Below are 72,089 nucleotides of genomic sequence, written 5' to 3'. Positions count from 1 at the left end.
ATTGGAGATTGTTTTGTTTTTTTCCTACCACTTTCACGTCGGGACAGCATGAAACATGCAGAGACCTGAAGCCTGTTTGAGTGAAGCCAAACAAAACAAACTTCTGTCCTCCGCTGTTGTCATGCGTTGTTGTTGTTGTGTCATGTGGTTCTCCTTTTTTCAAATCAGTCCATCGTAACGTAAGAACAGTGAAAAAAAATTGAAACTTGCGGCTTAATGAAAGGAGTGAAAATTCGTTAAAAATTCTGACACGTCACAGAATGAATAAATAGAAAAAAATGACAAACCTGTGATTTATAGAATATTCCTGTTTCCACAAGCATTTAGGATGCTGTGTGAATAGTAACAACTTGTACATGGCTTCATCTTTGTTTTGGAGTGCGAGGAAGTCGTTTTGTGTTTATTCATATGAGTAGAAAGACACATTTTTCTTCATGTTGTAATTAGAAAAAAGTGGATCTGCCCTTTAATGCTGCTAAAAGCAAACAGACAATCTGATCTGCTGAGCTCTGCTAAAAAAAAAAACATGTGGCCAAGCGGGCCTCTGAACAACCAGGTCACTGGGAACTCTGAAGCCCTGCCAGCTTCTGTGGAGCAGGTCTCTTAATGCCGCGGTGGGGGTACTGTGTGTGTGTCAAAGGCGTACACTCATCATGTTGTGAGAATAGAGGTCTGGTTAAGGCCCGTTGCGCCCCCCTCCCCCCTCTATTTTTTTTCTTTCCTTTGACCCCTTTTCCTCCTTAAACTGTCTTTTGTTTTCATTTACGTTGGCCGTTCCGTCGTTGTTCGGGTCCTAAATGAGTCTTGACTGGCTCACGGGCCACTGGAGAAGCACAAAGGACTCGGTTCTACTCGCTACAGTTGATCCATTGTGGGCGTCCCACAATGCACTAATTGGCGATGACAATTAAGCGCGGTCGACACTCAGCTTCAATTTGCGGCCGCTGCTCGACGTGCATCGCAGGCGAACTGGCCTCCGAGCTCCCGGCTCTCAGACACTTAACACGCTCACTCGGGCAGGTTTACGTGCAGCGTTTACTCTCATGAGTCTGTTTTTCTCTCAGCTAAGTTTGTGAGCTCATGAGCTGAAAAACGGCCGATAACTGACGCGTTCACATTCGTCACGTCACTCGTTTGGTAGCTCATTCATGAGCTCGAAGCCAGTTTCTCACAGAGTGGAGCTTTCTTTTCCTCCTCATTGTTTGAAGTTTATTCTAAAGCGTTGCAGCACTGTTAATGTTTGAGTTTTTGTCCCGACACCGTTACAAGGAAAAGTCCTGCATTTTACCACTTTACTGTTCAGAAGTCCTGATCCACCCCTCCTTTCTTTATGTTTGGCTTTCAAGCACCCAGACTTTCTTGTAATCTTTTAAAGTGGTCTGGAGCAACAGTTCTCCTGGCCTTGTGAAAGTTTTCCTTTGGACATTGGCTGCTTTTTCACACATTTTCAGTCTACCCTTTATCTGACCATTTGAAGAGGAACATGTTTTTTTGTTTATCAAGCCACTTAACATTGGCCTATGAATCATTCAAGCATAAAAAAGGCATCGAAGTCAACTGATGAACCATTATTGTGTCTACACATCTAGAAACTTCATTACAAGCAGATTGCTACAAAGAAGACCATTTGTTACCATTTCTTTAGTTACATCTACAAAAATGCAGAAGACAACCCATTTTGACAGATTTTTGGGTATTTTTAACCTTAAAGGTGGGGTAGGGGATCTTTTTCTGGAACATTTTTTTACATATTGCTTGAAATACTCTTCACACCCCCATTGTAACCAATTAATTAAAAGTTTTGACACAAATATGAAGTTTTAGTGGCCTCTAGAACGTAAAATCTAGGAAAAACACTATCCAATCATACTGAACGGACCGTTCACAATGATTGGATTCTGATGCCGTCTATCAAACTGCAATCTGCTCCCCCCTCCCCCTCCTTCCCCCTGTGCGCGTACCCTGCTCCGCGTCCAGAAGCTTGGCAGGAAGCTAAACTAGAGCCAGCTTGGCTAGCACCTAGCATTATTAAACGTATAGTTAGCATATACTAAATACTAAATACGGCAACGATCGATGCTTACTGTCAGAACAGCGCTCGTGCACCTTCGTGCTCGTGCGCGTTCATGTAATCAAAATCCAGGATCTCCTACCCTACCTTTAAGGACTTAAGGTGGGGTAGGAGATCCTGGATTTTGAGTCCAGCGAAACTGCATTTTGAAAATACACAGGTCAAAAGTCCCAACCCTTTTCTTCACTTTCCCCCCGAAGGCACGCCTCTAGAGTACATGAACACGCACGAAGGTGCACGAGCGCTGTTCTGACAGCAAGCATCGATCGTTGCCGTATTTAGTATTTAGTTTATGCTAACTATACGTTTGATAATGCTAGGTGCTAGCCAAGCTGGCTCTAGTTTAGCTTCCTGCCAAGCTTCTGGACGCGTAATTCGTTCACGGAGCAGGGTACGCGCACAGGGGGAAGGAGGGGGAGGGGGAGGGAGGAGCAGATTGCAGTTTGATAGACGGCAACAGTAGCCAATCATTGTGAACGGTCCGTTCACAATGATTGGATACTGTTTTTCCTAGATTGTACGTTCTAGAGGCCACTAAAACTTTTCATATTTGTGTCAAAACTTTTAATTAATTGGTTGCAATGCGGGTGTGAAGAGTATTTCAAGCAATATGTAAAAAAATGTTCCAGAAAAAGATCCCCTACCCTGCCTTTAACGCCTGAATTTATATAGCTGTATTTAAAAAAATGTTTTGTGTGTGTTTTAGCCTTTAAGTAGATGGTAAATAATGCTGAGATTATTAATTTCACTTTTGCACAAAAAACAAATAGAAATTTTGGTATGTTGCAAATTTGCAACAACAGGCATCCTGATGGTCAATTTGGAGTCAATTTGGTATGTTTGGTATGTAATTTAGTATGTTGTTTATTTGCAACAACAGGCACAATGGTCAATATAAGATAACAACAACACAGTAATATAACAGTGAAAAAACAATGTTTTTTTATTCACCCTTTTTTTTTTTACACATTTATTTATATAAAGGTTCCTAGGTCCGTAGTGAATATGGACTAACCGGCATTGGGGGAATAAAGATGCTATCTCAGCTGGTTGATTGAGTCAAACGGTTTGTAGCATATATGCAACAATCGGCGTTAAGGGATTAAAAAAAAAAAGTCAGCCTGTTAACTGCTGCTTGAAGCTTGGAGTTCTGTCGTTGCCACCTTGATCTGTTTGAACGCATATGTGAACATATTTGGACAACAGATTGGAGCTGAAGATCGAAAGCGGATGTCCAAAAGTACTCACCTTTGAGTCCTGATTCCCTTTGGAAGTTTTAAATCATTTTCAAATGATCACCAGCGGTTTTTTGAATGAGACTCTATTGGGACCAGAGATCTGTTTAAGCCAGTACCTTGTAGCCATCACTCGGGGTGAAAAGATCCGCCGACTACTTCCATCTCTTATACACAGTCCTCGGGTTAAACATGGAGGCACCACATATGTATTCAGCACTTCATTATTCTTTTAAATATAATATTTATGTTGAATTAACAGTGTGTAATATTTACTGACACCTTTTGGTAAAGATGGACATAGCAGCTATCTCAAACACCATCCATCCATCATAATGGCTCTGTGTTGTTAGGCCATTTTAGCTGTTGAAGAGAAAACAAGCAACTTTGGCGTCACCTTTCAAGATTTTTGTACTGCGTCGGTGATTTTCATCATGGAAAAGACACACCAGTGTTTATTCTTGCTTTCTGCCTTTATCCCAAAATCGCTTCACCTCTTCATGTTTTCGTGCCTTTGGTGAGGTTGATGTGCCGGTTCTTAAGTAATATGTGGGATCCTCCATTTTGTAAATATGTACCCTCAACAACCACCATTACCTCCACTTTCTTCTTTGTCATGCTGTGATCTTTACCCTTCTTCCATTTGTCTGTGTAGAAGGACCTGCTGCACAAAAATATAAGATGGGTTAATTCTAAGGTAATAAAAATGGAAAAACTCAGCGAAAAGTAATGTATTGACATCATCTTTTCGGTCTTTGTTACCGTTTTAGAATAGAATAGAAAAATACTTTATTCATCCCCCAGTGGGAGAAATTCAAATTAGTCAAATAGCTAAAAAAAAAATCATATTATATTATATATATGTTTTGATCCTCATCTTAAAAGTAAGAGCCAACTGCAGCTGTGAAATACAAAACTTCCCCAGTGAAGTGATCAAAAGCTCCTGAACAGCTACTAAATGGACATTGTGGTTTGGTTTTACAGTCTGATTTAGATCATCATATGATCTTTTGACACCAACCATAGAGCTTGGATCAGTCTTGAGTTTTCATCACTGGCTGCTGGACTCAGGTCTGCGTCAATCTAGAAAATACCTGAGTGAATGCAGACTCTCGGTCAGAGGAAGAAAGTGCTGGTAGAGGCTGATGGAGGGAGAACTTTTTCTCATCTGCATCTGCTCGTTAACTTACGGAGCATCATGCTTCTGCCAGTGTTTTGATATTTTGTCTCCGTTTGGGTTTGTTCAGGTTGACTGAATTTTCAACTGAGTCTCATTATGCTTGAGTCCATTCAAAATGGTTTTACGGTTATCCTTGGATGCCTTTTTGATAAACTGTTTGTACATCTTAAGTTCTGTGTGGTCAAAAAGATTTTTGCGGCAGATATTGAGCAGCATCTGTTTTAATGTGAGGATGCAGTGACAGTCGGGCCCTAACATTTGCAGTCAGTGACATCATTTTTATGATCTTAAATATTTACTGAAACATGTTTATGTACCAGTTACATAATTCATTATCAGGCTCTAAATTTGAGGGGAGTTGCATCCAAATTGGAGGAAAGAATGGCATAACCAGATTTACAAATCTATGAATACATTTGAAATTTTTTGTCCTACGTGGAGAATTCTGTGTGGAACATCATCACAGAATGGCTGCACTCATTTACTGCAGCTGACTTCAGTTGTTTGAGTCTTTCTGCATTTAAGTTTTGTCTGCAGGAAGTAAAAAAAAAAGTAACTTGTTCTGGTTGAGAGCAGATGATTCAGTTTTTGTTTAGTTTTCCTCTTCTTTACCTTTAAAACTGCCTGCGTTTTAAATGTGGCTGAATCTGAATACTTTATACTCATACCCTTCAGAAGGAATTCAGCAGCAGTCTAATGTCAACATCCTCAGTAAAAACTGCTTCCAAAGTTAGACAAACTGAAAATCACACTTTAGAATAATTGATTAAGAGATGATGAGAAATAGCTCACAGTTGTCCCTGAAAAAGATATTCAAATAAATTTGAGCCCCTGGAAGGAGGGTTCTCATTCACATCTATGTGAGCTGTAAACTGCTCAAATATTCCCATTTATATAATAATACTGTATATTAAGTTAAAGGGAAAAATAGTCTGAACAAAACTTTTGATTTTCTTAAAGGGGAACTGCGGTATTTTCAACATTAAGCCTCTTTTCTGAGTCGTCTGCAATGTTTTAGAACCCCCCTCACCGCTTTTTTGATGTTTACTGCTGTCTCCGGTATTTGCCTAATTTTGATTCATCTCAACCTGCTTCAGAACGGCAAGTCATGTGCATGTCCTAAAAGGTCCGTAAAAGCACCATAAACGTCCGTTTTCAAAATCATCAACTCACCGGAGTGGTTACTGGTGTGCACTGGTAATCCATATCAAATTTCGTGGCGAAAAGTTGCTTCTGTCGTGTTTTATTTGGCAGCTCGTTCATGCTCGCACTATTTTCTTAGCGGTGGCGGAGTAATATCAACGAACATCCAGTACAAAATGTCAAATCAAACACGACAGAAGCAACTTTTCGCAACGAAATTTGATATGGATTACCAGTGCACACCAGTAACCACTCCGGTGAGTTGATGATTTTGAAAACGGACGTTTATGGTGCTTTTACGGACCTTTTTGGACATGCACATGACTTGCCATTCTGAAGCAGGTTGAGATGAATCAAAATTAGGCAAATACCGGAGACAGCAGTAAACATCAAAAAAGTGGTGAGGGGGGTTCTAAAACATTGCAGACGACTCAGAAAAGAGGCTTAATGTTGAAAATACCGCAGTTCCCCTTTAAGAATTTCTAAGACTATGTGGAAAAAGCTTTGAGGAGTAGCTGATGAGTTTGGGGTGATGTTGACGTAAACTTGAAGTCGGAGGTGATGTTTATCCAGCCTGGGTAGAGTTTTAACACCAAAAATATACATTTAGATTTGTCTGTTACAGTAAACTAAATTATCTCACTAGATCTCATTAGTACAGATTGGGACAGATGAGCATATAAATCCCCTTGCAGTAAAATGACTGGTACGTTCACTCACTTTGTTGAACTAAAATACTGCCCATACCTTCCATTTATAACACCTATTGTTTGCTTAACAACGCAATCACTATCACTTTTGTGGCTATTAAAAACAAAGCAGCAGTGCAGAATGTAGAAGCAGCAGAAGTTTAAGAGAGTTAGACCCAAATGTTTTCAGCTAAACAGCATTGACATTTGTCCACATAGGATTCAAACTCTGTCTGCATTAATTGTCTTTATTGGCATCAGTGGCTAACAAGATCAATCTGAACAAAACCAGAAATGAAAAGGGGTTGACTATATATATGTATATATATATATATTAAAAAAAAGTAACTCTTTGTACTTGCATAAAAGTTTGGCTGCAATGAAAAATAGACAATGATTAAAAAAAAACAGTAACTTAAAATGTGCAAAAAGAGAAAAAGTTTCAGTCCAGTTATTTCACTTAAATACTGTACAATGTATTGGTCTGCAACGATCATAACATGCCTGAAACATCAGAACTGATGGTAGTTTTCCTTCTTAAAATGAGGTAAAGGGCTCAGCTTTACGCCAAGTTATAAATTAAAAGTCGTCATGGAGATTAACAAGACAAGAAATGAAACACGTCACACACGACAGGTTCACAGATGTTACAGTACCTTCGAATGAAAGGTTGCGTAAGAGGAACAAAAACACATCACTACCAAGTTGTATGAATGAACAAATGACATTAAACAAGCAAAAAAAAATAAAAAGATGTAACTCGTAAAGTAATCAAATGTCTCTTGCTGCAAAGAGGCAAACTATAGAACCCAGCAGGTCATCATTTTGTCATTTGTTGGCTTCAGTTTGCAGTCTGCTTCAGTTTTCCAATCTTCTGAGGATCACTTAATTACAGAAGAAGTAGTTTAGTAAGCTCCTTAATGTTAAATTTAAAGGGAATATTTTATGGAAAAGAACCTTTTCTATGATTTGGAGAACATATTTGTGCATCTGAACTCCTTAAATACTTTGACATGAAACAATCCTGCTTATGCAATCCAGTGCACATGCTGCATGCTGCATTTGCTGTACCCGTCTTTTGCTCTTGCTTTTTTGCTTAGCTACTAACAGCAAATTCTTATCAGCAGTTACAATATTCATATCACCCGTAATGTCTAGCTCCACTGTTAGGCGGATTACATTTTTCAGTGACTGCACTGTATCTTATTTAAAATGTATTAAAGTAAACCTCCCTGAGCCATATTGTACTGGTCAGTCTAGACATGTAACACTTTAAGTGAGTATGCCATGTGATTACTTTTTCAAATGTTGATACTTTAACCATGAACTTTTACCACTTCAACCATTTGTTCAAAGAATATGAATTCTTATTTCCAGCACCCTAAAGAAATGAAAAAATGCAATGAAACATCTTCCCGGTGCCCCCCCCCCCCCTCAATGACAACATTAAAGGGTTACGTTAAGAAAGAGATGAACTACCAGTTTTTTATCTAATCTTTTTACACGTCGGAAATATGATATTTAATTGCAGTTCGTTTCCTGGGTGAATGTTCAAAATTCAAATTCCAATTTGTTACTGAATTCAACAAGTGTTCTGCCATTACAAAAGAAATCTTTTCCAATAAAAGCAACCATCTTTAACATTGATCACTGGAGGAATAAAGCGACAGTAAAGCTCTGACTTTATTGAGCTGATATGCGACGGAGAAAATATGATCCGACCTTTGACTGGTGATTTACTGCTTAGCCATTATGTTCTCTCTGTGGTTTGTGGTTCAAAAACTTGGGCTGTTCAACACGTGACTAGTGACAAGATTGTGCTTAAAAGAAGGACCAATACCAACTGGTCCTTTGTCAAGGGAAATGAAAGTATTTGAGAATTACATTTTTTTTTTGTTTGTTAGTTTGTTTGGTATGGAGTTTGCCATGTTTATGTACAGTATGCTCTGTCATAAAACGGTAATATTGTGCTTCAAGTATTATTGATTAGTACGGATCTAAAAAGAGGCAAACCCTTTGAATGGGTCACGCTAAAAACTCTATCTGAAAAGCGGGCTGTGGTACTGTACCCTATGTGCTATTTTCAACTAAGCATGACAGATATTTCATTACGACCTCAGGAAACTGGAAAAGGTCATAATACGTCTCCTTTACGTAACATCAAAAATGTAAAACATGGAACAAAAATCATCAAAATCATCGAAACTAGTTGATTTTTGGGTAAAACTGATACACGGACTGCAAGTTTTTCTTTTAAACGTTCATTGTAAGACTCCTTTGAATGAATTCAGATGCTTTATTGTACACGTCAAGTGGGAGCCATTTCATTGCTTGTTTGGTGCCTCTGATCAAGTTTCAAGGCTGAATATTTAGTGCAGTGCTCAGTTTCCCAACACCTGCTGGGCTCCGTAGCACACAAACTGTACACAGCATGATTTAAACAAAACAAACAAACAAAAAAAATTCACAGTCAAAATTCAATAATACTTCAGTCCAAGATGACAAAGTAATTTTCTTTATGCCGCAGACACATCGAGTCTGCAACAGCATCAGCCAAAATGAAAACAAGATAAAAAAAAACATCAGACAAAGTTTCAGTCTGCAGTGTCCTGCATGCCTCATCTCTGCATGTCACTGAATAAAATCAGCAGCCAAGTCCCACATAAATGAGCTTAAATACAAGATGTTTCCATGGCTCAAACAAGATGAAAGACAAATAGAGCAAACACACACACAAAAACAGTTCAGATGAAATCAGTCCAGCTGCACTGAAGCTTCAAGTTTGTTCAAATAAAATAAAATAAAACAAAACAAAATGTCCATCCTCTTTAATTTGCACGTTTCTCCTTTAAAGCTGCAGTCCATGAATCTGCTCTGATGGTTGTTCTGGATTTTAAGAAATTCTTCAAATTCCGTAATAAAATCACAGAGTGCAGCTTTAAATGATAACCAGGGGAAAAATTCTCTTTCCTTCTTCTGGAAAACATAAAAAACTCCCTGCATCTGATGAGAAAAAGGACGTGTGGAGGATTTGCATAAAGGATCTGACTTACTAACAACTAGACTTTCTGAAAAAAATCTGCCTCAAAATGTTACAGCAGGAATCAGAAAAAATGAGCATTTCCTTACTTTTACACATGGGAGCAGTGGGATAAAAGGCCATCTAGGTTGCATAGAGGTACTAAAAGCTAGAGCTGCTATCATGTCTGATAGATTCTGCATGAATAAAGCACAACAGGATGTAGAATCACAGAGGAGGGGAAAGGCAACAATGAAAGAATAAGTTACGGTGTATTATTGCCCCTTTTATCGTTACAGTCGGACGAATGGAGGGAGGAAGTTAGTTTGAGGAAAAAGAGGAAGATGTAATAAAAGAGGAAAAGGATGGAGGGATTTCGGAAATTCAATCTATAATTTTTATTTCTATTTATTATTATAATTATTTGGTTGAAAAAAAAAAAAAATCAAATGGTCTTTCTGAAGACTTCAATATGATTCTAAAATGTGTGTTTATGATGATACAATTCAATAAATAGTTGCTAAAGATCTGGAAAAGGTACAACAAAATCGAGATGAATGGAAATCCCCCTGCAGCATTATCCACTTTCCCTTGTTGAGCCACATGTTCAAAACACTTTTCATTGTCATAGTGATCACACGTCACATGAGACACGTTGCAGCCTGATGCAAAAAGAAGAGCTGAGACCACTGAAACCCACCATAGTGGGTTTTAGATCATCATTATATTATTGATAAACAGATTCTCTTGAAACTCAGGGAATCAGTAAAGATGCTTCTCATACATTTAAACACACGTAAACATTCCCTCGTGTTTATAAATGTCTCTCGGTCTTATGTCTCAGTCAAGCTTTCTACCCTACCGAAACGTGTTTTAGGAGTCCCTATGACAATATTGTGAAAATAAAGACATTTTAATTGATCCTTTTTTTAAAAGGGAATAAATTAGGAATACATTTTTTTTGTTTTACATTTAAGTTAATGATGCCCCATCCAAAGAGCACCTCAGATGAATATCACACTGAATCCAGGAGTCGCTCCTACAGTTCTCTGAGTCCTACACCCAAATGCCGTTTTAAAGCTAATGAGATGTCTACAAAACAAATGGTAGATAACCAGAAATGTCAAATTGCTCATTTTGGTTTCAGTTGTAAAATAATCTCTCATAAACGAGTTTGCGAGGCTTTGATGTCTGACAAACATTCGTTTTAAATTAGATTATTGTCTCATCAGCTACGTGGACAAACATGTATTTAAACCAACTGAAATCATTTTTCTGATTTGGGATTAAAACTTGAGTGTTTACATGCTGCCCATGTTTCCACTTTTCGAAAAGTCCTCGCCTCCCCTAACTTCTACACAGTTTCAGCACAGAGGCGATTACATTCTGTGTATACATGGGAACATTTTCCCGTAGATCAGAACATTAAAGGGTTTACACCCTCCCCCTTGATCTGATCAAAAATGAATTCTGATGACTAATCGGATCAGACGTTTTTATTCTGATTACTTTGGTTAATCTGGTTTAAAGTGGTCTGTGTAAATGAAGATACTGCTGCCTAAATGGACATCAATCCTGCGCTTTCAGATTATTCTCTTGGTGTTTACTCCAAAACAGGATTTTAAAAAGTAGAAAGATGTAGTAGGCATTACAGTAGGCGAAACACTGTACGTTTGGAGCACAGTGAACTCAACAGTTGGGGTGTGCCATATCGTATTGTTCACAATAATACCGGTGGATTTTTTGACACTTGTAGAAAATGTAATATCACACATTTCCGGCATGATGACGTCATTTAATTTTGCCTCTACCCATGGAGCACAAGGCGAGCTCAGCTGAGCGAGTAAACAAGTAAACATGGCGGAGCAAAGCAGTGTTGAGGCAATACCAAACGGAACTTAAAGGGATAGTTCGCCTCTTTAGTTAGTTCGTTTCCTAAACCCTTAAAATTAGCTGCCACCAAGCCACTCCTAAAAAAGACAACATTGGATGCTTCCATTTTAACCAACTACAGACCCATCTCAAATCTTCCTTTTATAGCCAAGATTGTTGAGAAAGTGGTTTTTAATCAACTCAGTAACTTCTTGAACTCCAGTGGACTCCTTGACAAATTTCAGTCAGGCTTCCGACCTCACCACAGTACAGAAACGGCTCTTATTAAAGTGTTAAATGACATAAGGTTCAACACTGACTCAGGCAAGGTGTCAGTTCTGGTATTGTTGGATCTCAGTGCTGCATTTGGCACTGTGGATCACAGTATACTGCTGAACAGGTTGGAAACCTGGGCAGGACTCAGCGGGACAGTCCTAGAATGGTTCAGGCCCTACTTGGAGGAGCGGAGTTATTTTGTGACTATTGGAAGTAATCAATCTGATCGAGTGGCTATGACATGTGGAGTTCCTCAGGGGTCAGTTCTTGGACCCCTTCTGTTCACCCTATACATGCTGCCTCTGGGTCAAATTCTGAAGAACTCTAAAGTCAACTACCACAGCTATGCAGATGACACACAGATATATCTCGCACTGTCTCCAGATGACTGCAGTCCTATAGAGTCATTGTGCGACTGCTTAGATCAAGTCAAAAAGTGGATGAACCAAAATTTCCTTCAGTTAAATCAAGAAAAAACTGAGGTCATTGTGTTTGGCAACAAAGAGAAGAGGTTTGCTGTCAGTAAACATCTTGCGTCACTGTCTCTAGAAACTAAACACCAAGTCCGGAACCTCGGCGTGCTGATACTCAGACCTGACCTTCAACAATCATATCAAATCAGTCACCAAATCAGCCTTTTATCAACTTAAGAACATATCCAGAATTAAGGGTTTCATGTCCCAAACAGATCAGGAGAAGCTGATTCATGCTTTCATCTCCAGCAGACTTGACTACTGTAATGGTCTTCTGACTGGACTCCCCCAAAAGAGTCTCAAACAGCTGCAGCTCATTCAGAATGCTGCAGCCCGAGTTTTAACCAGAACAAAGAAATCACATCACATCACCCCAGTTCTCAAGTCTTTACATTGGCTCCCGGTCAGATACAGAATAGATTTTAAAGTTCTGCTGCTCGTCTACAAATCACGGAATGGTTTAGGTCCAGAATACATGAATGACATGCTAGCAGAGTATAAACCCAGCAGAGCTCTGAGATCTGCTGACTCAGGTCAGATAGTGGAGCCCAGAGTTCAAACACGGTGAAGCAGCTTTTAGCTGTTATGCTGCACACAACTGGAACAAACTACCAGCAGACCTGAAATCAGCCACAACTGTAAGCACTTTGAAATCCAGGTTAAAAACATTTCTCTTTCGGTGTGCTTATGGTTGAGTTATATTTTTCTTTTTCCCCTCTTCTTTGATTGCTTTAATTTTTATTCTATTTTTTCTTTTTTTCTTTAAATTGCTTGTTTTTATGCTGCTTTATGCTGTTCTTTTAAATGCCTTGTCTTTATGTAAAGCACATTGAGTTGCCTGTGGTATGAAATGCGCTATATAAATAAAGATGCCTTGCCTTGCCTTTTGACATGAAGCTGTATGACATCCCATATTAGCAATATCATTTATGAACATTGACTTACCCCCTGCTGCGTCCTGTGAGCCGAGTTCCAGCTGAGTTTTGGCGCTTTTTTCTCTCCCTTCATATCACTGCGTGCAGCCACCTGCCGATAGCTGCGCCTGTTACGGTGTTTACTGCTCGGAAGCAGGGGAGTGCTCGGTCTGCACTTCGGTCTGCACGGTCTACACAGCAGGCAGTTATACGAAGGGAGAGAAAATAGCGCCAAGCGATGTGAGGTCTGACTTTTTCCTGCATAACGATTTTGTGATGCAAATGTATTACTCTTTTGAACACATATTGTTTTAAGAAGCAAAACGCTTTATTTTTGCGACCCCAGCCAACTAGCCGGACTACCTTCGTCAACGCCAAAACTCGGCTCACAGGACGCAGCGGGGGGTAAGAAAATGTTCATAAATAATATTGCTAATATGGGATGTCATACAGCTTAATGTCAAAAGAGGCGAACTATCCCTTTAATTCCAAAAAAGGGAGCGACTTTGTGTTGTCTGGAAGTATTTTGGCTTTAGAAAAGAAAATGTGAATCAGACCACTATCCTTCGTAAGACATGCAAGCAGGTTCTGTCGAGTAAAGGTGTATCATGTTGAATTTGTCCTAAAACACAAACGTCCTCTGTTCCATGGATGCAGATACAAGAGACTTCAGAAGTGGCGGGACTACAAGCAAATAAAAAACCAGACTGGTACAGTATGGATTTGCCAAGCCTTTTTTTTTTTTTTTTTTTTTTTTTAAATAGCTGTATGCCTCACAGTGGAAGGATGTTACTGATGCTGTAACTTATTGTGAGGCCAAATCCATTTAAAAAAAGTAAACAACAGAAATGTGTAATATCGCCTCTGATATCGTCAAGATATTTTAGAAAAATATCATGATATCATTTTTTGGCAATATTGCCTGCCCATACTCAACAGCAGAATGTGTGGCAGGAGTTTCTGTTGATGGGTTTCTTATGGTTGATGGGTGGGTTCACGCTTTTTTTTTTGTTTTTTTCCAATATTTGTTTGAAAACTGTATTGAATAGGTTATGTTTTAGACTTTTCCTTTTGCTTGCCGTTATCCCTTCTGTCCATACTGGTCATTAAAAGGTACTTGGTAAATTCACGTGATGGGGGACAAATCCTACACTCCTCATTCAGTACAAAAACACAGTAAACTCCACAGTTTCTCAAACCAAGATTAGACTTCAGCTCAGCCAGACAAGAAGAGGATATCTTTAAAAGTTAGTTTCTTTTGGACACAGTTTTATTACTGAGATCTATTCACACAAAAAAAGGAAACAGACTAGAAACTAACTCTTGGAGATATTCTTTTGATTGCTGTTCTTTTTAAACAAAACAACAACAACAACAAAAAAAGGCGGCATTTTGTCCTTTATCACTTGTAAAAATGAATTTTGATGGCTAATAATATTTTTAATGGTAAGTCGTAGAACGGTAAAATATTAAAACCAGCAAAACCTTGTTGTCAATAGGACATTTGATTATTGCTTCCAGATGGACACAAAAAATGTAAACTTCTCCATTAATATTTAAATTTCACTCTGATTGATATGAATGCAAATCGAGAACAGGCGTTATTCTCCATACAGACGAAAACCACCATTTAAAGTTTGTTGCAGCCAACTTTCAAGGCAACGGTGTGTGTTTTATTCTGAAATGTTTCCTCTAGTGCTTTGTAATTTAGTTTGTAAGCAAAGACCAAAAAAAAGTGAACAAAAGCATTTTCAGTTTGCTTAGCAGCAAATCTTGTGCTTTTCGGCTAATAAATTGCCAAATTGGTTACTAATTTTCTGTCCACTGACTAATTGTTCCATTACTAAACATAAGCATGGCTTTAAGAGCAGAAGATTACAATAAACATTTTTCAACTTTTGGTTTGAATTTGTCCTGTTGACAGCTGTGATTCTACGTGTTTAACCCCTGGAATAAGAGACAAGAGAAGGTAAGGATGAAGCTGTGTGAATACAAGTGGTTCGGTCTGTAGAGCCTGACGCAGCAGTTGGTTTCTCCTTGTGCTTTACAGTAGGACGAAGGAGGCTCAGCTCAGGAGTGTGTGTATTGGCAGATGCACACAGAAAAACTCAAACCTGGTGGTGCATCAAAAGTTCCACGTCTGTTATCTGGTTCAAACTGCAATGAGTTCTAACTTGCAAACGCATGTATCAGAAGCATAGGCACCTTGTCCAGCATCGCGGCTCCGCAGTGCACTGTTTGTCACAGCCTCTGCATGCGTGTTGGTCTCAGGTGTCTTGGTAGGGCAGGTGAAAGCACCCGGGGCTGTCGTCATCGGGTGACCAGAAGGACGACGGCCTCTTGTGGTGAAGCTCTCTGCGAACGCAGCGGGGACACGGCTGAGCTTTCTGCCGACACTCTGCGTGGAAAACGGCGCCGCAGCCGTCACACCTGCCAACACAAAGACACAAAGTTCTTCCTATTTAAAATGAAGCTGATCTTATTAGTCTTCACAGACCTGCTTGTCCAGCTGAGGCTGCATTCACACTAACACATTTTTATTTTAGAACAATTCTTTTAGTACATTTACACCTTCCATACGCACAATGACTATAGGAAGCGCTCTGAACCAGTCTGCAGCTGAGTTTCAAGTGAAGCTGCTCTCATTTGCAGATTTTTCTGTTTCTTTTGTAAGACGGCTTAACACATCAGAAATTGTGACTGAAAATGAGACAGATAAGAAAAACCTGTCAACTTGTGGTCATTTAAAGGGATAGTTCGCCTCTTTTGACATGAAGCTGTAGGACATCCCATATTAGCAATATCATTTATGAACATTGACTTACCCCCCGCTGCGTCCTGTGAGCCGAGTTCCAGCCGAGTTTTGGAGTTATATCAATGCGTGCAGCCACCTAGCGATAGCCGCACCCGTTACGGTGTTTACTGCTCGGAAGCAGAGGAGTGCTCGGTCTGCTCTTCGGTCTGCACAGTTTTACATTGGACGCATTGATATCAAGGGAGGCAAAAATAGCGCCAAGCGATGTGAGGTCTGACTTTTTCTAGAGCGACAATTTTGTGATGCAAATGTATTACTCTTTTGAACGCATATTGTTTTGAGAAGCAAGACGCTTTATTTTTTTTTTTATCCCCAGCCAACTAGCCGGACTACCTTCGTCAACCCCAAAACTCAGCTGGAACTCGGCTCACAGGACGCAGCGGGGGGTAAGTCAATGTTCATAAATGATGTTGCTAATATGGGATGTCATACAGCTTCATGTCAAAAGAGGCGAACTATCCCTTTAAGCATTTCCAGAGCTGTTGCTCTGCTCTAATAAAATCCTGACTTTATAACTAGAAACATCATTTGACAAAATCCTCATTTAAGTCACTTGAAGAGAACATCTGTGCAGAATTCAGCTATACTTCGTTCTGGAACTCAATTCCCCTCCTGTACATGTAAACTTGGACATTGGTTCAATTAAACGGCCAGGTTGAATTCCAACTACATTCGACTCAACTCAGAGTTTTATAATTAGTTTCTGATGGGAATAATGTTAAAAACTACAAATGTAAAAAAAAGCATGATTCAAATGCGGCTGTACTAAATCCATGTGGTTGTATTTCCTACACCTTCAGTGTCTGACTAACAAAGCATACAGAGTACAGTAGATACAGCTGTTATCCGTTAACACGTGCTTCACAAATCATAAAACAGCTCAACAACTAGGTGTGCTGGTGCATGTGTGTTCCAGACCACAGCTTATAGTCTTTCAGGAATCGGTCCTAATCAGCTCTTATCTATCTGCTGTCCGTCACTCCCAATTTCAGTGTTGAAGACGAGGTTCTGGTCCGCTGTCGAGAAAATCCCCTCTCACACACAGTCTGCCAACCGGTGTTTCTAACAAACACCAGGCTCATAAATATAACAGCTCAAAATATCACATAGACATTTGTCCCCAGTTTCTAGAGTATAAGGGGGTTAATTCATCTGACTTTACCTCTGCGATATCTGTGCATGCAGAAGGTTTTGGTTTTATTTATGTTATATCTACTTCCATTCAAATACTCCATGGATTAAATCCTAACAAAAATTATTCTATTAATGGGGTTGTTACTGTCGACAATCAACAGATCTTCATGCACTCAATTAAAAGTTTACAGCATATGTTGTGTGCTTTTTCAGACTAGCCAGATCATACTGTGATGTTAGTACCCAAAAACTCAAAGGAAGAGCTTTATAGCTTTAAAGAACTTCATAATGAGTTTCCGATCATGATCAGCCTTCAACTTAGCACTCAACATTAGAAGCTAGGGATTAAGAATCTCAAGACTCAGGCCTGCTGTTGATTCATTTTGGCTCCAAATCCTGTGCTCCAGATAAAACTGTTTCTTTGGGAGCAGTGGGGAAATCCTCCTCTACACACACAGGTCTATGCATGAAATGAAACCTAAATCAGTCACATTTTTAATTGATTTCTGTGGGAAAGTAAATGTTAGAAAGTACAGAAGATTATGCGAGGATCAATTCCATGGATGTATTGTATTAACTGGATAAGGGACAGCAAAATGGCCGCCGTTGATTTCAATGGAGTTACTTGCCTGGCACATACGCCGAAAATGTTTCTGACTTCCGGGATAACTTCCGCGTTATGCGGTGAATAGAGCATGCACAGTATGCGCATACTATGATGCTTTGGGGCCTCCCATCATGCCCCGGGGCGATGAGGACGTGCACGTACGTACACATCCCATTGCAGGTACACAGCTGTGACGTCACGGTGGGAAAGGAAACTTTTCTGGGGCTTTTCTGGCTGTTTTTTGACGGATAAAAAGCCCATGGCTGTGTTCGAAACCGCCTACTTCTCCTACTATTCCTACTAACTTTAACTTTTTTTAAGTTCCCGGATGCATACTAGATTCACCGAAATGTTGGGTATGCATCATGAGGTTACTACTCATACTCAAACTACCCAAGATGCAACGTAACGTGACGTCGCCGATCGCCATTTCCTGTCAAAACGGCAGTTTCAAGCTAGCTACAACGAGGGTAGGTTCACTTCCTGTTTTCAAAACAAAAGCACCAATTGTATCGTAATGGCTTTCCCTATGATAAAAGGCAACGGGTATTTTATTTTGTGAAAATAACCGAAAGTGCGTCACTCACAAATAGCCGGTATTTTGTCAGATTTTCAACACGTTGGGGATCTAAACGACTACTTTCTCGCCTGAAAATGTTTCAAATGTTGCTAAAGTTATATATTTACAGAGTTTATAGCTTAAGCGAAATCAGCTTTTCAGGCCGGCTGATTTCGGCTCGGGCAGGAGTGAAGTACGCTGTGTGTAAACGCTCTGCATACCGTCTGATCGATGAGTATGCCGTTTGCAAGTATGTAGTATGTAGTAGGCGGTTTCGAACACAGCCCATGACTTAAAAATATAGAATACAAAGATTAGTAAATAACAGCAGCTGGAGGCATCCTGTGAACAGATTTACAGGCATCTCTTTTACTATTGCGGTATATGGGGAAAAATGCTTTTTGGGCCACAGGGGATTTTTTGTTACAATAGCACGAGTGGCCACTGGGAAGAAAAATAAATAAATAATCGGCGTGCTGGCTGAGAGGTGGCGCTGGGGTGTGATCTATACCTGCGGGTGGCGTTTTCCTGGAAGGGGTAGATGACCTGTCCATTGTGGCAGAGCTCACAGATGAAACCTTTCTCTCGACACAAACTGCAGCTGAACACATGGGAGCTAGCAAACTTGATCACCTTGGACAGGAAGGGAGCCAGTTTCCCATCAATCACCTGGAGAATGAGAAGGGAGGAAGAATGGGGATACAAAAGGGTGTAAGGGCATGTTCAGTTACAGATAAAGTCTGACATGGGAATCAGACACCTAAGTGAAAACTAGACTCTGGGACCTTCATTTAAATCACTGTCTTAGGCCACTTGAGAAAATGCTTTTAATTCTACCAGAGCCACAACAGCTAATTTGTTCCATGAAAAACAAACATAGAATTTACTTACCAACTAACCACTGCTAATAATTCAAGTATCAGTTTGGACAAGCCCAAAACTTCGCTGTGTCCCTGCACTGAGACAGTAGCTCAATACAGAGGCGCACGCACACAAAGTTGGATTGCATTTAAGAAATGTCACAAAAAGTCAGACTAACAACGGACAGTTAAACATACTCTAAGCACTTGGCACTATTTCCCTCTTCAGTACAAAATGATGTTGCTTTCAATGTGCCTTTAACAAGTCTGAACTCAAAATCAAGTCATTTTCAACTCAAAGATAAACAAAGAGAGCTTTGGTGTTCTACTTTTAAGGCTGTGTGTCAATGACTCAGCAATCTCGACCTCTTATGGAGTTTTCTCTAATTTTTCTTACTCGTCGGAGATCAGAAATGAGGAGTTCTCTGTTGACAAATGCAGCATGAAATAAGGAAAGGAAAGAAGAACTGCAGCCAGATATTTACAGATAATTTCACAGAAGTTATGTCTTTTAACAATAATCATCAACAAAACACTGTGGGAAGCTCATGTGTTGGTAGATTTAATATCATATCACATGATATCATATCATATAAGCCTGCGAAAAATTAGAAATGAGGATGGGATTAAGACTAAGAAAGAGTAGGACAGGCTTTGGTTTGGAGATGGAAGGAATCCTAAGAAGAAATGAAGGACGACAGTAAATGAGGTGAACGTCTTTAAATGGCAATGCTTGGCGAGTTCCTTAAAGAGGTAGGATGTAGGAGACAGGCAGTGGGGGGTGAAGCCGTATTGTTGAATAGACTGTGGATGACTGCACAGAGAAACGGAAACTCAATATGTTTCAGTAGCTTTGTTGTGTCATGTCAGTAAGACAGACAGATTTATGAGCATAAGAAGACCTGCACATGTCTGACAGGAATAGAGAAAGAAACCAAAAAACGGAGCATAACGCTGAAGAAACAGTGGCAGAGGTACAATAAACAAGAGATCTTGAGAGAGAAGCAAGAGCCTGTATTCAGATACAAGTGGTTCCACCTGGCAGAGCTCTGGACCTCCCAATTATAACCTCCTTCATGCTGTTTGTTAGATGACAAGAGGGCAAGAGGAGGACTGGAGATAGAAAGGAGGAAGAAACTACACACACACACACACACACACACACACACACACACACATAGATGAAACATAGCACATTAAGGTATACTGATCATGTTCGCATTAAATCATGCAGTAAGTTTACCTTGCTACCATAAACTCAGACATCGCAGTAACACACTCAAACAAACAATATGTAACAACAAATGATCATGACACTGATATTCTGGCAAAATATGACACTAAAACAGGATCCGCTTTAAGTCTGCTCTCAGAAAAACAAGTGGAAGGTTCTTGATACAATGCATGTCCTCTGAAGGGCCTCTGCAAAAGCTCCTGAAAGGGACTGCTCAAACTGGGCCGGACATGATGTTACACTGTGTGCGTTACCGAAAGCCAAGGGTAATTGACAGTGAATCTGTGCATCCACATGAGACGTTTTCAGGTGTGGGGTTTTTTTGGAAGGGATCAGACCTAGACACATGAGCTAGGTTTCCACGGCTGGTTTTGATTCACTTTTAGAAAATGTGAAAGACGACAGTAAAAATCCTCTATTGACGCTCACTCGTTCAAGGTGGTTTTTGCCCGTTTCAAAAAAGACTTGATGCACATCAGAGGAAACAGAAAAAGCTTGGGGATTGTCATCTGTTGTGGGAAAACTATAAACGATGTGTCTCACCAGCTGTTTCTGGTCCGAGCTGACAAGCAGTAAACTCATGTGACTGACCAGAGTTTTACCAGATAGAATATAATATCCAGGATATTCCAAGAGATAAAAGTTATTTCTGTGGATGTCCACTACAGTTGTTTTTTTTTACTTCTAAAGGTTTGTTTCTGGTGAGGAAAACTCTCCTTCTACTAAATTGCAACCACTAGCAATGTGGAACATCCCACCATCCTCTGGCATCACTACACTTTAACCCTTTACCGGGCAAGTGACCATATTTGGTAACTTCTGCGGACATCCAAAATGGCGCCACTGTGGTTCTTCACGAGCTCTTAGAATCATATGGGTGTCACCCAACCAAGCAGCAGGGATCAAGCTTTGTTGCAGAAAGCATAATCGTCATGTTCAACCAATCAGAGAAGGCTTGCGACGCTCCAAACTTCAGTGTTCCTCTGAAATCCGAAAAGTACCGTTTTGCTGCTCCGTCTCCTCCCACACTTACGGTCCTAACTCAAAAGGACCGTAAGTTGATGAAACGCACCCATTATATAGTTCAGTAGTTGTGCTAAATAATGACGTGTTGTTTGTGTCTGACTTCACGAAATCAGTGAAATTATGGTATGAACATTTTTTTTAATATACCCCGATCAGGTAAAAATAAACAGAATTAATTAATTGTCTATATTTAGACATACGTCCGAATCGTCTAGCAAGACATACTCTGGGCTTTGTTTTACAAAACTGATATTATAACTTAAGATATTGTTTAACAATATTGCCAAAAGCTTGTATTACATTATAACAGTAAATGTAACCCACAAGCTCTAAATAGTGAACATGGATGATTTTGATCAGTTTTATGACCTTATAACAGTAGCAATATAGCTACATTGGATATGTGTAATGCTATTCAAGTATATAACCTATTATTATCATTAATAATAATAATAATAATAATAAAAAGAAGAAGAAGCGTAACAATAATATCACTTTTTTTGCAGATTTGTACAGAGTACAGACCTTAAAAAGAAATTTAAAAAAATATATAGTTAAGATGTTTTTAGAAAAAGTGACATTTAAATATTTGTCCATCTGTACTGGATCAAAGCACTCTTCCTGCAAGCTTTCCTGTGAGCGTTTTTCAACTTGGCTGCAGCAGTTTAGTGAGATCTGAATCTTTTTTCAGATCTACAGAAGAAAAACTGAAAAGTACCAAAATTGTGCCTTATGGAATATGAGAGAACATACTCAGTTGAGCACTGATAATAAATGTTTTAAGGTGGCAGACAGGTTTGGCGTTGGTGGAGGGGGACACGTATATCTAAGCTGGCCTGCTCAGTCCGGTTCAGCCCAGTCCACATGATGAATGACTCTCCTGATGAGGGCTGACAGGCTCAGTAATTAGGGCCCACTATAATTGGACTGGGCAGAGTCAAACGAGTGGCAGCACCACTCTGGTGACTGACTGGTTCTTTGGAGGGATGACGGGAAAGGAGGAGGAAAGCACGCACACAAACATGAATGGATGGATGGAGAGTGACAGAAGTAAATAGGTGAAAGGGGGACAAAGTAATATGACGAAAACAAGTAAATTAAATCCAGCTTCTTGCATGGGTATGAAGCCTGGATGCAGATTTTCATCAAAAAGCTCAATAAAAAAAAAATGGTTTAAAGCTGGTTTTTATCACATTCAGTTCTCAAAGGACAAATATTGTTAGCTTGGTTTTTCAAAAATTCCAATTTCCCTGATGTTACTGCTAATATAAATATTCATAATTCAGACCACAGCTTCCAATATGAACATGACAACAACCAAATATTGATGATTGGCAATACAGTGGCTGTTCAGGATTCCTGACTGAGATTCAGTGCTGATTGATTTCCGTCTCCAGAAAAGCCGGAACATGGATTCCTTGACAAATCCAGAGAAATCACAAAATAAGCTGAAGAGCTTTTGCTCAGATTATAAACCCCTTCCTCAGCTTTCACTTGTAAGTAAGGAATAAACGAGAAAGGAAAAAAAAAATATATATATAAAAATATAATAGGTGAGGAGGGTTTTCAAGTAGACATAGTTTATTTTTCCTCAAAGAATGTCTGCTTTATGGATTGCATGTTTTAGGATTCAACATTGCTTTAATGGTACTTTTTTATTAAAGCGGACATGGTGCGAGTCATCATGTTTATTTTTTTTTAACTCCATTGTTAATCTTGCCATGAAACTGATGGGTTCCACTCAAGCTGAGCCAATACGATATAATAAAGTGGAATCACTGCTTATTGAACAGAGAAAAAAATATCAGCAGTGAGCGTGACAATGCATCTGCAGCAATACTGAAGTCCTGCACACAACATCATAACGTTCTCAGATGTGGTTTAGAAATCTGCACATGCAATTTACAATTTTGTGGATATGAACGGAAAAATGCAAACCAGGGATTTCTCCTCTGTGCAGATGGATTATTTACTGTGAATTTACACTTCCCTCTTTATTTTCTTCTATCTCCTGTTGTGATTATTTTTAGAAGATACTCAAAACTTTTAGCATCTAAAGCCTGTCTAACCACTGTACACACACGCATACCCATGTCTAAGTGTTTTCGGTATCCTTTTTCAGCTTCTCACATCCCCTTTACATGTAACTATAATATTTTCTGCCTCAAACATCAGTGTTGTCTTTGTTACAGGTGCAGTTTACCAATTCTTCAGTTGAGGCACCAACAAAAGTGCAAGTCTATAGACTGTCATTCATCCAGGTCATGGGTTATATAAGAACTGAAGACAATTAGAGCTCAGTTTCGTGAATATATTTAACCTGATTTTGAAAAAGATTATTTTGAAGAAAAGCTTTTTAGTTCGAGTGGGCTGGAATCTGCAAAGAGGATTTTTAAATTTGGAGTTCGGTTCGTGTTTTCTGATAATTCCTGGATTTTTTTAATTGGAAGGGCTGCCCAAAATTTTTTGAGTAGGTACAACCCAATAAGTACAACCCACTTATTGACACAATAAGTGTGTCAATGTGGACTTCTAAATGAAAAGGCTTCTGAAAGGCTAAATGAAATTTGATAATAAAAAAACTGATTATTTTGAGAAAATAATATTGAATTCAACAGTAAAATGGGTGCAAAAAACAACAGCAGCCATGTTAATAAACTATGTGGATGAACAGAACAAATATTCAATCAGCCCACAGAACAACTCTCCATCTGTATTCACATCTTTGACCCTCTTTCCCTCTAAAAACCTTCCAAAACATACACACACTTTCCAGCTCTTCTCCCTGCATCCATCTGCTTAAACTCTTCCCCCTCCAGTTCAACCTCTTTTTCTGCAGCACGCAGAGTCTTTGTGCTCCAAAATCTCCTAATCCCCTAAAACTGCTGTTTAACAGCCGTTAGCCTGCTCTCGTGTCTCTAACACACACACACACACACACACACACCCCAGGGTGAACTCAGTTTGTTAAAGACCGACACATGCACAGACAAAAACCTGATGGATGTTTGATGTCAGTGTGTCTGCCCTGCTATCGTACCTGGTGGTTCCTCAAGTCACGTCCATGTGAGCACATTTATGCAGAGATGTTTTGTATTACCAACAACTTCTTTATAGATAATAGTAATAATAATAATAAAAACCTACGCGATCAAATATGAAAAAGAAAGTACATGCTCTTTCAATTCTCCAGTTTAATTGATCAGAACACAATTCTAAAAACATTGCCTGGTCCTGACTAGTACTTAAAATTATGTAATGAAAGCCTGATGACTGAAAGCAACACGTGACATATGTGTGTTGTTATCAGTTTAATAATAAAAAAATTAAAAAAACTTTTGTGTGTGAAAAACTAAGTACACCACATGACTCAATTGCTTGTAGAACCACCTTTGGCAGCAATGACTTGAAGTAATAATGTTCTGTATGAAGTTATCTGTCTCTTACATTGCTGTGGAGGAATTTTGGTCCACTCTTCTTTCCTTTTCGGTTCATTGAGGTCTGTGGACATTCCTTTATGTACAGCTCTCTTCAGGTTTGCCATAGCATTTCACTCAGGTTGAGGTCTGGACTTTGACTTTGACACTTTGCTGCTGTGCTTGAGGTCATAAGCCCATTGCATGAGCCAATTCTAGTCAAGCTTTAGCTGTGAGACAGATGGCCTTACATTTGACTCTAGAATACTTTGGTATACAGAGGGGTTAATGGTTGACTCAATAACTGCAAGGTGTCAAGATCTTGTGGCAGCAAAACAAGCCCAAATCATCAGCCTCCCACCACCATGCTTGATTGTTGGTATGAGGTGTTTGTGCTAATATGCTGTGTTTAGTTTTCTCCAAACATGGTGCTTTGCATTATGACCAAACATCTCCACTTTGGTGTCGTCTGTCCAAAGGACATTATTCCAGAGGTCTTGTGGTTTGTTCAGAACCATCTTTGCTAACCTAAGCTGTGCTGCCATGTTCTTTTTAGAGGAGACTTTCTTCTGCATCTCTAACAAGATATATTTGTTCAGTCAATTGTATTGTCATGAACTTTAAGAATTGACATGCTAAGTAAGGCCTGTAAAGTTCGAGATGTAGTGCTTGGGTTTTTTGCAGTTTCTCTGAGGATTACATGGTCTGACCTTGGGTTGCATTTGCTTGGACATCCAGCTTTGAGACGACTGGCAACTGAATACAATTTTTTCTATTGTGAATACTCTTCAAATTGTTTGAAAATGAAAATGAAAGGACCAGGTTATTTATTTATTTATCTTTAACTATGTAAAAACTATAAGTAAAACCTTAGAACTGAAAAGCTGTGCACTTTTCTTTTTCATTAAACATAGTATTTGAAGCGGTGGGCAGCCTGAAGCGCCAAGAGAGCATGGGGGTACGGTGCCTTGATCAAGGGCACCTCGGCCGTGACAAGGAGGTGGACTGACACCCCTCCAGCTTTCACCATTCTTTTGAGTGGCGAGAGTGGGAATTGAACCACCAACCTTCCTGTTCTCTCCCGTTATGTGGATATACGTGGATCTCGAGTAATCTAAATATTGTCCGAAGGACGCCGACTTTCACCAAACTGTTATCGGTGAGTAGATGAACGTATTTTATGCCAGAAATAAGGTCCAGGTTTAAAAAAAAAAAAAAAAAAACTTTTTCCACTCCCTGTCACGTTGGGGAAGGCGTGGTGGTGAAGGAGTACCCAGAAGTAAACACTTGATTTATTTCAACATACAAACAAAAGTGCGGCTGAGCCAGAATACCAAAACCTGACAAACTTGAAACTTTGAATAAAACAAAAACCTGACTATGACTGTGGAGGAAACGCAAGGACAAACCTGACTTGACATGGATTGGCTGTGATTTCATCAGTGTGGGTGAGGATCTGGCAATGGGCATGAGAAAACCTGGAAACTAAATACTGAGGAGGCTGATTAGTGCAGCTGAGGGGACGAACACAGCTGAGGAACACAGTAAGTGAAGCTGATGACTAGGGCAAGAGTGACTGAAGAAAAACATGGCAAAACTAAACTAAACTAAACAGAAACCTAAAAGATGATCAAAAAATACAAATTGAGACACTTCCCCTTTAAAGCAACACCTAACAGAATGCGACAATCAAGCGCACCACTTCTGAAACGCTTCTGGGATAATATAAAGTCATGTTGGTCACTGGAGAACTGCTCCCAGTGGATCCTAGGAATAAATAAGGATGCCAATCACAGATTTGAAGAACTCCATGTGTTGTTTTTAAAATAAATTATGTCAGATTTTATAAACCACTAAAATACCAATGAAGCTTCATACTTTGTTATTTTTTTTTTATTCTGTCTGTTCTCATCAATATTGACAGTTTATAGAATAAAATCTATACACTAGAAAAAATGCCTCTCCAAAAATAAGTAAGAAAAACAACAAATACGAGACGTTTTTGCTTGAAATAAGCAAAAAAAAATCTGCCAATGGAACTAGTGAAAATCGGCTTGTCAAGATTTCTTGAAATAAGATGTGATATTTAGGACTTTTGAGATAAAAAGTGACCTTGAAATTAGCTTAAAAACCTCTTCAAATGTCAAAAAAGCTTGTTTCATATGAAATCCGACTCATAACAATTTGTTTTCAAGACTTTTTCATTTAAAAAGATATCCCAGATGTATTGTCTTCAAACAAGTACCTATATCTTGCTGAACTAGTACTTGTTAGGCAGATGTGTCTTATATTAAGTGTAATGAGATATTTTGACTAGAAATCAGACAAATATACTTGGTAAGACTTTGATTTTTTCCAGTGTAGATGTGAATTTGAGTGTTAAAGCTCATCCTACACTCAAAGCCATGAGGAGAAACTGGAAATCTTTCTGAGAACACCTAACATTTACTTAAGAGACCTCTGGACAAGTGCGAGTTGAGAGGCATGCCTGGCATACAGGGAATGCCGGGGTTTCACTGTGGGAAGTATGCTGCACACAAACTTTCATACTACTTCGGTACTCACACAAAACCATAGCGACCATCTTTAAAGCCAGCAGAGGAAAAGGGCAGAGTGTCCTTAGACAAACACATATGGCTTCTACAAAATGAACCAGTTCCTAATGGGGGACATTGGTGGAGGCTATTTGTCGGGAGGTGAAAAGACTAGTGTGGTCCAGTCTTTAGCCAGAGGAGCTCAGCCTCCACTGACCTCTGAGCCACAACAAAAAAAGCCATGTTGCTTAAGTGCGTCATATTATTGAGGAGATGAATCAAAAGAAACAAGCCTGTTAATATGGAAAACCAATTAAGAGACAGAGTGCTCGAGAATCTCAGGGAGAGGGGGAGATAAAGAGAAGAGGGAGCTGAGCAGACTCTACAAAAGATTCCTATTGTTGAAATTTGTACAAAATCTCTGCTTTGGGGGGTCTGTGGGTGAGTTATAGGATTTAAGCAGGGAAAGACACGCTAAACCCACATGTGCACTGAGCGTGTGTGAGACCAAGGGGATGTTGGGAAGAATGAAGGGATGTCACGCTTTGTTTTTCTGCCTGTTGATTTTGAATGTGACCAATTAGTGAAGCAGAGAGACACAGAGTATGGGAGTGGAGGAGGAGGGGTCCAATCTCTTTCACCGTGAGAGTCCAAGGCCGAGCTCTGAGTCAGAGCGGGATGAAAGAAAAAAATGGAGCAGGGTACAACATAATGAACATAATGACAAACAAAAGAACTTTTCAGTCATTTGTGGTTGCTTTCCTCAGACCCCCAACTCAATTTGACAGCTCAACGCTGAACTGCTGAGAGGCCAGGGTGTGTTCTCTTTTTTTAGTTAATCTTTGCTACAAAGATTTGAATCTTTCATGTGACACTAGAAACATTTAAACGTCACAAACAAACTTCTTCTGAAAAAGTAAAACAGGTTTGAGTGTTTTGAGCGACTGCTATTACATCCATCTTTAATTAAAAGATGGATGTAAAAAGGCATTCACACATTGCTAGAACGGCTGCCATAATGTATAGCAGAGAAGTTGATTACTGGGGGTTCTTTTTTAGTGCTAGATTAATACATACGTGGAGGTCCAGTTAGCATTTTCCACCTGGGCGATGCTATATGTGGCACTAGGTAAAAATAATTATGTTTGTTCTCTCAATTATAAAGGAACATGTCACCCAGTGCAATGGTGTTGTTCATTATATTTTTAGCCGACAATGGGGACTTATGCCTGCTGAGCATTACCATGTTACACAGCAAAATTTAGAAACTTACAAACCATTCATCAGCATTTTCTAAATGTTAGTGTTTTCACATGGAATATGATTTCACCTATGATAGCAGTTTCAATATCATGACAACAATTTATTCGCCTGAACAAATCTTTTTAATGAAATAGAACAGACGAGGTGATATCAAGCCCAAATATAATTCTTTAGTGAAACATGGCTTCATAAATGGCTTTGGTCTTATTGTGTGGCTGTAAGTGACTGTGTGTTTACCTGCTGCAGGTCAGCCAAGGAGTACAGATGAATATGCTGTAGCAGGTATTCCCTGGGAAAAATCCTTTAAACACACAAGAAGAACGGTTGGATCATTTTCTACAGAGCAGGTTATCTGTTCAACAATCAGTGATGACATGATGATGACATACTTCACTCTTCAGCATAAAAAAATAAGACTGATGGAGTGGCAGGAATATAATATGGAGATTATTTTAATATGTGATAAGACAAACAAGGTCAACACATTTAGATACTGTCCTAAATGCAACAGTAGAACATCATTCTGTCTTTTTAATTACCATTTCCATTGACGTAACTCATTAAAAAAAGATGACATAATTGTGTTGCTCTTTTGACAAAGTATAAAGAATGATGATTAAATACTATTTCACTTATAACGGTGTTGTTTAAATTATATAATAACAAAAGTACATACGTATATGTACTGCATATAATCTAAGCAGTTACCTGTCACGTGTAGGGACATGGTAAAAAAGCATGAAGATGGATACTCTACTATGTCACTGACATTTCATAAACACATTTGAGCAAGATCAGTGTCTGCTATTAGCCTGGGAATTCCCATGCTGCTTTGCGCGCGATTTCATTCTCACTGCAAAGTCAGCCTGGAAACCACCGCTCTTATTTTTGCCAGAGTTTGCGAACCAATCACAGAACGGGGGGGGGGGCGCGTTACCGTTCGATGCAGCCTTAGAAAGTGTTTTAAGTAGCTTAGAGCGCAAGTTTACTTTTGTTTTACTTTTTTTTCTTCTTCTTCCTCGTCGAATTTCTGTCGTCAGCTGGTAGAAGTGATACAATTGGCTATGAATCGCGCGCAAAGCAGCATGGGAAGAACCAGACGCCATTTGATAGACATTCGTAGCGCCCAATAAACGGCTCTAGGCATTTGTAAACCACGCCTCAAATACGAGAAAATGCACACCTAGTTCCCAGACCACCATCTCATCGAGATGTGGACGCGTCAGCCAGGCTAGTCTGCCATAGTAAATATCTGATAACACAAGAAGTATGAGCACAAACTGCAACCAGCCGGAAGCTTAAACTTCCCCAATTTCCCAATGACCTTTTCTTCTTACCAGGTTTTTTTTACAAATAACACTTGCAATAATCAAATAGGATATTACACCGTTTGTACATTATGAGCATATTTCATATTAAATCACAAACCTCTCAGTACATAATGCTTAATAAAGACATATTAGCAGAGTGTCACTAACTTCCAGCTTCTTTTAGTCATGCCAAAAGTCTGACTTTCACGTGACTGTCAGACTTTTGTCACATAACTAAGTCATGACAATATGACTGCGTAACCCCAGTCCTTGCTTCTCTTCACTGACTTACTGCTCAGGTTAGAGCTGAGCAGTAAAGCCCTGCTTTGAACTTATAAAATACTAAATGGTACTGCATCAGGATATTTAACTGACCTTGTAAAGCTATATGAACCTATAAGGTCACTGCACTCTTTGATTATCTAATGATTATCTTAAGTGCCTCTTTCAATTTATATGTTTTAAATGATTAGTGACTTTTTACTCCAAGTTGTTGTGCTTTCTGTTTTTCCTGTCTCTTGCTAAACACTGTGATGAAAGGTGAAAGGTGCTTTACAAATATATTTATCATTATCATTATTATAAACTACAGAGCTTATGAAGACTGTGTGCACCTTGCTTTAAATGTATGTGGACAACTTTAAGTTCATATCAACTAGACTGTTTTTACAACTTCATGTTGCTTTTGAAACTAGAATAGCTTCAGATTTAGATTCGGATGGCATATTAAATTGTTGTGAGAGGGTTAAGAGTTGGTTAGGTCAAAGAATGACCTCACATCAATACAAATACCATCTCATGTATGTGTTGTAGCCTTATCTCAGACAACTAAGATTGATGGCACCAGGGTAAATCCTAGCTAAAGCTGTGATGAGTGTCACCAACACAAGGACGTGTTTGTCTGTGTGATCCAGACACCTTGTGGTGATAGGCACCATTGACAATCGACTCTGTTTGAAATGCTACCAATGGTTACCACATCAGCATTCATGAGACAACAAAACACACACAGACTCTTTTCGGATTGTGCTTAGATGAACACACCCCCAAAGTGTGTGATGATCTTGATAAAAGCACTTGAAAGCGAACATGTTTGAGGATTAGATTACAAAGAGCACAAGCAGGATTGTTCATGTATGCAAATGAACACGCATGCCAACGACTGACAATATTTGTATTAGAGCTGATAGTGTTTAATTCTGCGCCTTAAATCAGTATCCCGAGGGCTGTTTCCACTCCAGCCGACACACCTTTCCACAAAACTCTGTTATAACTCAGGGATCATGATTGTGTGCTAAAGGAGTGTCTGACCTGACTGAGTGTGCAGGTTGTAGAAAGTCCTGAAAATATGTGTCTGTGTGCGCAAGTGACAGACAGACTAAGGCATTAGTGGAAAATCTTATCTCTGTCAACCTTATGAAGATCATTCTATGATGAACAAGTGTCAATTAAGCTGTAGATTTCTTGTATTATATTTTCATGTTGTACTCCATCACTACCTGTATAACTATCACACACAAGCAAACATCTAAAGACACAAGAGGAACCAAGGGTAAACACTACTTTAACCATTCAACACCACACACAAATCACTCCATCCATCCTAACATCACAAATATATATATATATATATATAGAAAGCTGCAGGGCATTTAGGAGCACCAATCAAAAATCAGCTTTCCAAAACACTTCCATAATTTTTCCACCTTGACTGCTTCCCAAAGAAACATAAAAAGAGCTCTTTAAATGAATCACCTTGTAGTGAAGTAGAACTTTAAAAGATGTATATAAAAAAAAAAATGTTTTTTTAAAAAACAGATACTGAATTAAGGAATCCTTTATTATTACCTCTTCCTTTAAAATAAAACAGTTATTCCTTTAAACTTTTCCCCAGTGCCGGACTTTCCTCTAAATGACACACTGGGGACAGTGCCGTCGCAGGTCACATTTATCTCAACAGTTGTGAACGCAAAACCTCCCAGTGAGCTTCATTAGCATGAAAATTATAAGGTAAAAGCTGCTAGTTGCCCAATATTGAAAATGACCAACTGTAGGATAAGAGAGGTGAAATGAAAACAAAGATTGTCATCCATTTTGTTCCATCGTGTTTTTTCTTCCCCTTCATCAATGTCTTACAGTTATAAATGAGCTTTAAAATCTAAAAAGTAGGCAAGCAGCTTATCTCTTCAATCCTTTCACATTTTGGCTTAGTTTTTGTTAAATAAACAATGACACAATGTTCTGCGTTGTGTCATTGTTCATATGAGGTTGTATTTATCCAATTTCTCAATAAGTTTGTCTCCATTTTAATCTTAATTCTTTTCATATGCTGCACTGTACCAAAACACCAGAACAATTTTCTTATGTGCGCTAACCTGCTTGGCAGAACCTCTCAGGGTTTGAGAAATGCTGCACGGGAAAACACACTCTAGCATGCAGACTTTAGAGCTTTGTGTGGTTGTGTGTGTTCGACTGTGTAGCCTTCTGCCTGTATGCAATAGATAACTCTTTTCGGATCGTCCCAGAAGTAGACTAATGACTTCAGGAAGGTTTTAGCGCCACGGACCTCATCAATCCTGCAGTGTTTGGAAGTGGTGGGGCACTGGCCGGCATTAGTTAATGGGACAGAAGTAAACACAGAACACAGTGATGCTGCTCTGCTTTGCAACATGGTTCTTTCAGGGCTTCATTTAGAAATGCCAGTGCTGTTGTTCATGAGTCTGATGAGTCTCCAATCATATATATATATATATATATATATATATATATATATATATGTGATATTCGTACATTTTCTGGAGGTTTCAATGAGAAATTTGCAGACCAAAAAACTTCATGTTTGTTGGCTCATCAAGTCCAACTCGAGGCACCAACATGACCTGCTACTTCCACATCCTTTGAAAAGCATTTAAGTCTCGTCTTAAGTGACAGTTTCTCACTAACCGAATGATAAATTCAGACTGCTTGTAATATCTTTTCAATTTCATTTACTACCACAAAAAGTCTCAGAAAACCAGAAGCCTTTGGAATTTTTGTACATTTGATGTTCATTGACTGATCGATCACTTGATTCTTTTAGCTCTTGATGAAATACAGTCGTTTGAAAGAAATCTCTGAGAAGACTCTGACATCCAACTTGTTAGAAATCCACATAAAAAAATTCAATACAACAGAGGCGGAATTAAATCAAAGTCTATCTGCTGATCTTTCTTTAGAAATACTCAGTCAAGTCAAAATGTATAAGTGACCTGGACCCGGTCAAGAGGCATCCATCAGTGTACAGACAGTGCTTTCAGCGTGGGACCGCACTCAGATAAACAATCCACCACTCTGACCATCACACATGACGACATATACACACATTTTTATACACACCACACAAACACAACCACAGGAATGCATGAAGATAAAAGTTGTGGCAATATATACACATGAACTAAGGCACACATACACATCATAGAAGGAGATGTCAACAGTCTGTATTAGAGCAAATATCTAAGCGCATCTTGCTTCTAATGCAAGCTTAGAAAACTTGCATTTCTTTTTAATCATTTAATCTTTTTGAATTTCCCCACACAGGGGATGAATAAAGTATTTTTTATATTTTCTATCTAATCAGCATATATTCAACCTGAGTCAAAACCCAACAAAGACCCACCCAAATTCAACTCATGTAATAGAGTTTACGGCTGGAAAACTCTCTTAAATGCTAAAGTTCTGAAGACAACCAAATTGTGATTAAAAAAAACAAACATGTTTAGATAAATAATTTAAATGAGATTTTTTATTTGATTTGGTAAGGCCATAAACCATATGCTGTTGTTCTGTGCAAGCACAGCATCGACTGCATGTATGAATGCCTACAAAGAGCTGCCCATTCTTGTGCTTTCGTACAGTTTCTTCCACTTTTACTTTTTTATAAATTCTATCATTTTTGGGAATGGAAAGAATACTTACACTCCTATCCAAACTTTGCCCTATAAGCCAAACACAAAAACGACATTTTTAAAGCATCTGACCATGTATGCAGTGCAGCTTCATTGATTACTGACAAGCCAACAGCAGGGGATGGTTACAACTGTCACAAGCACAGTGTTTACATTTATTCTTTATTCCCCTCTACATACTAAACTATCATAAATAAACTGTAAGCGCTTGAATAAGGGCGACTGGACTTCTTCTTGGATCTTGAAGACGTTTTACCTCTCATCCAAAACACTCGTTTAGAACTGATGACGCCTTTCAGATGAGAGGGGAAACATCTTCAAAACGATTACCATGACCAAGATGACTGAGAATCTACAACAACATATTATAATAATGAATAAATAATAAATAAAAAAATAATAATTATAATATATGAATAGAGTATTTTTCTATTCTATTCTATTCTATAAACTATTACAACACAGCTATTTTGTCCTTTCCTTCCAGTTGTCTGTTGATATGAGCAGTTTTAAATAACATATATATATATATATATATATATATATATATATATATATATATTTACCTTATTGCTATCCTCAAATTGCCCCTATCTGTAGGGTGTGTATTATGAAATTAAATGACTTAGTGTTTGCAATGAAACAAAAGTAAAAGTAAATGTTAGAATCAATGTGTTTTTTGTTTTACTTTGTCTTGTTGTTTGGCATTTTCCATACCATCCCAAACTTTTCTTATTTTTGGTTGTACTAAAGCATTAAATATTTAGACAGACTGTCTTAACCTTTGTTTCTTTTCAGACCTCTGCAGGTGAACCTTCACATGACACATTCAGTATGTGTGCGTAGTCTACTGCTAGTTTTACTTTTTTCAGACTGGAATATCACTACGGATGCTTAATTCATAACTGATTTTATTTTCTAGTAAAGTTGTGGCCATTTGTGTTGTTTTGTTCTGCAATTTAGGCAAAATATATGTGGGAGCTGAACCTTTAAACCAGGATAACGTAACTTGTGTACCTTCACTGGATGGAAAACAAGAAACGTCCACAGGACTCCAGTGTAAAAGATTAACACAATGTATTTATTCCAAAGTTTTCCAAGGTATCTTGTTACAGGAGTATTCCAAATCAAAGTTTCTCATCCGAAAAGGAACTGCGGTTAGAAAACTGTGTCGCTCAGTCCATAATTAAGCCTCAACTGCCTCCAAAAGCCTGTAGTGCAGTAAAAAACTGTTTTCTTAAAGCGACAGTTACATAAAAAATGTCTCCTAACAAAAGGTTACAAAATTCTATTAAAATAAACATGAATTCATCCAGTTTTATCCAGTCAAATTGACATTCATATGAACTTTCACACTAAACAAACAAAAGCATGTAGGAACATACAAAAACAAACTTTGGCTCCCACATTCCGGCCCCTAATTGTACTCTTAACTGGAGACAATTACCAAATTATATAACGAGGAGCCAAAGAAATTAAAGTCCTTCTGGGATAAGAAGTCTTCTTTTTTGTTGCTGGACTTAGATTTGCCTCATTCAGCTTCGTGGAGAAGGCAAAGTTTTGTGATGGGCCTATCCAGCGTACTGGTCTTAGTCTTTATGCGGACCTTGTCTGGGACTGTTTGGATCACTCTCCCCATTACCCAGGTTGCGTGGTGCAGATTCGTCGACAACCAACACAATGTCTCCTTTGGCAAAGACCACTTGTGACGTTCTTGAAACAGTGGTAGATATTCTCTTGTCCACCACTTCAAGAATATGTCTGCCATGTTCTGGACCCGTTTCCATCTCCTTCGTGAGCAGAGATCTTGGTTGTCAAACAGGCCTGGGGGAAGAGATGGCTTGGTCTTGAGGAGCAAGAGATGATGTCGGTGTGAGCTCCTCTAGATCAGGGATTTCCAAAGTCGGTCCTCGAGGGCTGCTGTCCTGCAGGTTTTAGATGTTGCCCTGCTTCAACACACCTGATTCAGATCAAGACATCATTAACAGGCTTGTGCAGAACTTAACAATCTGTTGAAGAGATCCATTTAATCTGAATCAGGTGTGTTGAAGCAGGGCAACATCTAAAACCTGCAGGACAGCAGCCCTCGAGGACCGACTTTGGAAATCCCTGCTCTAGATCAGTGTTTCCCCAACCGGGGGTACGCGTACCCCTAGTGGTACACGGAGGTACTGCAGGGGGTACGCGCGCACAGGGAGTTTTTTTTATTTTTATTTTTTTTTTATTATTATTTATTAAGGCGTCACACTTTTATGGAGGACTGTTTATGAAGGAGACTCCAGTTTTGTGATGAATGTTACATTAGTTAGGCCTGTTAATGTATTCTTAAAAAGTGAGAGAAATGAGTTATGTTTATGTATTCTTAAAAAAAGAGAAATGTTACTTGTTTAAGTTAGATAACAAAGGAAGATTATTTTGATTTAGTATTTATACTATTTTGGTTAATTATTTATATTTCAAGAAAATGTTTTTTATTTTTATGTTGAATTCAACTGAGGTTGAAAAAAAGAGAGAGAAAGCCTGAGAATTTTATGTTCAAGTTAAGGATATTAAATAAAATGATTTTCATGTAATAACCACTGTGTTGCTCTACTTTTGGAGAATCATTGCACGCGTTGTATGTGTGAGGGGGTACTCGTGGTGTGACAAGAAGGCTCAGGGGGTACTCAGGCCAAAAAAGGTTGGGAAACACTGCTCTAGATCATTAAGATCACTAGATGCCTTAGTTACAGGCCGACTGTTGATGATGGCCTCTGCCTCACATAACAGGGTATGTAGGCTCTCCTCATCAAGTTTCTGTAATCTCAGGGTGACATTCAGGATCTTCCTTACAGACTTGATCATCCTCCACAGACCACTCCATGGTGGGAGCCAGTGGGAGGATTGATCCACTGAATGTCATTCTGGTGAAGAGAGTTTTTCAATCTTGGAGCTATTCCACTCCTGGATGGCTCTCTTTAGCCAACTTTCTGCTCCAACAAAGTTTGGAGGATCTTCACCTGGCCTCTTCTAGCGATAAAGCACCGAAGAGCAGCTATGAAGGAATCCGTATCAGGAGAAGATGCTAACTCCAAGTGTATTGCACGGATTGCCAGGCATGCAAAAATCACGCCATATCTTTTCACCAAACTTCTTCCACATTTTACCTCGAACGGGCCAAAGTAGTCTACCAGTGTTGGTGAACGGAGGTCATCTGGCAGGACTCTCATGGAAATCTCTGAGGATGGATCAGCATTGAAATGTGCAAATCTTTGTGCAAAATTGCTGGCTGGTTTGACTCCTCAGGCAAAGCGGCTCTGTTGAGTCTTCCTCCTACTCTGACAATGCCTTCTTGGAGAACTGGATTAAGTTCTAAAAGACTACTGCTTCTCTTCACATTTTCATCCTTTTGGAGTGCCATGATTTTGTTTGTGAAAGTCTTTCCTTGTCGATGGCGGATGATCTCTTGCTCTGCTTCCTTAAGGTTCCCCACTTTGTTTACAAGCACCTGCTCTTGAAAGACCTGCCTTAAAATCCCTTATCTCCTTGTCAACATCAGGTGTAGCAAGAGTTATGTCCAACTCCTTTCTCTTTTTCGAAATAAGCTCAGCAGAGCTCTCCTAACCTTTAACATCCAAGCGACTGCCTTCTTAAGATGACTCCATGAAGAGAAGTACTGCATTAACGCCAGTACTGCACCCCCTTGATCCCCGGCTACAGTAGCACAGACCACGGTGTTCTTTACCACTGGGTCCGACATTATTAGATCCCCAGGGTGTTCTGGGTTCTTGGCAGAGGTGAAAAGAGTACTGAAAATTTGTACTCAAGTACAAGTACTGTTACATTGCTTAAATTGTACTCAATTACAAGTAAAAGTACTCTTTTCAAAAACTACTCAGAGTATTAATTACTTTTTAAACAATGAATGTTTTATTGCATCGTCAATAGCAGACATTTGATTCGATTCACCCATGTAAAAGATCCACCCCTGCCGACCTCTGGTCCAGTGCTATATGTCAACTGAGAGCTGGGAACCTGAATATTAATTTGAGCTGCAGCTCAGCACTGTGCGCCAGTTTTTTTTTTTTTTTTTTTTTTTTTTTTTAAAATCAAAAACAGCTCACCTTATACACTCCATTGGTTGTAGCGCTGGTGCCCACAAACCCACTTTCAACTGACTCTGACGGCCTTTCCTCACCTTTGTATTACTCACGTTCGGTCCTTGTGTCTTTGTTTGAAATGCCACTTTTGGCCTTTATGTGCAACACTGTAGGGTGCAACTGCGTGCAGACGTGACAAGTCATCTTCTCCTTACATGAGGTACTCATGTGGCCCCTTTTAACACAGCTGAAGCACAAACCTTTGGCTCGCAAGAAGTCAATCTTCTCCTTATTTAAAGATTTCTTCATTTTCTTGCATCGTTCCATAGAATGTTCTGCACCATGACAGAAAAGACAGGGTTTGACAAATGCATGCTCTTCGCTGTCTATGACTTTACTTCTTGGCTTAAACATGGCACTCACTGCTTCATTGCTTGTGATAGTTGCCGCTGTGACATAACCTCTTTTGTTGTCACTTCTCCTATGCAACCAACTTCTCCATCTCCCCATCAGTTTATATGGGAGCTTAGCAATTAAAGCATGGATGTTAGCTGCATTATCAAGCTCTTCCATATACTCCACGTCAGTCATAGCATTACGACATGCAGTGAGATAGAGGCCGAAAGACTGAAGAGCTTCTCCGTCATCAGACTTGATGGGAAGCCAGTTCAAAGCTTTGTTAGTATATGCCACTGAAATCTTGTAGGCATTTCCGAAGTGTTCCTCCAGACATCTCTTAGCTTCACGGTAGCCGAGCTCAGGTTCCATATGGAAACAGCTACATACCAGCTCCTTAGGCTATCCAGCAGTATACTGCTCCATGAAATGGAGACAGTCTCTGTCTTGTTATCTACTCCGTGTTCAAATGCTCTTTTGAACCACAGATATTCTAAAGGGTCTCCCTTGAACACAGGAATGCTCCAAGGAGGCAGCGAAGCTAGTTTCTGTTGCTTCATTAACCTTTCAGCAACACCTTACAGAGTTTCTGGTGCCTGTGCCCGTGGCTGAGCAGCTGCAGCAGCTGATGGTCGTCCACAAGGTCGAAATTCGCTACCTTGCACTGCGTGTGAAGAGTGCTTTGAACCTACATACGAGTTCATTCCATCCAGACTTGGTGCTTTGGATGACACACGCAACACTTCAAACTCTTCTAAGATCTTGATTTTAGCATTAGATGCTGCTAAAATGGTTTGAATCTGTAATTCCTCCTTTTCTCTTAGCTTGGCTTCCTGCTCCTCCAAAGTATTTTTCTTTTTCAAAGTGGATGCCTTTGTTAACAATGCAGCTCTCTTAAAATTCTGCCTTCAGCCGAGTAGACGAAGCCAATGATGATGTACGGGAAGAATGCCTTTTTTTATTTATTATTATTATTATCAGTTTTTTTTTTTGTTTGTTTGTTTTTCTTATAATATATTATTGTGATCCTGGGTCTGGGTCTTGCTGTTCCCTGGCCTGCTTGTGCTGTTCCTGATGGGGGGTGGGCATTGGCTCTCCCCACTGCTCGCGGCTTCACCCATCTGTGGGCACGTCTTGACTCCCAGTACGCTTGGCCAGGGGCACTGGGGCATGTGCTGGCCCACTGCGCTTGGCTGTCTGGGGCGCCTGGCCCTCTCGGGTGTTGAGTGGGGCCTCTAACAGGGGGTTTGGTGGCGCTCGGGCTCGCGGGGACCGGTTCCGGCATACGGCCCATGTCTGGGTGGCGGGGGCCTGGCGGGGCTGGTAGGCTGCCACCTCTGGTCACTGGGGCTTCCTCTGCTGTCTTCTGGGTGGATGCGCGGTTGTCCCTACGGTGGGCTTCCCGGGTTCTGTGCTCCTTGGGGGCTGTTGGTGGCCTGGGTCTGGGGGCCCTCTCGGCCTGATTTTGATTGCTGGGGGGGTGGATTGTGGCCCTATACACTCATATTTAAGCATGGTTATTTTGTGGGACCTATGTGGGACCATCTATGTGTATTGCATGTTCACACACACACACACACACACACACACACACACACACACACACACCCACCCACCCCAGGGTGAACTCAGTTTGGAAAAGACAGACACATGCACAGACAAAAACCTGATGGATGTTCGATGTCAGTGTGTCTGCCCTGCTATCATACCTGGTGGTTCCTCAAGTCACGTCCATGTGAGCACATTTACGCAGAGATGTTTTGTATTACCAACAACTTCTTTATAGATATTAATAATAATAATAAAACCTACGCGATCAAATATGAAAAAGAAAGTACATGCTCTTTCAATTCTCCGGTTTAATTGATCAGAACACAATTCTAAAAACATTGCCTGGTCCTGACTAGTACTTAAAATTATGTAATGAAAGCCTGATGAATGAAAGCAACACATGACATATGTGTGTTGTTATCAGTTTAATAATCTCTTTTCATGTCTTCTTCAGAGAGTTGGTGAAATAACTCCTTAGCACGGCTATTTAAGTCACAAAACTTTCCAAACAGCCTGTTAAATTCCACCATTTTGGTTTGAATCACTGGTAGGCTGCCATCACCACCATCATCCATTGCTTGACGCATCTGGTTCATTTTACCTGTTAGCTTAGCCAGCTTGGCCTTGCGTGTGCTAACAGCACGTTGCAACCTATCCCCCATAGCCTTCACTGAGACCTGCCCTGCCCCTTCATCCACAACTGTGTCCGTATCTTCATCTCTGTGCTCCATGCTTAATGCAAAACTACACAGTGGCTGAAGTGAATTAGCTGAAGCCTGAAGAGTACAGCCACCAAAATTTGCTGACAATGCCTGCTGCACCTTTAGTGGTGATATTGGAGCTAGTTGGCTAACTAGCACATTACACAGCACATTTTCTTTCTAAGGACTTTGAATTTACTCAGAACCACCGTAACCTGTTGTGAGTCTTCTTTCCTTGAGGTGTCCAATCCTTTATCTGTCCATTCATCCAAGTGGAGTAAGTTTTCTAACAATGTGGGAACTGAAGCTTTAAACCAGGTACACGAGTTACGTTAACCCGGTGTCAAGCTTCAGCTCCCACAATATACTTTATGAGGATAATTGACTACTAACATACTATTATGTCAACTTTTTGACTATAGCCCATGACATTATTTTTGACAAGACATCAAAAGCCTAAAAAAATCCAACTTCTTTGCAGAAACATACTACAACACTAAAGTAAATATACCTTCGCCGTAGGTCCTCAGCAACGGTTGCTCGGCAGCTGAACAGGTAGGCTCGCAGCGACTGAAGCTGCTGACGGAGACGCAGAACTGTGCTAAGAGGCTCACAGTGTTCGTACAGGCAGGGGTTGAGCTGCTGGATGTCCAGTAGTGGCTCCTCATACACGAACTCCAGGAACTCCTTGGCCTGTTTCGACACCTGGAGGAGCATGCAGTTTAGATTAATGCACCAACAAGCAACAACACATAAGGGACAAGCTGTTATCTCCTTGCTTGTAATGACTGGAGTGGGCTGGAGAATCCAAACAGTCTATGGTTTAGTATAATAAAGTACTTTAAATTTAGTCCACAGACATGAATGAAAAGAATAAATATCTAGGAAAACTTGGAGCAATAATTGGCTCTATAATACTTCTGTCCATCTAAGGCTGAAAGAGCTAGCACACAATCAACTTGAGTATTTTCATATATGCATGTGTGCTTTCCCACCTTGTGCTTACTGGTGTCCCAGTTGTGTAGCAGGCGAGCTGGGATGAGGAAAGAGTTGTCCTGATGGCAGCTCTGGCAGTAGTACCAGCCGCTGTAATAACAGACCTTTGCCTTTCCTCTGGATAGGCCGACTGGACGCTGACAACCTGAGGAGAAAGTCATTGGGTTAGCATGTGTATGCTTAAAACATGGTAATAGACATATATGTGGTGCAACAAGAGAATCTATCGTGTCTGAATGACAGAAGAAACAAATTAAACCAAACAGTCATCTTAATCTTAACATTTAACGTATCATCAAGCTGAAGACCTCAGTAAGGAGGTCCATATCTATAAATTCTGTTTGTTCACAGTCTTATTAGACTTTAAGTGTTACACAAGTCAGGTCTAGATGATAACAGTGTGCAGAAGCAGGAAAAGAAGAACGACTATCAGGATGACACAAAAGCTATAAAGTGAATGACCACACTAATCCAGCCGGGAAAACCTGCAGATATTACACGAGAGCTGAAGTTTAAAAGGACTTTCGAACCCAGCAAGATGATCCTTTGTATTATGACAAATAGAAAACAAATAGTTAATCCAACAGATTGTAGAGCGGATTTTACAGATGGGCAACATGCAAACGAAAGTAAGTGAGTGAGCTTTGTTAGGATAAGTAAGCAGTGTAGTGTGGTGGCTCCCTTTATTGATTCTCTTACTTTTACCACATGCTCATAGCTTTTCAAAGTTTTCTTGAGTCATCTCAGACCTTATCTTGAATGTATATGGATAACTGATAGAGCGTGTTGAAAGTTTTTCAGTCTCCAGACAATGAACACCTGAACATTAACTTTTTCCAACCGAGTTGTCTCACTTCTATTTTTTATTTATCGGGAACAACGTGCAGTTTTAATGTACCAGTGAACAAACAACTGTTTCTTTTACATTTAATGGAAGCAAAACCATGCAGCAGTGTGACAGTAGAGTCAAAAGCGGTGTCCCTCCCCTCACTGTACGCAAGCCACTGTGCCTGTTTACAAGTATAAACACATTTATGAATGTTTGTGCAATTCTGTGCTGAGACATGAATAGTTGTATCTCAACATGTATGTGTGTCAAGATTTGCGGTTTGGTTAAAAAAAAATCTCAAGCCACCCATTTTTCTTTATATACTACCAGGAAAACAGGAAATATAGCCAGCATTTGATTAAAACACACAAACAGAAATAGGAATAAAGTTTTTAAGGCAATATCAGAGTTTATACAATTCTAAAAAGCTTGAAAAGTCAATATTTGATATGAGCATCTTTATTCTTCAACACTGAACCCTCTTAGACAAGCTTTCTTTGGAGGATTCATCACTCCATAAGACCCGTTGCCATTGATTTTCAGCCCAGTTCTTGAGTCATTTGGCATACCTCAGCTTTTTCTCCCCATTTCCCTTACTTAAGAATGGCTTCTTGACAGCCACCCTTCCATGGATACCATTTCTAGGAGGCTTCAATGGAGATGGATCACCTGAATGTGCTGTAGACAGTTTTTTACGCCCGACACTGTTATCCATGTCCAGTTTCCTCAATTTTGAAACAATACACAGCACATCATGCTGTTTTCAGCTAATAGTTCTTTGGGAATCACCTTGTTGGTGCAAAAATACTATCTTAGCTCTGTCAAATGGAGTTATTTTTGGAGATGTAACTTTAAAAATGGGCACAAATCATGTGTCTCTACAACATGCTGCTAGTAGCAAAGCTGTCTGTTATGTGGAGACAACATTGGTTCACCCTTTGATTTAAGAGCATTTTTATGCTTAAATAATTCATAGGTCAGTGTTAAGTGGCTTAACAAACAGGTACAAGGACTAGACGGAAAATTTGTGAAAAGGCAGCCAATGTCCCAAGACAAGACTTCCCAAGACTTTGAAAGACCTTCAGAAAGTTTGGAGAGCTATTGCTAAAGACCACTTTAAAAGATGACAAGAAAATCCAGCTGCCTGGGAGCAAAATATATAGAAATGAAGGGTGGCTCAAGACTTCTCCGCAGTACTGTAGATGTGGATCAACATCTCAACACATTTGCCTTTTACTACATTTGCAGCAAAACTCTTGCAGACTTTATCTGGTTTTTTTTGTGAAAAGATCCATCTTTTAGAATATATCCATAGAAACAAATGTGATTTAGAAATTTTATAGACATAACTAAGATTTTTTCCCTGAGGATCTGATTTTACTGTGTCCCGTCCTCAACCCTGAAACTCATGAAATCCCACGTGTGTCCATTATGTAGCATAAATTTAGTTCAGCTTTTATTTACTAAAAATCTACCAGCCAAATTTATCTGAAGCAATCTCTGTAGTCCCTTTTTTTTGGTAGTCACAACACAGCAGCCTTGAATAGAAAAAAAAAGATAGATCTAAAAGACCAACAGATCCTCAGCTCTATTCAGCCTGATAGCTTCCCCACACTGCTTTGTCTTCCAGGCCCTTTAAAGTTTGTTCTTTACCAAAACACCCGGACCTGCTCTATGATCAGACACACCAAAACAACTGCGTGTCGAAGTGCTGCAACAGGTGTCCCTTATCAACACCATCTTAGAGGACACGGAGCCTGGAGGAAAACAGCGAAAGAAGAAAGGTCAAGAAGAAGAGATGTGCAAGACCGTTATCAAGGTTTCTAAAGCAGAGGCTGGCCAAAAAAAGAAAGAAAAGTTGGAAGTAGAGGGAAATGTGTCGGCGTGTTTGTCTAACACAAGAAACAACACAGAGTAAAAAAAGAAAGAGGAAATGGGGGGAAAAAACAGCTATTGAGATGGGAGGAAAGAATGAACAGCACAGAGGAGAAGAAGAGAGATCAAACAAGATGAAGGCAGACAATAAAGAGAAGTTAGTCCAGCTACTTTTTTTGTCATACAGTAATCTGATGTCTGAGCAACACAGACAATGGTGTAATCAGCATTCAAAGCTGAATTCCTTCTTTATCAGACCAAAAAAAAACAAAAACAAGAACTCATGTTGGAGTTCAACACAGAGACACAGAATAATAGGTGGACTAAACTATGGCTGTAACTAACAACTATATAAATACTAGTTTACTATTTATTAGTAAAAGTTAATTTTACTGCAGCAGTCAAGACGATAACTGCAGTTTTTGTTGAATCGGCTGAGCATGACACATCAGCCATAACATCATAACCAACTTTATAAAATCACAGTTCCTCTTTTTTTACCAATCATGATGTGCACACTGGACCGGTTGGGGTGTCCTGTGGTGTTTAGCACCAGCGTGTTGGTAGCAGACTCTTTGGGTCTGGAGGTTTGAATAGTGGGGCCTTTGTGTGTCAGGCACATCCCACAGGTGCTCAATCAGTTTGGGATTTGTCTAGGAGACTGGGTCAACTCTTTTGGCTTTTGTCCTAGTGGTGACCACCTGACAGCACTACTTTCATGGCACCAACACAGCCAAATACAGTCCATAACCTCACTGTTCCAAATATCTCGAAATCTGTTGTTGTTATTGTGACGCAACAATGCTTAAGCCCTTACACTTCAAGATGTGGAAGCCCTGAATTGAACCACAGATCTTGGCAAACGATCGCTCGACAGTTTTAGTTTTAGTGTCACGTGACATGGTTTATTTATCCTGTTTTTTTTTTTGTTTTTTTTTTACTTCTAAATTGTTTTGTATCCATTTTCACAACTTTCATAAATATACATTATTCCCTTAATTTAAAGTATTGCTTAATAGTTTAAATCCAAAAAAAAAGACAGCAAAGTCTTATCTTTGCAGAGGTGCTCACAATAGAAAATATATGTGTAACTCTGATCTAGGTAGGCTAATTAAAGCGATGATATCATACTGTTTGGGGTGGATGCTCTTTCAAGAAAACCACAGTCCACTGGTTGGAAAGCAGCAGGCTGGGGACATGGTTAACAGTCTGAGAAACACTGTGTCACTTCGAGGAAGCAGCTGACCACCAGACCAGCTTTCTGGCCAACTGTGGCCTCGAATTTGGTCTGCTGCTGTTGGGACCGCAGTAACAAAGGCACATACGTAAGAAGCCTGAAAACATTTGCAATCTAAAAAACAACCTTGAACCTAAACCTCAAATTCTATATCATGAGCAGAAGAGGAGAACACACCCACACATACAAACACATGGTCGCAAAAATATGCTAACCACAGCAGAGGTACTCTTTATGGTCCTCAGCACAGTATGAAACTTCACAGAAAATAAATGGGGTGCAATTGAAGGCCACAAAAGATGTAGTGACCCAAAGTTTATGGATCAAATAAATAACTGATCCAGGTCAAATTCACAACAAGCAGAACTTTTTTTTTTTTTGAACAAACAGAGAAGCCTACTGATGTTGGGGGTTACTTAGCCACATTAGATTACTCAGATTACTTTTTTGTGGTAACTGTTAATGCTGTACATTAGTTTTGCAATTCAGTAATCTATTAGAAGGTACTGATAAGTAGTTGACTACTGCTGACTTTTACTATTTTACTATATAAAAATGAGCTTAAAAGAAAATTCCCAACGTCTGTGTTAGTCATCCACATGTCAGAGCAGCTCACTCAGATAGCGAGACAGCAGAGAGAATGGTGCTTATGTTGAGGGGGTTGTTGTATTATTTTGAATTTGTGGGTGAAAAAAGAAATCATGGTGAAATGTATCTCGTGCCTGGGATATAATAAGAAGAATATGTTAGTAGTGAAGAACTCTACTTCAGATTTAAAGAAGCACCTGCAGGCAAGAGGCTACACTAACAAATGGAGGTAATCACTTTTATCAAATGAATGCAGGATGCAAAACAAGGCTGTTATAGAACATCTAAACTACGAAACTGAACATTTACATATTTCTTAGATGTCATAAGTGTCCCAATAAAACTTTTTACTTTTGTTGCTACTAGTTTATACTGTCAGTGCAGTGAAACAAACTAGTAGTTGGAAAACAACAACAACAACAACAACAAAGATGTAGGAACTTGGGATGGGCATATATTCTTGCTTTCTGACAAAACATAGAGTAATGACAGATATATCATTATTGAAAATAATTTGTAGCTTCCCAAAGTAATACAAAGTTAAGCAATGCAGACATGCAGATGGTGATGTTTTTTATGCTTTAAATGGTAAATGGACTGTACTTGTAGCACTTTTCTACTCAAAGCGCTTTTAACACTACACTTTAATGAACACAATTTTGACTATAGTTTCCACTTTCAGAAATGATGACATCCCTTCTTTTTTCCCCCAAACCTATTCTATAAATTCTACTTTCTTAAACTCCAGGGTAACTATTAATAGTTTCAGCAGCAGAGTAACAACTGTGCTTTTTACTCGTCTCTGATCTTTTATGCGTCTTTCTGGGATGAAGAGAAAGAGGGACGGAGGGACGGAGGGAAAGATGAATGGGAATTCAAACGTAGCTCAAAGGTCCACCGATTGTACTGTGGCTCTCCGGTGAGAGGGTCACTTTGACCCGCTCACACAGACTGAGAGACATAGAGATACAGACAGAGAGAGAGATGACATCAGGGAAAAAAGAAAACTTGCGCTTTCATCTGCCCGCCACTGGTTCAAACCACCACATCTCTGACAAGACTTTGCTCTGTCTGTGTGTGTGTGTGTGTGTGTGTGTGTGTGTGTGTGTGTGTGTGTGTGCGTGTGTCCCATGCACATGTGTGAATTAAAACTGAAAAGACGTGAAGCTCAAGCTTTGATGTTTCTCATTCACGCCGACTAACAATCAAACGAAAATGTGAACGAATGGAGAGTACTATGAGTAAGATAGTGTGCGTGTGTGTTTTTGTACAGAAACCGTCCATCTTTTGATGTGAATCCACCTCTTTTACCTTCTCAGTTCCCTCATACCTACTAATTCACACTTCACCCGATCCACCCCCCCAACTCAACCACTGTCAGACAGACCCACGTGGTTCATCGGGGCCTGAGAATGTGCTCAAATGCAACAACAGGGGCCACCAATCCTGAGGACACACTCTTCACAACACGTGTGCAAGAGTGTGTGTGTGGCAAGAGGTTATGGGGCGGTGGGGAGTCACAGTCTTCTAACGAATGCCATTTCCTTCAAAAGGAATCTAAAATGCAGCCCTTCCCATATGTAATTAGTTGAATACATTTAGCATTTTCATGTTAAATAACCAATCACTCAAGATGTACATGTATGGAGGTAGCATATGCATATGCAAAGGGTGGACTTGAAACAAGTTCAAAGAAGTAACAGTGGAAACAGAAGATGGCACATTAGGCACTGCCGTCGCAACCATCAAGAGATCATGCACAGAGTAGTGTCTTCTTTAAAGAATCCGGTTTCCTTTCAGAGTAACAAAGGGAAATAAATAAAATGTTTAGGATGAACTAGGCTTTTGATGGTCAAGATTAGTGTTTACCATTGATGACTACAACCTTACATCAGTTTGTATATTGCTATATTTATCAAATTATCAAATCCTGAAAATACTCATCAAAATCAAAGAACAACCAGAGCTTCACATCCTCAGGTTCATACTAGTAACACAAACGTTGTGAAGTTAAAAATGTGAAGCTCGCATAAGCACCGAGATAGCCATTTCTACTCAAGGAACATCACATAACTCCTGCTTGCATGGTTTGGTTCAGATTTTTCCATTCCCATATCTCTTTGTGTGTTTTTTGTCTGCACTGCACTGTCCAAATTTTCACACCTTTTCAAGTTTTTTTTTAAATTTTCCCTCATTATATCACACACAATTGACAACAACATCAAAGCAAAAACATTTTTCTTTGTCGTTTTCTTTTTTTGTAAATCGCAAAAAGTTCAGTTTTCATTTGACTTTCAAGCAAGGACAAATGTGCCTTCGTTGTGCATTGGTGTCGTGCAAAAGTACAAAAGGTAGTATTGGGGAATGTCTAGGTTGTTGCGCCGCTGAGTCAGCAAACGAGTTAGTTACACAGACGAAGCGGTCTTTGTTTGGAAGGATATCCCGGTATTGCAGCATACATTGCTTTAACCAGCAGCTGTGTTGTCACTCAGCTGATTCGGACATGTTAGCACACACCGATGGAGTGCTGAGGAAACTTTGCTTGGTATTTCCAAAGGGCAATGACAGAGGGCTAATGTGTATTATTTTTTTTGCACTGATAAGGTGCCACTGTTGTATGAAATGGGCGAAATGACAAGCTCAAGCCTTCTTGGGAACAATCCTACAAGCCTGGCACAACTCTACTTTATATAATTTTCAAAATTCTAATGGTAGAACCAGTTGAACCAGACGATCTTTTTAATTTCCCTCAGTAGGTGCTTTACTGGGTTCAGGCCGAGGGTCTTGCTGGGTTATTCCAGGACTTTCTATATTTTCTTGTTGAAAACTTCTTCACCTCACTCTGACATTTTGAGCACTCTGGAAAAGGTTTTCAATCACGATGGCTCCATATTTTTCAGCATTCATCTTACCCTCAAACCAATAGCATGGTTCACAAGATTTCGGGGCCAATTTTCACATCCTCGACTAATATTGAGGATTGTAGTCAAACAGCCCAGATGTGAGGCGTATATCACTCAATATGTGTGAATGACTCTAATATGTGATTTGTGATGCTTGTGGAGACATCCCAGTCAGGGACATTTAATATTATGGGGCAGTTGGCGGGGTACGAGTTGATGAATGAGGAGCAACAATAAATCAAACTTATATAAATAAGGACACAAGAGACAGGGTGAAACCTAGATAAGGAGAATAAAAATAAAAAAAACATACAACAAACATGATGAAGAGCATGGTGAAGAAACTACAGTCTGATCAAGAAACTGCACAGCATTTGGTTGAATGTTGCCAAGAACACCAATGCTTTTTTTTTTTTTTCCCAGCGTGGAATATCATGAAAGATTTGAGAGAAACTGCCATATTGTACAAAATATTGTAATATGCTACCCTCTGTCACTCCTGTACATTGAACCGGCAAGGACTTTAAAACTTCCGATCAAAGGAGATCAGGCAACGATCCAATGACACTCAGAACAGGTTTCTTAGTCCATGTTACAGAAAAACATCCATACAGAATAATGCTGCTATCACTGTTTGACTGCAGAAACAGTACTAATTAAGTGATGTTCCCAGTGTCTGGCATGATAATATAATAAATTACTATATTAGCCAATTTTTGCTATGCCATTGTGGAAACGTCTGTATATGGAAAAATATACAGACAAATAAAGAAAAATATGAATCGACTTAAGATGAGTCTAAAGAATAACAAAATGAGAGTTTGATATTGTTTATCAACCCTGCATATAAATGCTGAAAACCTAACAATTATTCATTACCTATTTAACCAGGTTTTCTTGTGGCAGCATGCTACAGATGTCATGCATCTTTAAACAAGCTGTAACACATATGAGAGGCTGAGACTCTACTCAGCAAAGGGTAGAACAAGGGAAGAGTAGTGAAGAAAAAACAGTAAAGTATTAAGATGAACATCTTAAGTCGAAAAATATAGAACCTCATTGCTGTTGTGTACGACAACAGGATTTAAGCTCTTAAAGCCATTGACAGTCCAATTTTTAGATTGATTGATTTTTAACAGAAAAAAAGGATATCAAAATGCTGACATCAGACATAAGACCTATAACAAAGCCATGTAGAAATAGAATATATTTTTAAGGCCTTGAATTTAAATGGTTTAAACACAATTTCAGGGCCTGCTAAATAACACTGTGGAAAGCCAAGATGGGATCCTGCCAAATAAATATGGGGGGCAGCAGGAGAAATAAAGACAAAAAGAGGGAAAGGCTATGAGCATAAATAAACTGGTGAAAAGAGAAAGAAAAAAGGGAGGATAGGAGGGGAATAAACAGCCTGAGTGAGCAGAGGTGTTCTCTGTATAGAAAATGGACATATCCAGCTGTCCTGTCCATCCAGCTCTACCCTGAAACCCCTCAAACAAACAACTACGCTTACAACTGACCACTGTAGCATCCCCAGGCTGCTTTCATTAGCTCTCATTCATTCATTCATCCATTTTTCCTCTCCGCCGGTGCTTTAAACCCACCAATTATCATCAGTTGCCCCCAGACGGCCTCTATCCTTGTTCCCGTTTCAGCTGTCCTTTCAAACAGCCCCGCATTAATAAGCCAGTTGTTACACATAAAAGGGGAGGGGAGCGGTGATTATTCACAGCCCTCCTCAGAGAGTGAGAGGAAGCCCACGTTTCACACCCAGGGAGAGTAAAAGCACCGCCTGCCATTTAAGGGGTTGTCCAAGGGTATGGTATGGAGATTAACAGGAATATTAATAAAGTAGGCAGGGGCTGTACTGGTCCCAATCTGGAAAAAAGGCTCAAACTAAACACTGAAAAACAACCAATAAACTGCTTCATATTGTAGGTCAACATACAATCAAGTTAAAAGACAATACACCCTCTTTATATTCCCTTTCATTAAAAAAATCCTTTGATCTTTACCAACGCTCAAGATAAGGTCAATACAACTTCAGATGAACAGCAACATATGACATATTACGCTGCATCATTATTTATTCAATAAAAACTTAGCCAAAATGTAGAAGCATAGTGTAAAAACTGAGTACATCTTTACTGCTTCCAGGAATTTTGAGGGTAAGAAGCAGCCAGCTACTGCTAATCAAATGCACTTGATTAACTAATCATCAGAAAGTGTGAGCACCTGTATCAAAGCTGTCAGTAAGTCTGGAGCATTCGGGTGTGTGTTATCACAATGCCAAGGAGGAAAGACATCAGCAAATATCAGAGAAGCAACTGTTGCTCCCCATCCATTTGGGACGATTTCCAAATTATTTGGACTCAGTCATTCTCCGGTAAGAAAGATTATTCACGAATGGAAAACATTCAAGACAGTGTCCAATCTTCTTTCGAATGGACGTCCCAGAAAGTTCAACAAGATTAGACCATGCAATGCTCAGAAAAACCAAGAGCTACATCTCAGACTAAAAGTATGTTTTTTTTTTTTTTTTCAAGTGTTGAAGGAGAAAGAACACTGAGGCACTGGAGGGTGCTCCTCCAGGAGACTCCCTCGAGAGGGGTGATTGGGAGGAACGGCCCCCCCGGTCTGAATCAGAGTGGTGTTTTGTTATTGGACTTCTGTGCTCGTCACAGAATGTCCATAACGCACACCATGTTCAGGCATAAGGGTGTCCATATATGCACTTGGCACCAGGACAACCTAGGCCGCAGCTCGATTATCGACTTTGTGGTTGTATCGTCGGACTTGCGGCCGTATATCCTGGACACTCGGGTGAAGAGAGGGGCAGAGCTGTCAACTGATCACCACCTGGTGGTGAGTTGGCTCCGCTGGTGGGGGAGGAAGCCGGTCAGACCTGGCAGGCCCAAACGTATTGTGAGGGTCTGCTGTGAATGTCTGGCGGAATCCCCTGTCAGGAGGAGTTTCAACTCCCACCTCCGGCAGAGCTTCAACCTTGTCCCGGGGGAGGTGGGGGACATTGAGCCCAAATGAGCCATGTTCCGTGCCTCCATTGTTGAGGCGGCCGACCGGAGCTGTGGCCTAAAGGTGGTTGGTGCCTGTCATGGCGGCAATCCCCGAACCCGCTGGTGGACCAGTGGTGAGGTAAGTCGTCAAGCTGAAGAAGGAGTCCTATCGGGCCTTTTTGGCCAGTGGGACTCTGGAAGCAGCTGATGGGTACCGACAGGCCAAGCGGAACGCAGCCTCGGCGGTTGCTGAGGCAAAAACTCGGGCTTGGGAGGAGTTCATGAAGGCCATGGAGAATGACTCTTCGACGGCCTCGAGAGTTTCTGGTCCACCATCCGGCGGCTCAGGGGGGGAAGTGGTGCACCGTCAACACCGTGTATGGTGAGGGCGGGGCTCTGCTGACCTCAACTAGGGACGTCGTGAGTCGGTGGGGAGAATACTTCGAGGGGGCAGTCCCTCTGGACTGGCCTCTCCGGGTCGGGAATGAGATCCTTCCCCAAGTGGAGGAGTTGGTCACCTATGGTCACGAGCTGTGGGTAGTGACTGAAAGAATGAGATCGCAAATACAAGCAGGCAAAATGAGTTTCCTCCGCAGGGTGTCTGGGCTCTCCCTTAGAGATAGGGTGAGAAGCTCGTTCATCCGGGAGGGGCTCAAAGTAGAACCGCGGCTCCTCCGGATCAAGAGGAGTCAGATGAGGTGGCTCGGGTATCTGGTGAGGATGCATATGGTTAGGATGCCTCCTGGACGCCTCCCTGGTGAGGTGTTCCGGGCCCGTCCCACGGGGAGGAGACCCCGTGGAAGACCCAGGACACGTTGGAGAGACTATGTTTCTCGGCTGGCCTGGGAACGCCTCGTGGTCCCCCCCAGAAGAGCTGGAGGAAGTGGCCGGGGACAGGGATGTCTGGGTTTCTCCGCTTAAGCTGCTGCCCCCGCGACCCGATCACCGGAGAAGCGGAAGATGATGGATGGATGGATGGATGGATGGATGGATGGATGGATGGATGGATGGATGGCACTTGCCGACTTGGACGTGAGCCAGTGACAGGCAGACAGACGGTATAATAAAATGGTATAGTCCGCTATAGAAAAGTGCAGTTTGCCCCCTGCTGTATCGAAACACACCCACCTGGCCTTCAGCACACCGATAGTGCAGAGTCACATTAACCTTCAATTAGTGCATAATTTAAGTCAAACAGAATAATGTCAGTATAATTATGGGTTATAATGTATATATATATTTATGATATCTTCAAAGTAATTAAATATACAATCCATTAGTCAAGAAAACTTGATTCGAATAACAGCGGACTATTTTATGAAACTCCTACAACAGGTCTGGATCACTCGTAAATTCTGTTCGAACCTGTAAGAAAACATAAAAAATACGAAAAAAATTGAAAGAATTAGCTAACAGTGCAATAGCACATGTTTATTTATTCATTCAGCTTAAAGTATTGGTGAAATAAAGACAGATACTGCCTTATTTAAGAGGCTGTATCGTCTATGCCCTGTTCTCTCCCATTATATGGATATATGCGGATCTCGAGTAATCTAAATATCTTCCGAAGGACGCCGACTTTCAACAAACTGTTATCGGTGAGTAGATGAACATATTTTATGCCAGAAATAAGGTCCAGGTTTTAAAAAAAAACTTCTTCTTTAACAACACATGAAAATACAACTGCAAAACATTTTGAGCATGCAGGGTGAGCCAATCCTCCTTTGGTGAAAACTTCAGAACCGAAAATGGTCGTTCATGCAACTATGACATTCAAAGACAAGTGCAATTTGTTTGTGTGAACAAATGATGAAGTAGAGTTGTTGCTCAATGGGACGTTACAGTATAAGGCGATGAGGCTGGGTCCAGTCTAGTTTCCTGAGAATTTCAAAAAGCATTCTCACTTCACTGATGACGAGACAACACGAGCCGAGCAGGGTTAGAAGGTGAGTGTATTATTAACCGTTTCAAAGAAAAGAAAAAAAAAAGTATAGTCACTTAAGAGGTCATATAAATATAAAATGTTGTGTATAAATTTGTGTTGGAAGTGTTGCAGAGACTAATTAGGCAGGAAAAGAGGGCACTAAAGAAAAGTATGAGTGAAAATCTACTTATTCTTATCCATTTTTTTGTTTTTGAGTATGCATGTGTTTGTTTGTAAAGGCCACTCACCTGCACACTTAAAGCTTTGAGCTGTGAGCCCCTTCTCCACAGCCAGGCAGGTGAGAATACTGAGGAAACTGGTGGTGACAGACTGTCGCTTGGCTCTCTGGGCCTCCTTTTGCCTCCTGTCCCTGGACTGTTTTGATCTCAGCAGCACTCCATGGAGGTCTGGAAGTCCTTTACCTGATTCTTTCCCTTCTTCTTGTGCAGGCCTCTGTGCTCTCACAGTGTCCTGCAGAGCCTCCACCCATTCCTGGGCCTTGATGTGATCACCAGCTTGAAGTTTGAGTACCTCTTTGGGGAAAACAGCCTGGAAAAATTCCCCTTTATTTGTCCACAAATCTCTGTTCTCCCGCTCCTGATCATAGTGTACACCCAAGCAGGATGCAAGGGAGTACTGAAGGACGGGCTTGGACACAGACCCACGCCCTTCGGTAGGGAACGCCTGGACCGTAGACCTTGTCAGGACAAAGGTGAAGGCCCGCCAGTTGTTCTGATCCATCAGCAGGTGAAGCACATCAGCTTTTAGGACATCCTGGCAGCGCTGGGTGAACAGAGGCAGGGTTGTTGGTCTGCTCACGGGACCAGAATTAGGCTGAGAAGAGAGCGATGCCTCTGCTGATGTGGAGGTGTCACTGTCACAATCAGGTCTGGTGTCAAGCCCAGACAGAGAGCGTGATGAGGAAGGTGATGTGGGTGCAGGAAATTTGGTGATCTGCTGATTTTCTACCCCCGTCTTTTGATGGTGGTTTTCCTGCCTTACAGGTCTGGTTGCCCGCACCTTCTCCAACATCAGCCTTCTCCATTCCATGGCTTCCCATTGGTTTGCTGCCCTCAGCTGGAGACGTGTGCTGTTGAAGAACACAGCCTGGAGCGTGCGCTGATCAGAATGCTGGCTGATCTGATTGGGCTGGCTGCAGGGTGCTGGTGAGATGACACTCTGGCAGTGTGACAGTGAGTAGGCGGTGCCCAGCTGGCGGTTGGCACTGCTGTCCAGAGTGTACAGCCTGAGCTCGCAAGAAGTCAGCTCAACATAGCAGGGTGCCCAGCGGCCCCGGGGCCCCTCACGCTGCTCCATCTCAGCCTGCTTCACCACACTGCTACTGCTGCCTTTATCAGCTACAAAGACACAGAGGAGGAGAAATGAGACACAGATAAGTCATATATGCGTGTTCAGGATCAGCTGTTGTAATCTCTGTAAAGTCCTCTCTGACCAGCAAGTTAGAGCTTCTGCTCTCAGTGACAACCCACTGCCATTTTGTTTTGTTGAGATTGTCGCTTTTCTCCCCCTGGTCGTGAGGTGCGCCATTCTGATTGTCCCCATTCTCACTTTTGTTGAATAAAATATACTCTATCCTTCATGAAACTGGAGAAAATCAAACATTTCCTTTATGGCTTGAGCAGTAACTTTTCCAGTCCTTATAGATCATGTCTTTTCATTCAGCTGGATTTTGTCTACCCTGCCCTCTTCCGCGACCCATGCTCCCTGCACCCCACAACTAAGCTTTGATTTCCCTGCACTAGTAACGCTTGGAGTCTAATGTCATGTGCATATGTATATTTTATTAATATATTAACTATATTTATTTATATACATTTTGTGTTTATAGTTTGGGCTTATGTACTGTTCTGTTTTTTATCATTTATCTTACCTTCTGTAAAAATTCACAGAATATTAAGGGGAATATGTATGTTTTTCAGAAAGACATAAATCAATCATACATAAAAATTACAGGTACTATTGGCCCAAATAACATGTCTTTAATTTTTACTAAACGTCAGACTTAACTATAGCACCTACTGATAGGGTAGTAATAAAATCCTATAAAAAAATCTTTTTTTCACTGAATAGCTGAATAAATCTTATTGTAATATCATTATAGAGATTATAGAGACTAACCAATAAGAGTTAGAACCTAATTTTAACATTGAAGATATCCATACATCAGTATGCAGATCCCTGGAACCGAATAAAATCTGGCATAAATCAGTAGAAAGTGTGATTCCATCTTTAAAATGTTATTGAATAAGGTTAACATAAAACATGTCTGACAACCAGTGCTGAGATGGTTTAAATTGCACAATGAGATTCAATGTCTGGAATTTCTTAGGATCTAAAAGCAAGGTAGAGACACTGGAAAAAAGTCTGTTGAGCTTTGACAACAAACAGTATTTACACGACAGATCTGAACTTTCGGCTAATGTAATGTCATGGTGAACAATACAGCTACTACAGGTAGCACAAGCAACAAAAACAACACCAGATAAAGTCTAATATATTAAACCCCAGCATTGATACAACTTGCCGAGGTCAAAAGTAACCACAACATCCATCCATCCATTTTCTATACCCACTTAATCGGGGGCGTGGGGGCAGCCGGGAGCCTATCCTAGCTTACATTGGGCGAGACGCAATGTACACCCTGGACAGGTCGCCAGTCCATCACAGGGCCACACAGAGCCAAATGAGATACACAACCATCCACCTTCACACTTTAGAGGGACAATCTAGAGTCACAAATTAACCTAACATGCATGTTTTTGGACGGTCGGAGGAGGCCGGAGTACCCAGAGAGCTAACCACCACACCGCCGTGCAGCACACCACAGCAACCGTTTACAAACTTGCAGTGTTTGCAGAGGCTGGCGACTTTGTTGACATTACACTGTACATACATTACAGCTCTGGTAAAAGATCCCAACTAGACAGTATTTTACCAACAAATGTGTACCCAACTTTTCACATAAGCGTAAAGAATGAAGTGATGGTACATCTTTTTTTTTTAAACGTGTAAAAGTCACAAAAATACCTACAACTCTCTAATCTGCAGTTATCTAATTATAATTTGCCTCAATTATAGAAAGGACTCCTCCATTACAAAGGAAAATTACTATACATATTAAATTACAATCGAAATGTACCAGAACGGATCAAATCTCATCAAATTGAACTGAACGTTTCCGCTTGAAAATGTATCACATCTTGACGCATGTATTTAGATACAAATCAAATTGTCTTTTGGAGGGAGATATACACACCCCTACTTAAAGATTCATTTTGAGGTATAATGAGCATGTTTGAGGTTTAATACTGACTCAGTGAGGCAGCTTTCAAGTTACTTAGAAAATTTTTACCGCATTTTTACCAAACAAAAGCACTCAAAGAATGAATTATCTGCCAAGGTCAATTATGAAATACTTATATACATATTACTATTGGACATTGTTTATCTTTTACTATTAAAGAAGAAAGAAGAAGAAAGAAAACTATTGGTTGTAACTTACTTGTAAGCCTGTGACAAAGTTACGGCTAGGACAATCATGTATTTTCCATCTTAGATTTATCACAGTTTTGACTAAATCAATCTCAATCGGCACCAACGTTGGATGGGTTCTTCTTCTTCTTCCAAGTTCCATGAATTTCAACTAGTAGCTTTGCAAAATCTAGCTAACGGATAGCCAAGCATACAGACAGACAGACAACTGGCAACGATCACATATCCATGACTGAGGAATGAGGAAAGAAGTAGACTAATAAATATTTCATATTTGCTGAAGATCCCCCTAAAAGAGGAACAGAAAGAACCATCTGCTGTACAGAACAGGATAATAATAACTACAAGTCATGTGAATAAACTGGTGACACCAGAAGAATTTATAGGACTTAATATGGGGCTAGAAAAGATCAAGGCTTTACATAGTCACTGACCTGTTCTGTTGTCTACATCTGCCCTTATTTGTTCATAAAGAAGTCAACAGACATGAAAACATCTACTACAAAGTAAGCTTCAAGGCTTTTTCTGTATCTATATTATGTAAATTTAGTGTTTAAGCTTCTTCACTTCAACACTGAGTTACACTGAATTAGCTGTAATACTTGTATTACTTAGTTGTAATATGCATGCGTTTATTCCCTATTTTAATCCTCAATACAGAGACATTTTGACCTAGAATTCTAAAAAAATAATAATAATAATTTTAAAGTACTTACTGGACAGTTTTTAAAGGGTTTGTTTAAAGCCAATAACAGTAATTGATACCCCACCCCTAAACCAAACTGACTTACTTGCAAACCAACACCATTCACAATCTAATTGGCAGATATTGCATTTGGTGTCTTTAATGTGCTGGATCACTCACCTAGAAAACAGGAAAAATAAATGAAAAAGAAAAAAGCAAAGCTCTGGTTAATTCAAGGCTGGGAAGTGCATTGTCTCATCAATCTTAGCGAAACAGCAGCAGACAAGGTGCCACTGCAGGTCATGGACTTTGCATGTTAACAAACCTTTTGCTTAAGGAACAAATTAATATGCAAATAAATGTAGCTTGAAACAAGTCTAGCTGATTGGCAGTCTTCACGCTTGGGAGGGTCAAGATGAGAATTGGCCATTGTGACGAGGAAAGCTACTTTTTTGAATTAGTTGTTACGTCGTCCTCGACATCAAACAAAGTAAAAGTCTAATAGACATGTACAAGCTTTCAAACCTAATTAACACTTCATTCTCAGTGTTGCTTGCACCAACTAAGGCTCTGGTGTTCAATTCAATGACATTTCGAACTTCTACTTAAGATAACATGTTGTTTAACAAATCTAACATGGAGTTTCTGTTTCCTGGATATCAAATTACAGATAACCTGCAGGAACACAACAGTAAATGATAAATACATTCATTGAATCAATTTTCACATTGAAAAGGTCCGTTTTAGATGGTATTGAGATATCTATGTTAGTAAAACCTACACCCAGCGAGTTCATATGTACAGTTGAGTCAAGTTAAGGTTTTAGCTCGACCTGTGTCCACAGGAGGGAAATCAGGTTATGAAGTGAAATCTGACTTATGGACAGCATACATGGGGACACACATCCAGCATACACAGTATACACAGCGCAATGTTTCAAAATGAACAATGTGAGGTGCTCGGGCATTGTAGTTACATTGCAAGGCCGTGCAATGTCAAAAAAGGCTAACCAAGACAAAAATGTTGCTCAAAAACATCACAAAAGAAAATGCAGCCTCAGCTTCATGAAAATATTTGATATCAAACAACTGATTTGTTTAACCTTTTAAATCTACAACACAAAGATGATCATGAGGAGTTCAGGCCCAAATAAACTATTGTGACATGTTGATTAATATTTGCATAGAATGATAAAAACAAGTACTTCATTTCTACCTCTAAACTCATGTCAGAAGACACCTTACAGCACTAAACTGCTGTTGTTAAATGCAAAACATATACCTTTCAAGGACAAGATCGGTTTTTTGACATTGGGCCCTTGATTTCACATTATAACATTATGTTCTACTCACCCCTGCTTGTTGTTGAACATTTGGAGCTGTTCCGAAGATATTCGCGAGGCGTCTGGCTGCTCTCTTGAGATATTCGGCCATGAAACGGTTTCCTATGGGCAAGCTTATACAGGCACAAACTATGCTGTTTATAATTTATTAATTACTGTACACTAGCACTGATAACGTGGAGGTGCGTCGCTTACTTAAAAAAATCCGGGTTACTGTAATTTTGATTTTATTGTCGTAAAGTGGGTGTTACTGACGTCCTCGTCGTGCTACTGCCACAGACAGCCCACAGACCTGCTGCCTGTTTATTCATTCGGCTAAAATTCAAAATTAGTAACCCGGATTTTTTTAAATAAGCGACGCACCTCCACGTTATCAGTGCTAGTGTACAGTAATTAATAAATTATAAACAGCATAGTTTGTGCCTGTATAAGCTTGCCCATAGGAAACCGTTTCATGGCCGAATATCTCAAGAGAGCAGCCAGACGCCTCTCGAATATCTTCGGAACAGCTCCAAATGACCAACAACAAGCAGGGGTGAGTAGAACATCATGTTATAATGTGAAATCAAGGGCCCAATGTCAAAAAAACGGTCTTGTCCTTTAATGCATTACTATATTTTCCTGTCATTTCTGTTTTTTTTTTCCACACACAAAAAAAAATACATATTGCAGTAAAAACTGAATAATGCTATGTCAATTTTTTTTCCAGTACCATGATTCCTCTGTCTGGGAACAAATATGTTGGCTAATAATGCACATAATCAACAACAGAAGTTAAACTTTTCTATATTCTGTATCTGAATGCATCATCTGGCAAGAGGTCACCTATTTATGCCACTGGGTTACTATCCATGGATTGATATAATACCAAAAGTTTATCTCTGCTTGGTCCAATTTGTTTAATTTCAAAGTCATGATAAACTACTACAGTAGTACACCTCCATAACATGTGCATCTGAAAAGTGTTGGCTGCTAATTTTTCTGTTTCATTTTCTTATTCTTCATGCCCTGCCACTAGGGAGCACAAACCAGTGTATTTCTAATGCAGGTCTCAAGCCCGGATAAATGGTGAGGGTTGCGTCAGGAAGGGCCGAAAGAAGAAGAACTTTCTTATTCTTCTTGTCTCTATTGCCATCTGTGGCTTACTATCCTAAATGTTTAAATTTTGAATATTAGATAGAAGTTAAATAGGAATTGACAGTTTGAGGAACCTAAATTGAAGCTTCACATTAAATCTGGTTGGGTTATATAGATATACGTATGTTGTTTATATAAAACAGTGATTATTTTTTACATTGACTGGCAACACATCCCCAGCTGTCAGTAATGTAAAGGCAAACAGTCCCATTTTTTGTTATTTACGTGAATAAAGAGACACAGCATGGCTGGGCTAAATCACTTTGCCTTCTGCTTATTACTATCCTTTTCCTACTTCTCTTCTTTCAGTACACATTGAGCCAAACTAAACAGCCTTATGTCTTTTCACACATATGCTAATACTAAATAACCCTGCCAGTATCAGGGGCTGGGTAATTGGGTTGCCTCTTCTCTCGCCTCATTTGAGTCCATTTGCTGACAGGATTACAGGCTATTATCCCTCAGGATCCCTTAGGATCTCCTTAGGCCTTGAGCCAAAACACACAAACAAATGTGCTGTGCGTGTGTGTGTGTGTGTGTGTGTGTGTGTGTATGTGTGTGTGTGCATATATGAAAAAATTTTCACATTGAAAAGCTATACATTATATATATATCGAGCTCTCTGCCTTAATACGGGCGGTCACAGCACAGCTGTGTCAGTTTAAGTTATCATCATCTTCTATCATTATTGCTTTCTCTGAGGATGCTTCAATGGAAGTACTGCACACGCCCCGATCTGCAGCGCAAATAGTCCAGGACTCCAAAAGCCTCTCAAAGGCAGAGAAAGCTTTTCGGTGAATGGGCGGTCGATCGGAGTGGAGGAGGAGAAAGAGGAGGAGGAGGTGTGCATGCCTCTCGCAGGTAAGGGCCAGCCTTCTGGCTGGAATTAAGAATACTTTAGGTTCAATGATTTGGTCACCAGAGGGCATGACATCATTTTCGATGAGTCCAAGCAACTCTCCACAACGCAAATGTGTATTTAGGCAAATCTGGGATTACAGGGTCAGTTTGCCCAGAAACATTCACATAGGAGCAAAACTGGGTAAAAAAAATGACATGATTTGAATAACAGTGATTACCTCTTAAAAATAGCCAGTGCATGTCAGTCTGTAATAAATTAGATGGTAACAGTTCAAGTAATTAACCGTTTAGTTGAAGGAGAAATTCATTTTTAAACTGCGCATTAAAAAAAAAACAAAAAAAACATGTTTTAGGCAAGCTTGAGAGGTCTCTTCCTTTTTCAAAAGAGAACATAAATATACACCTAATGTGAACAATCAGCTGTTTCTGCTTCTACAGAAAAAAATATATTTAATGACATGTAGGAATTATCACAATGTACCCATGTATAAAGAAATAAAGGTTTAATTTGTATGCTCAAAGGTACAGTTCTCTGAAAAGTACCCAGTCAGGTACAAAACAAACACTAACAAACCTGAGTGTCAAGGCCTGTTTTCTAAATGTTTTTACCCAACCTGTAGCCACACTTACTTTGCCAAACTGGAAAACAAGTGCCGATTTAAAAATAAAAAAAAATCTACAGGAACAATGATTGGTCTCCAAAATATTTTGGATCTATATGAGATATATATAGATCATATAGAACCAAAAAATGTTATATTTTAAAATATGTTAATATTTTTATATATATAATCTATATAATACTTCCTTTGTTTGATACATTTTGGTTCCCAGAAGCCTGCCAAATTTCAGATGTGACTTTAGAAATAACGTGTACGGTTAATGTTAATTAGCCAATTAATTCACATGCAGTCAATTTGTCGAACACCACAAGGGGGTGCTGCTAAAGGGCTGCTAAACACAGTCGAGCAAGAACAAACTGACAAGCAAAAGAAATGAAGTGCATTACTTCAGAAGATTTGACAAGCATGAGCACAAAAAAATCTTCAACCAATTTTAGACTAAGTGATTAAAAGATCAATCTTTTCAGTTTGATCAGGAATCAAACAGACGCACACATGCTATATATGTGAACTCACCTTCTTGCTGGTGGTTGAGGATCATGTTCTTCAGAGTGTTGCTGTCCACTGCGGGCAGTCCGTTGTCCGTGTAGGCAGACGGCCGATAGTTGACGTCTGATCTGGACCGATTGTGTCCCTTCTTGAGAACTGAGCTGGATGAGGCATTGCCAGTGTTGTTAGTGCACTCCTTGGTATGTGCAGCCAAGTCGTTGGTGGAGCGCGCTCGGCTTCTCTTGCCATGCCTCAAACCCATCCCTAGTCCCAGCACACTAAAATTGTCAGCCCAGGCCAGGCCAAGGGGCCCCACCTCTGGCTGCTCTCCAGTAAATAGACCCCACACTCCACTGGAACTCAGCTTCCCCAGCGCAGCACTGGATACATCCGGTAGCTGCTTTGGCTGCCTTGGAGGCTGGCAGTTGTTTGTTTGAGCTTGGCTTGGACCTTGGCCTTGCATCCTATCTATGCAGTGGATGAAGTCCTCTGTGGCCTCAAGAGCTGGGCTGATATCACCTACTACGTCAAGCTGCTCAAGACCCTCCATGGCTGTACCAGGACAGGCCTTACCCTGAGCTTGAAAAGGTACAACTAGACAGTTTTCCTAATACAAGCACAAAAACCCTGTTAGCAGCATCCACATGTCCAACAAGCAAAACTAGCTATGACTTGGCTCTGCGGGCAACTTAGGAAGAGAATAAAAATATCCAGGATGTCTGCAAAATTCAAAAACTGTCATGATAAGCCAAGTCCTGCTCTTCACCTCAAGGCTTCATCCAGTTTTGGTCTTTCTTTTCAGTTACGTTCTTCTAGCTCTGGAAGAGAAAGGCTTTTCCTCAATGAAAGGGGAGCTGCTGCGGATTCATGCCCAAGCTCAGCAGAACCAATGCTGACTGGGACTCTAAATACAATACAATTTGAGTGGAAAACTAAAAGGGAGAGAAAACCCTGAAGTCTGAAGTGTTCAGGGGCTGGAGTCAATCAACCAACTGCATTGTGATTTGTATTCCTCTGGCCAATCAGGCAGTTGTAGGGTCATCAGGCAGAGGCTGTTTGTTGCTTCACTGTAACTAAAAGAAAAGAGAGAAAGAGGAAATTGTGAAGACAACAGGAAGAAAGAAACAGATGACAGTAGTACTTTGATTAATCTCTACCCAAATTGCCTCTCAGTCCATTTTTCATTTTTTAAATTCAATGAGAGTCTGTCAACACAAAAGTTAGATAAGACCACAGTGAAGCTTCTACTTCAAACTACCTACCAATCAGCAGTCCTTTCATCACACTGACCTTAACAGATTCTTCTTCACCAAACAGAAACAATCATCCTCCCTCACATGACCTGATGAAATCATCCTGGACTTCCTGTGCAGCCGCTTATCACTGAGCTGAGCAGAGTGAAGTCAGGCCTGGGTGGGGTTCCCATCCATGTGCCTGACCACCCGTCTGTTCCGATTCCCTCCATTCCATATACTGTATATATATATATATAAATAAATACACACACTACTTTCGCTCTCATTAGTGCTGTCTAGCTCTCATTGATTTTCTTCTCCACAGCTCAGCTTCTTTTACTTTTCTCCACATATGAATTATTGAAGGGCCACACACTGCAATTCCATTAGTGACAATATGCAAAATATTTTCAATCTTATTCATGATAATTTGTTAGATGTAGGACATTATTGTAGGTTTTACAATTATTTTCAATAGGTTATTTTAGTAAATTTGAAGTCCTTTTTATTTTATTTGAGTTCTTATTCTTTTTTTTGGATATAATATTTCCTGCAAAGAAGCAATTTCACAGCTAATATCATGAAACTTCATGACATTCCTTCCAACTACACCAAGCTAAAAACTCGTGCTATACTGATGATACTCAGCTGTACTTATCTATGAAATCAGATGAAACCAATCAGTTAGTTAAACAACAGGCATGTCAACAAGATATAAAGACCTGGATGACTCAAAATTTACTGCTCCTAAATTCAGACAAAGATGTTGCCTTTGGTCCTGAGCGCTTCAGGGAGAAACTGTCTAGTTATATTAGTTAATCAAGATGGCATTTCCTTGGTATCTACTACTACAGCGAGGAACCTTGGAGTTATTTTTGACTAGAATATATCCTTTGAGCACATTTAAAAGAGGTTTCTCAGACTGCCTTCTTTCACTTTCGTAAGATTGCCAAAATTAGGAACATCCTGTGTCAGAGTGATATAGAAAAACTGCATTTGTTACTTCATGATACGACTACTGTAATTCTTTATTCTTTTCCTGTCCAAAAAAATCTATGAAAATCCTCCAGCTGATCCAAAATATTGCAGCCAGAGTTCTGATGAGATCTAGCAGGAGAGATGATATTTCTCCAGTTTTACCTTCTCTTCATTGGCTCCTTTTTAAATTCAGAATAGAATTTAAAATTCTTCTCCTCACATATAAAGCTGGGCTTGATCGGCGTGTTTCTCTCTGGAGTTGTGGCTCTAGCAAGCTGCATATTTGCAGCAGCACAGTCCTTGGCAATCTAATTCGCAATGTCAGCCATTTGTCTGTCTACACGGTTTTGGAGCACACATGAGTCAAATTAACCTTCAATTAGTGCACAATTTAAGTCAAATAGAATAATGTCAGCATCATTATGGGGTATAATGTATATATTAATTTATGTTTGCTTCAAAGTAATTAAATATACTAGCAAACTTGATTGGAATAACAGCGGACTATTTAACGAAACTTCTACGACAGGTCTGGGTCACTCGTAAATTCTGTTCGTACCTGAAAGAAAATACGAAAAGATTGGTGAATTCGCAAATTTTCTTGAATCCCTCGTACGCACGACTTAAGAACAAATCTGTGCGTACAAACGGTTGTTGCATGAGGCCCATTATGCTTCAATGTTAGTGATCGCCACATTTGTAAAAATATGTACCCTGCACCTGGTTGGATGGATTTGTACAAGCTGGCGTCATGACAACTTCTACATTTGTGGAGTAAAGTTTAGTGATATGTCAAGACAGCTGAGGTTCACTCAGACTACTACTGATTGCTGACAAATTATAACATTTATAATTTAATCACTCAACTCCCGGCTGGGGCCTTTCTGTGTGGAGTTGCATGTTCTCCCCGTGTATGTGTGGGTTCTCTCTGGGTACTCCGGCTTCCTCCCACTGTCCAAAAACATGCATGTTAGATTAATTGGTGTCTCTAAAATTGGCCCTAGGAGTGAGTGTGTGCGTGTGTGTGGTTGTGTGTCTGGTTTGTGTCTGTGTGGCCCTGTGATGGACTGGCGACCTGTCCAGAGTGTACCCCGCCTCTCGCCCGATGACCACCGGGATAGGCTCCAGCCCCACCGCGACCGACGGATTAAGCGGGTATAGAAAATGGATGGATAATTGTATCACTGCTTGTGTATGAAAAAATAAAAAAAAGTCTAGTTATACTGCATTTAGCCATGCTTCTGCTGCTAATCTCGGGACCCAGACAATATCTGCTGGTGCTGGGCTAAATGTCAGGTCTGATAAACCGGCTTCTGGAGTTAGAAACTCCTAAAAGCATAGGAATGGCAGGACATACATTATCATCATGATACTTCCACAGGCATGCGACCTTATACAATTCCTTCCGCTTTCTAAAGAACTGCTTAATGGTTTAAAGATGTATGGCTAGATTTCTTTCTTCATTTTAATTTTTTTTTCTAATTACACCAATGTTAGAGCTGGTTATTGCTTGGCAAAGACAGGGAAGGCCAGGATCACTGTCAGTTGCTGGTGGGCAGAGATGAGGGTGGGGCCAGATTAGCATATTCATAAAACATTCACTGGATGAGGAGGAAGATCTAGAGTCATGTCCCCAGCAATTTTCAAGAAGAGTTTTTTTTTCATGGCAAAACTTTTAAATGTACAATTTAGAGGTGCCCGGCTGAGGTTTTTGAGGATTTACAACTTGTTGGATTTTAAGTTTGGTTATGTCTGGATGATTAAAAGGGACTAAAATGTCACAAATAAACTGGAGTCAAATATTCCGATTTACTTCCACCAAGTTATGAAGCATCAGATACTGAGACATCAACTGTAGTGGTGATGACGAGCACACATCAGCTCATGATCTATTTTAATTTTGACACCTGCCATAACTATAAACTACCATGTTTAGCATGACATCATCTTACTGCAAATATAGCTCTGACTACACTGTAAATCACCATCAGTTACTCATGCTTCCCTCTAAACTCTTGTTGACTCACATGTGCTGCCAAGCCCACGCTGCCAACTCAGTACGACAGCCAAGAGAAGACTGATTTGAAGCACATTTAATCTGTGAAGAAATAAAACTCCACGACAAAACAGAAAAGATTGCTTTTGTGCTAATATGGAGTTTGTGGGGAAGGAAGACATTTAAACAGAGAAAATCCCATTATTCAAATATTGATTTGATTGTGTCCAATGGCAGAGTACACTATGGACAACTGACGTGGACTTGTGCTGGAGTACCTGGAGAGAACATATTAAGTCCACACAGAAAAGCACAGGGCCATATTTGAACTAAGAATCTTCTTGCTGCAAGGCAACCGTGCACACCATGCAGACACTGCCAAGACTTTGTGGATAGAAATGATTCACTGATGTCCACTGTTACAGTGGACCTGTGATCACCAGTCTGGAACTAAATTTTGATGTTCTCCCGTAAAAATACGAAATCTTTATTAGAAGAAATTTGAAATGTGGGCAATGAATCCAAATTCATTTGGATGAATTTATTATTTTTTTTTTTAATCAGAGTTTTGTGCCACAAGCTGTATTCTTACTACAAAAACAGTGCAGTATCTTCACTTAGACCAAAGTAATGTATACAGAAGACATAGACACACGCATGTTGGGCTGGAATACAAATCTAAATAACAATAAATCTTGATTAAATACCCAAGCAAATACCTGTTGGATGATCACTCACTAATGCTTGCCCTTTCTGGGAAGATACTCTCTGTGATCTGCAGGATCAGCAAATTCTAAACAAAACATTTATTGCATTATAATGTGGATATCTATTCAATTTAGGACTCTGTGTGTCTCTAGTTTATTGCTGAATTACATTTATTTCAATGTTAATTGTTACGATTTTCATCCAACTCACACACAATTCAGCATATCAGGCTACTTGATACATATGTGGAAAGTTATGTAGTATGCATCTTTATTTGTGTTAGCCAAGTTGAGACATAGTCTCTTTATGAGACACCCTGTGAGACAAAGCTGTTTATAACCAGCTTCAATTAGTAATGGAGAAACAGCGGTCAGTAGTACTAGAAAAGCTACATGAAGCTTGTTAAAAGTTGGCTTTATTAAAGAATAAATCATTTACCTGACATTATTAGGGAGACGGGCAAGACTAGATTTAAATTTAAGCAAAGGTAACATGAGACAACACTAATACATAGTTAACAATGTTTTTTATTTGGTGTGAGCAAAATGTTTTGCTGAGGGATGAAGGATTGTACATTGTTTTGTTGGTCTGAGGGATGAATCATCTGCATTTCTGTGTTTCAGGCTTGTATTTTTACTTTACCAATTGTGTTTTTTAATGTATTATTGTATGTCAAAGTGATACTTTTATGCTGGACTCTTGGCAGAATACCTTAGTTGGAGCAAAAGAGATCAGTACTTTAAAAATTCCTTAAAAAAAAGATGCCAGAAAAATAAAAAAATAAAGACACCATTACATTTTTTTTTTCATCGTGTTTCTCAAAAAATAATGTAAACTAAAAGAATTGAATTTACATGAAGTCTTGCATCACTTGTCCTCACATCTAACGCGAATTAGCTCGTATTTAACTTGTAAAGGCGGGTTTCCACGCGTATACTATGAATGTTTAATAAGGCCAGCAGCCATAACTAATGACAAACAACCAGCGTCCAGCCAAAGTTTAACTGCTGGAGTGATGCTGTATCAACAAACACACAGTCAGCATCTCTGCAGGAAGCAGAAGAGAAGCCATGGTCAGCTTTTCGGACTGCTTTCATGACAACCTGCGCTTGCTGCAAAGTCTGTATCACAACACACAGATACTTAAATAAATTCGCTCACCTACTTTTAAACCCTTTTAAACACAGGGCAAATAAGGCCTGTGTTTATCCCTGGCTAATGTGGTGAGAGCTAACGGCTAACGTTAGCCGCTCTCCATCCTTGATCAATGTCATTTTAATAAAACAGAAAACTCGTCACTCACTCAAATCACAACTATCACGTCGCGTTGGAGTTATGCTGATATTGTCCAGTGATGAAACCGGTATCACGCACCAGCTGCAAAACATAAATCCAAACTCACCTTACTGTGTTTACCATTATGTCATTCCACGGTCCATCGGGTAAAAGTCCTCGGTGAGGAAACCAGGACAAGAAAATAAAGATTCCGCTTAATGTTCGTGCGTGCAATAATTACATAGAATGACTTGCACATGTTGTACTTGAGTTATATATGAGGACCCTACGTTAAAGTATGAACGAAAATATAATTAACAGATATTGGTAGGTATTTGATTAATTTACAATGTTCTCTATTTCTGCCATTTAAATAAACCAATCCCTCTCTTCGCTCTCTCTCTAACATAGAGAGACACGCACACGCACATACATACATACATACATACATACATACATCCCACCACCAAGATCAGTGCCGTAACCAGCATTGAGGACACACAGGTCATGACCTCGGTATTTTCCCCGGTGTTTTTTTTAAATTTATTATTTTTTTTTTTATTCAGAGAAATGTCAAATTAATATAAGATGAAAATCGTTCTGACTTTGATTGGTGGAAAGATCAGCATGCATTCTCATTTGTTTTTCTGAAAATAAAGTCCACATAATCCCTTTATCATCACGTTATTTTAAAACTGAGCGGAAAAACGCCACCCGACTTTTTTTTTTTTTTTTTTTTTTTTTTTTAACGCCACCCGACATTGGAAACATGTTTATTATATTACGCAGCTTCGACGCGAAAGTCAGCTAGGAAATGGAAGCAAGATGAAGAAATCTACTAAACAAACTAAACTCAGCTTTTGAAAGCCAACTGGCCAGGGGAAAAGAAAGAGAGAAGGAGGTGAGTTCATTTCATCAATCGCCAGTGAGAATGAGTGACAGTTCATAATGTTCATTTGCGTTCAAAGCGCGGCTAGGAATAGGAGGATGCTAGATCATTGTCCTCAGCATTTCAAGCAACAGTCACAAAGCCCCTTGGTTAGGATTTCGTTTTCCAGTCGGCACAAACACACTGCACACAAATCTCTCTCTCAATTCGATTTTCCAAAAAAAAAAGTAGCGACCTGTAATGAAATTATTGGGAATCGTGACACGGCTTGGGCTGTTAAGCTAACCTTTTTTTTTTTAAATCAGGGCTTGACAGCTTTGTGCCAACTGTGGCTAATGGTCATTCAGCCTCACTAGCTACAGTTTTGTTCAGTGCTATATGGCTTCCTACATGTAAATAAAGCAGACTAATAGAAACTGGGTCAGAAACTTATGTTTTTCTTTTACTTAAAACAATTGATGATGCACACGGGGCAAAATAACAGAATGAAATACCCCGTGTACTCTCTCATATGACACAATCTTGAGGTTAGTTGTGCTGCTCATGGTGCCTTATGAAGCCAAGTTTTACCAGCATTTGGCTAGTTGTCAGGCCCAGCATGATACCTCTGTCTTCTCTGTGTTGAGTGAATGGATTGAATTGAGAATATACATCTAAAATACAGCCAACATCTTGTGGTCTGTTTGGCACATTCTACGATGTTAATTTAGTGGGTGGATTCAACCAGTTACTTAGGTAAAATGATTGCATTTTCCCTAATGAACCATTTGGATTTTTTTGCAAATGGTGTCTAAAATTTTGCACATCTGTTAGACCAATAACCCAACTCATTCATTTGACCTTTTAGTGGGTCATGCACATGCATGGTGATGATGGTGACAATAGTAATAATAAAAATAATAACAATAATATTAATGGTGATGCTGATGATGATATTTTAAAACAGATGACACAGGAGAGGATGAGAATGAGGGAGTTGAAGAGAGAGAGTCAGTAGAGGAAGAAAGGGGAAGAACTGAGTCTCACTCACTCACTCACTCAAATACTCTACTTTTGTGATCACATTGTTATAATAAACTTGTTCACCTACATATTCACCTCCTTGATGGGCTTGTGATTTACCTCTGTTTATTCACATTTCCAAACTGTATTTTAAAAAGTCACCATTTTAGGATGTTTTTTTTTGTCAAATAAGATTTATCGCAATATTTGACCTCGGTATTTGAAAAATCCTGGTTACGGCCCTGACCAAGATACCATCTGAAGTGTTTTTTAAACTTTGAAAAATATTATTTCGAAATAGCCATTAATATTATATATACAAGTTAATGTTGAAGCTACGGTCAAAAAACTGCAACCGATCATTATTGTAACACTTATTATTTTTTATCACAATTTCAACATTCCTTTGATAACAGCTAAGTATACTAATATCTGTTTTTATCTTTGTAGGGTTGCAATTTATTTTGTATTCCCATGGTGATATTTTACCACAAAGTCTGAAATGTTTTTTTGTTTCCATTCCTACTCTTCATTCTATGAGAAAGGATCAAAGATATTTTACCAAATCTCCTGAGCCTTTTAGATTTTTCAACAACCATCTATATCTCACTACCCTGCATTAAATCAATCCTGTCAAACATGGTACATTTCCATTATTTTCATTATCATGAAATGGGATAAAAATCCCTAAAAAGGGGAGATCAATGTCATGGCTGGTAGCAGAAGGTAATGTATTTACTTGGTCTTACAAAGAAAGGTTATGACACACCTCTACACAGAAAAATGTCACCACAATGGTAAGAGCACAGCAGAAAGGAGGACAAAGCAGAGGTGCAGAATAGTTTCTAGCTAATGGGCTCCTTGAAGCTGACCCAGAATCCAGTGTGTCAGTCTAATACAGAACACATATATTCTACTCCAGCTACTGTTCTCAATAGGGCTGAATCGAAACTCAAAGCCAATGAAGAACTTTTTACTGAGAAGATCTATTTGTGAATCATTATCATCCACCTCAAAAATGTTCTTAATCTTAACAAACTCATCTCTGGTATGCTTTGCACTGGTTTCCAACCTTTCTGTTGCTGTCTGAATACATTTTTAGCTGATTGTCCACCGAATAATAAATACGTAATATGAAAATATAATATAGAAACAATTTTTAACAGTATAATTTGAAAGTTATATGTAAACCTGTCTCTATGATTAATTTAAAGATTTCTTTGGACCTTAATTTGATATAAGGTCAGAACAAACTACGTGAAAAATTTTGAACTTGGAGTGTGAGTTACCAAAGATTTGAGGTTTGTACACAGTTATCAGGCTCCTGTTTATTTTTATCAAGTTAAGGTGGTTATTTAAACACAGTTTAGACCCAAATTTCTCAGTCGTTGACTAATTTAACTTGACAGTTTTAAACTTGATTGTTTAAAAAGATAATGCCTAATTGAGGAGGGTTTAAACCATGCTCAGCATTCATATTGCTGGCTGGGCTCTGTTTATGTGAGTGTCATGTTGGAAATCATTAAAACATGCTGGGGTTAATGTAAAACAATGGTAAATGTGGTTACATGATGAGGGATGCTGGTGCTCATTGTTGAGGTTCAGAAAGAGTCTTTAAATTTCAGTTTCAATGTAGATGAAATGTTACATTTTCTGGGCAGACTTCAGAATCATTTTGTATTTGCT

At 39.7% G+C, this 72,089-nt stretch overlaps 1 protein-coding gene across 4 annotated transcripts; it reads right to left on the bottom strand.

The window, feature by feature from the left end:
- Nucleotides 1-12,551: 12,551 nt before the first annotated feature.
- On the bottom strand, nucleotides 12,552-68,677 carry plekhm3 (pleckstrin homology domain containing, family M, member 3). Of its 4 annotated transcripts, none has more exons than XM_075479097.1 (8): nucleotides 68,640-68,677; nucleotides 62,348-63,393; nucleotides 53,919-55,028; nucleotides 41,300-41,445; nucleotides 40,816-41,009; nucleotides 28,558-28,621; nucleotides 18,499-18,656; nucleotides 12,552-15,302 (listed from the first exon to the last, which is right to left on the bottom strand). In XM_075479097.1, the coding sequence occupies exons 2-8, from the start codon at nucleotides 62,868-62,870 to the stop codon at nucleotides 15,140-15,142; spliced, it is 2,358 nt and encodes a 785-aa protein (XP_075335212.1). In that variant the 5' UTR covers nucleotides 62,871-63,393; nucleotides 68,640-68,677; the 3' UTR covers nucleotides 12,552-15,139. The 4 variants fall into 4 exon arrangements, with proteins under 4 accessions (XP_075335212.1, XP_075335213.1, XP_075335214.1 ...); XM_075479098.1 differs by lacking the exon at nucleotides 68,640-68,677 and adding an exon at nucleotides 63,611-63,688; XM_075479099.1 differs by lacking the exons at nucleotides 12,552-15,302; nucleotides 18,499-18,656 and having other exon boundaries at nucleotides 28,512-28,621.
- Nucleotides 68,678-72,089: the final 3,412 nt, after the last annotated feature.

The sequence above is a fragment of the Odontesthes bonariensis genome, chromosome 12 (assembly GCF_027942865.1).
Source record: "Odontesthes bonariensis isolate fOdoBon6 chromosome 12, fOdoBon6.hap1, whole genome shotgun sequence".
Lineage (NCBI taxonomy): Eukaryota > Metazoa > Chordata > Actinopteri > Atheriniformes > Atherinopsidae > Odontesthes > Odontesthes bonariensis.
Note: the sequence above shows the minus strand (reverse complement) of the source record. Positions and strands in the feature narration are given on the sequence as shown.

Coding starts and splice junctions, on each gene's coding strand:
- plekhm3 (XM_075479097.1), bottom strand. CDS start 62,870: ATGGAGGGTCTTGAGCAGCTTGACGTAGTAGGTGATATCAGCCCAGCT. Junction 41,446..53,918: donor TCAAAGCTTTAAGTGTGCAG/GTGAGTGGCCTT, acceptor CTTTCTCCTCAG/GTTGTCAGCGTCCAGTCGGC. Junction 28,622..40,815: donor GCTGAGGACCTACGGCGAAG/GTATATTTACTT, acceptor GTGTGTTTAAAG/GATTTTTCCCAGGGAATACC.